We start from the raw sequence: 72,089 nt of genomic DNA, 5'->3' as shown, positions 1-72,089 counted from the left end.
CTAACAGCTAGCTAACCGTTTTACCACCGCAAAAGCTCGATTATAGGCAACCCAATGGAGAAGTCCTAACATCACAAGTAAGTCAATGAGCTTAGGAAACTGAGAGAAAAATATGAAGACAGCAGGCTCACCGAACTGGATTGAGCTCCGAGGGAGCACAAGAAAGCTGCCTTTTCCTCCTTGAGAATGATTCATCTGTGCTTGATAAAGTAAAAGGTAGGGAAAGAGAAGGGGACTGAGAAATCGAAGCCCTTATCATGGGAATCGACATTTCTTCCCGCTCCCGCTTCCCCGCACAAGCCACAAAGTCTGCATTCTGCAAAGCCGGAACGAGTGGTTCAAGTCGAGGGAAGGTGACGAGCGTGGTAAGAACGCTACAAGAATTTCCTATACAACGTGAACAACACGCACCAGTGGTCTAGTGGTAGAATAGTACCCTGCCACGGTACAGACCCGGGTTCGATTCCCGGCTGGTGCATTTTTTCTGATTCTGATTTTCTTTTCACTCTTACTATTTCGAACACGTTATACTGATGTTAAGGAAGATAAATAAATCCAATCAATTTATTTCTGATCTAGGCTCGATACTGTTTGGATGTTAAACTGAGTTGAGATTATAGAATATTATTTTTTAATATTATTATTATTTTAAAATTTTAAAAAATTAAATTATTTATTATATTTTGTATTAAATTTTAAAAAAATTATAATGATGAATTAAGATAATTTTAGAAACTAAATGAAGCAAGTAATTTCAAGTATTGTTCTGCAGGTGAGCAGAACATCCTCAATCTGAAGTCATTTTAGGCCTAATTTGTTTTCACAAACCATCTCATCGCATCTAATTATTATAAATTTTTCATACTCCCAAACAAAAAATAATTGAACTTTTTCAAATTACAAATAAAAATTATATTAAAAAATTATATTCTAACAATATTATATTCAACTTTCATCTCATCTAATATGTGTAATCAAACTACTATGCAAAAAACCAAAAAAATAAAAAAACAACAATGCATGTTTATGGAAATAAATGTCCCCATCCACAGTGGGGTTTAACTGCTTAATCGCTTCCCCTTCTCATACAATAAATATGGCCACCATTAACTGCCCATGCACTGCCATAATCGATAAATAACCTCCAATACAGCACCCAACTATGTTCCAAGTATTAAAAACTGACAACATTTTAACAAAACTAACTCTCAAACCGGTCCATCGTCCCGGGGCAAAGAAAAATCTCATATCAGTCTGTACTACCCAGAAAAAATCGACCCAAGTGTATTTCTCTAGGTTTGTCTTGCATAAGGAACCCCTGCTCAAACTCCAATATGCCATGGATATGATCACGTGGCAAAGGAGATGCCAGTGCCCCGAAAGGAGCTACCTCCAATGGCCTCCTCTCAAGCACCAATATTCTCAATGTCTGCACTTTTGTCGATTCTCTTCACAATGCCAGCTATAACCTGATACGAAAATAGACATGGAACAGATGATAAAGCTCATGTTTGCTAATTAGAATATTTCCAGCTATAACATACTTATATCCATGGATTTAGTAGGGTTGCAGTCCATAGATTTTACCTTTCCAGGTCCCAATTCATAACTCTTCTTCAGGCCCTTGGTTATGAGAGTCTTCACTGTTGATTCCCATTGAACAGGAGAAGTTACCTGTAATATTCAACATCTGGTGCTGTTAATATTTCCAGCTCAAAATGGAGAAGAAAAAGTTGTAAGTAGAATACCTGACGTGCCAATATCTTCTTGATTGTGTCCGGATCTGCATGTGGCTGTGCATCAACATTAGAGATAACTGGTATTTTTGGAGTTCTGATCTCCGTAGCTGCTAATGCAGCTTCCAATCTTGAGACAGCTGGTTCCATAAATCTGGTATGGAAAGCGCCAGCAACAGCCAGGCGCACCTGAGGAGCGAGAAGCGTAAGAGGCTTTATTGCAGCAGTGTACAAAGATGGCATTAGACAGAACACAAAATCAAAGAGAGAAGTACCGTCATTCGAGCCTTAAATGACTTTGCTTTGGCTTCTACTGCCTGCACTCCTTTAACGCCTCCAGATACAGCATAGTTTCCCTACCAAAGTAAAATGCCATTCCATGAAAATAATGAAATATACATAAGCTAAGGTTGGAAGCAAATTACCCAGCTAGGCTTAACAAATTAAAAAGCAAACTTAAAAGAACCTTACGGGACATAGGTAATTTGCAATCTGAACTTTATTAGCTTCATCAACTTCTTGATTGGCTGCATCACACAACTGTTGAACCTTTTCTGAATCCAGTCCTATTACACTGACCATCGCACTTTTAGCAGCATCAGCAGCTTCCTAAAGCCAGTAAAAAAGAAGTTTAATAGAAAGGATTACGAACTCATCTATATTGGGATGATTTTTTTTATAAGTTTGAATTCGTTGGGAAGATGAAACAACTGCACCACGGGATGAGTACCTGCATGGCTTCTCCCCTTAATTTGACCAGCTTGAGTCCATCCTCAAAGCTTACAGTCAGAATCAAATACAGAAGAAAGAGTTGTTAATACAAGAATGAAATTGAAGTAAAGATTTCTGGCACATGAATTACAAGGACAGTGAATGCACACAATATCTATTGCTGCATTAATCTCCCATTCTACTTCAAAGGGTAAATGATATGTTGACCTTAGATTTACACGAGGTGGGCACTATCTATTTAATTTCTGCATGTTCACATGGGAAAAGAGACAGATGCACATAATTTTATCGAGTTAGGTGACTCACCTAAAAGCCCCAGAAAATGCCAGAGCTGTATATTCTCCCAAGCTAAGACCACATGTAACATCAACAGAATCAATGATCTGCTGGCCTCCATCAGGCGCACGAAGTAACTCTACTGCAGCTAGACTCGTGACATAGATTGCTGGCTGCAGAAGTACAGAATCAGATGCTAACTAATAACTGTCAATTGGACATTTTATCCCCAAAATGACAATGCATAAGATAGTAGGTTATCAACATTTTGTAGCAATAACAATTCAGCTAGGTATTATAATAAGAGAAAGACATTCTCGGTGCAGTTAATAGAAAGTGAAACAGAGAAGGTACAAAAAAGGTAGAGATTTTAGAAGTTTGAAAAGGTGAGAAAATGGTGTTTTACATAGTGACGTCAATAATACCAGATCCGTATGTCATTTTCTTCAGTGTAATTGTATTAATCCATTGCCAAGATGATTGGATTTGAAAAGAGAAACCAGCAAAAATGACCGGCCAGCATACCTGGCTAATAACAGTCGAATCTAGCTTCTCTTTTGGTCCATTAATGCAAATATCCAGAAGGTCAAACCTTCATACAGTATATAATTTACGTTAATCAAGAGAAAATGATCATATCTGAACCAAACATTCAGTTGGCCAGAATTCAAATGGAAATTTGAAATTACAGAAATATTACAAAACACTAAATATGTAATTATACCCTAATATGTCATTTGCTTTCTTGTACAAGTCTGCCGCAGCAGGCAAATTTTGAGCATCCTTTCCCATACCAACTGCTTGGGCACCCTGAGATTTTAAAAACAATAAACCACAAAAATAAGAAGCAAATAATTACATGATGTATTTTCTGAAGAACAGATGAAAATGCCCATTAAATTCAGGGGGAAAAAATTACAAAGGCACAAATGAAATCAATGCATTCTACTCTAAATGGGGAATAAATTTATTTATATCCAAACTTTCCCATCTTCAGCCCAAGCAGAATGATTCAGAAACTATTCATTTACATTGTCGGTATATCACTCCAGGCCAAAGCCAAAAGTAAAGAAGCCACTACATGCTTGATTGCTAGAGAACTGAGCTCAAAGCGGAGCACAAAGATTGCTCTGGCAATAGACAAGCGTGTTAATGGGTCAACTTCATTACCATAACAGTTGAGGCTTTGATTTGCCCACAATACATGGCCAACTATTCAATCAATATCTGGCATACAGATTGTTGCGAGTGCACATCAGTGTTGAGTACATCAAGGAAAACTAGACATACATAATTGGGCCAATACCTAGAGTTTTGAGATTTTGAGTTGAAGTGGTATTCCAACATATATACTGAAGGTTTCTACCCAGGCATGTGCCCACACCCATAGACAAAGCCCCCTTCTGCTATTCTCACCGTCCTCCTCTCTAATTTCATAGAATAATTTCAGTATCGCCATTTCTTTCCCTAGGGTATTTCCAATAGTTATTTCCACTTCTACTATCTTAACTCACCCTAATTGAAACCACCACTTTATTGAAACTAGAATCTAATAATCTATGAGTGCCTTCATTTTTTTCATTGAATGCACTCGGTCATTTTCAAGAATTCACGAAACCGGACCAATTCATTCTGCACAAACATATGGTTGCGACTTAATTTAACCAAATACTTTCGTATCAATGGAGGCATATACATATTGGATACCTTATGGAGCTACAAACGGCAATATATACCTATTCAATACAGAGGAGCGTCCAATATAAACAGAGCTAAAATCACTCACCTCCTTATAATACTACACTGACTAAAACATACCATAATCATCAGCTGTGTATTTCTACATTTCTAATTGGCCAACTAAGTATTAAGTGATTCCAAAACCAGAGCCTTTCCTCCCACTAGTTCACAGCTTTGATGTTCCTTCTCTTTATATATGATTAATCATTGATTATATCGAAATTGATAGATGAATATGCGTCTATGCATATGAATAACAAAAAAAAAAACAAACAAACAAAGCTTCAAACTACCTGTCCCGGAAAGAGGAAACCGGAGCTGGGCTTGTAATCCCAGAACAAGGCATCGTCAACAACGGCCTGGGATCCAACCGACACGCTCATGGAAGCTCTAGATCGTTCAAGATTCCGGTCTCTAGCACTCCGAAGAGTCACATTCTTAAACCACAACGAGGAATTGGAGCCCTTAAACGAGTCGGAGCCAATGAAAGAAGGAATACTCTGGAGAGAAATAGAAAGGAGAGTGAGGGAGGAGGAGGAGAACGCCATGGTGGAGAGCGAGAGAGCAGCGAGTCGTGGAGAAAGTAAAGAAGCAGCAGCAGCAGCAGAAGAAGAAGAAGAAAGTGTGTGCACGATAACAGGACGATGATGGAGGAGGAGGGGGTGCATGTATATAGACCGTGCCAGTGTGTGAAGGGGTCGGTACTACAATGCGCAGGGAACGTTCAGGTAGGCGGAGTTTACGAAGGCAGGCGTTTGCAGAGGGCCCAGATGGTATGAAAAAACCAACGACACCGACCAACTGCCATTAAAGCTTCTTCGCTGCCGGATCAACCTAGGAACGACTTTAAGCTATCGCCTTAATAGACGAAATACTGAAGAGGCATTTTAGAGCGAGAATTTGGTTTTTTAGAGCGAGAATTTGGTTTTTAACGACAATTACAACAAGCTCCGTGTGCCCCACCCCCACCCTAATGGGGTGGGGGATCTGTGCCGCAGATGCGGGTGGCCCCGCCCGTATCTACAACCCCCATTGGAGGTGGAGGACGGAGGGGGCTCAGCCCCACTATATAATATATATATATATATATATATATATATATTAAAAAATCCTATAGACAAAATGGCGTCGTTTTGTCTATTGGGGTATTTTTTTAAAACACCTCAAACAAAACGATGTCGTTTGGTCATTGTTAATTAATCCCCCTCCCCTCCAGTGCCTCCCCTCCTTTGTCTCTCTCATGACTCTCAGTTCTCTCTCAATCTCTCTCTAGCTCATCTCTGTCGCTCTCTGTGTTCGTCGCATCATCGTCGTCGAATGTAAGCCCCAAATCCAAACCTCTTAGTTTAAGTATTTTATGTTTTTTTTTGAGTTAGGGTTTGGGGCACAAGACAAAATACAAAATTATCATCTCATTTCATCTTATCATTAGACATTTTTCAAATTCTCGTACAAAATATAATAAATAATTCAACTTTTTCAAATTCCAAACTTAAAACATAATATTTTAAACTTTTAAACAAAATACAAAATTCTCATCTCATCCCCAAACTTGCCATCGTGGAGGCTGAGATTTGTGAACTGTGTTGTGGAAAATCTTGATTTTGCATATGATTCGTGAATGTGAACTGTTGTGATTCGTGAATGATGAATCTGTGATTTTGTGCATGAGTTTCATATTGGAATCCTAAATTGGTTTAAGGTTTCAATTCAAAATCTTAAATTAATTTAGGGATTTCAAAGAGTTACAATCTTTTACGGTTTGGGATTAGAAGTTTAGAACCCTAAATTAGTTTAAAATTCTAATATGAAACCTTATATTAATTTAGGGGTTTCCATCTTTGAAACCTTGAGTGTTATTGGGCTCGTGGCCCATTCATGCGGGCGGACGACTGAGGTGTCTGGCCCCGCATCCTGGCACCCGGACGAGGTACCCCACCCCTGCACACCAGGGGTGGGTGCTGGGGTGGAAAACCCCGCCCCCAGCCTCCACCCCTATGTCTGAGAGATTTAAGGCTATGTTTGGGTACCAAAAGTTCCTCAACACTTTCCAAGTATTCTCGTATTTTTGAAAATACTTCACATGCCAAACAATTTAAAATACTCTCAATGGGACCCACAAACCTACTTCAATCTCTACTCATAACTATTCACAAACATTCTATAATACTTATCACTATTACATATAAATAAAAAATAAAATCACTATAATATTTATCACTATTAAATATAAATAAAATAAAATCACTATAATATATAAATAAAAAATAAAATCACTATTAAATATAAATAAAAAATAAAATCATTATAATATATAAATAAAAAATAAAATCACTATAATATATAATAAATAAAAAATAAAATTACTATAACATTTATCACTATTAAATATAAATAAAAAATAAAATCATTATAATATATAAATAAAAAATAAAATCACTAAAATATATAAATAAAAAATAAAAAAAAATTACTATAATATTTATCACTATTAAATATAAATAAAAAATAAAATCATTATAATACATAAATAAAAAATAAAATCACTATAATATATAAATAAAAAATAAAATCACTATAATAAAATAACTATAATATATAAATAAAAAATATTTATCACTATTATATATAAATAAAAAATAAAATCACTATTATATATAAATAAAAAATAAAATCACTAAAATATATAAATAAAAAATAAAATCACTATAATATATAAAAAATAAAAAATAAAATTACTATAATATTTATCACTATTAAATGTAAATAAAAAATAAAATCACTATAATATATAAATAAAAAATAAAATCATTATAATATTTATCTCTATTATATATAAATAAAAAATAAAAATACTAAAATATATAAATAAAAATAAAATCACTATTATATATAAATAAAAAATAAAATACTATAATATTTATCACTATTATATATAAATTAAAAATAGAATCACTATAATATATAAATAAAAAATAACATTACTATAATATTTATCACTATTATATATATATAAATAAAATCATTATAATATTTATCACTATTATATATAAATTAAAAATAAAATCATTATAATATTTATCATTATTATATATAAATTAAAAATAAAATCATTATAATATTTATCATTATTATATATAAAAGTAAAATAAAGTCACTACAATATTTATTAATATTAAAAAATCACTATAATAAAATCATTATAATATTTATTATTAAAAATCAAATCACTATAATATTTATGGGACCCACACATTTTTCAACTAACTACACAAAAGTCAACAACTCAACATACTTCACACATCCAAACAACTCAAAATACTCTCAATGGGACCCACAAACTCACTCCAATCTCTACTCATAACTATTCACAAACATTCTCAACACTTCTCAACACTTTTCAACACCTAAACGTACCCGCCTCCATTTGAATACAAAAAATATTTCATCTTATCTCATCATTATAACTTTTCTAAATTTTAATATAAAATATAATAAATAATTCAACTTTTATAAATCTTAAAATAATAATAATATTAAAAAATAATATTCTAATAATATTTTATTTAATTTTCATCTTAATTACTCATATCACCTCAACTCACTATCTTATGGTGAAGTAGTAGTACTTTGCTAAACTGAAAGCTATCTGGATGGATTGAATTTGCATTTGACATTGCAACATGGGGAAGTAATACTGGAGTCCGATTCCCAAGCTGTTTTGGGTTGGCTCATGGCTGGAAAAGGCAAGGTTCCTTGGGCTTTGCTGGACCTGTGGGAGGAGTGTTGACACTCGTCCAAAAGTGGAGGCTTTCATGGGTTATATCCTTATGGAAACATGCCAGGTTGCAGATCTTCCAAGGGAGGTGAGATAGTTGCTGGGGGGTTGATAAGCCTGGGCTTCCTTATTTGAGAAGTAAACAATTGATCATGAGTTGTATATGACTGAGGTTTGTAATTATACAGTTTGGAGGGTTGGTTTTTTTTTTTTTTTTTTGTCATGAGATTTTCTTAATTTGACTGCACAGTGATGTACTGTTGCTCACACCCTTTTTTAGCTGATGAATGATAGAAAGTCTGGCTGCTTTTTGAAAAAAAAAATGGCTAGAGAAGTGTCATACGGAGTGGCTCGTTCGAGTTAAGATCTTTTGTTCAACCCACCCACCATTTGGATAGCAGTGTTTTAACTTGCAGTCCTCAGCCCCCATAACAAGAGAAGCAAAAACAGATAAGTTGAGCAAACAGCCAAAACAGAAGTACTAACACATTACAGAAAAGCTTTAATGGCTGGTTTGAATTTAGAGATGAGATGAGATAAAATGGTTTTAAAGATAAAAATTAAAAAAAATATTGTTAGAATATTATTTTTTAATATTTTTATTGTTTTGAATTTTGAAAATGTCGAATTGTTTATTATATTTTGTGTGAGAATTTAAGAAAATTGTAATGATAAGATGAGATGATATGAAACATTTTTCGAATCCAAACTGGACCTTATTATAAAATTTGGAAAGTATATAGGTGCAGACTAGAGAGAACAAAATTAACTTTTATCCTAATTCTATATTTTTAGCAACAAAAGTTGTAACCCCATACCAAACGGCTGATCTTCCACTATTTTCGTATCAGATCAATTTAAAAGCACGCCTAACTTTAGGGTCTCAATTTGATTAAAAAAAAAAAACTAAAGGGTCTCAATAATCCTCTCAATCGAGCCCTCCACACCTGCAAGTTGGAAAAAAGAAATTTCCATGCACGTTTTCTCTGACAAATAGAGAGATTTCCTCCTTCCACTCAGTTTTTCCTCCTGCACCTTCAGCCCCCTTTCTATTCCTCCAAATAAATGTATTCTCGGGAACATTACAAAGTTCATTTTAATATAGTTATACATGTAATATTAGAACTGTATAATACTATCAGGAAGATTTGTAATGGTTGTATATATCACTGTAGACCGTAATGTATGAACTCATGATATGTGGCTACACGTATAAGTCAATGAAAATGTGTTGTGAAAACAAAGTCAAACAAGTGAAAGTAAAGACAAGAAAATCAATCATACAATACCAAATTAATGTAGTTCGGCAATATGTCTACATCCAAAAAATTGCAGAGGATTTTATCATGCTAATGAATCACAAAATACACTTTGGAGCGAAATCTCACTATTTAGATTACTCAGAGCATATTAAATTGTTCATTAAGTACATATTTATAGTGTCATACAACAAAAATCTTAATTTTACTTTTCTGCATTATTTGCTCAAGCAATGTGTCAAGTGCGCCTTGAACAAACTCTGCCTGAACTTCGCTCGAGCCACTTGCCTCACAACGTTGAACAAAATTTTTGCCTAACGCATTTTTCTGAACGCAAATAGTACCAAAAATAGTCTTCTTAAAAATATGTCAGAGAATTATAACGCATTCTTATCGAATTGGTCATCAAATTAAACCCACACATCAATAAAATTAGACTCCATAAATCCAACAAGACGTGTGAGCGGCAGCGGTTACACCCACACGATGGATAGACATAGAGGGATAACCATGCTCAATTAGTCAATTTAGCCACTAAGAGGATTAGCATTGGCTTTATCAAAATCATCTTCAAATTTGATGAAAAGTACATATTTTCTATAAATCCAAAACCTCTATAGCCATAACTCCACATTGGATTAGTCAAAATAATAATATAATATTATTCTTTTAATAATAATATTTTAATTTCTTTTATATTTTACAATTATACTAACTATATGTTAATTAATAATAATATTTCTTTCTTTACATATTTCAAAACTGAATGCAAAAATAAAAGTGAAAAGGCGTTCGAGGGAAGTGAAAACTGTGGGAAATAAAAACTGAAAAGTAAAACAATTATGGTAATTTTTAAAATAAAATATTATTTTTAAAGATGAACAGTGTATTTTTAAATTTGAAAATATACTTAAAATTATTGTAACTCATAGTTCAGATTTTTACTTTTTTTTAAAGAAGTCAATGTAAATTATTTGATCTATATTTCTTCAAATTTTAAAGATGTTATTTACTTTTACAGTTCTCTAAGAGCATCCCCATCCGGATGCCTAAACTATTGTTATCCCTAAAATTTAGAGATCAAATTTAGGGGAAGTTGAAAAGCAGCCTCCCATCCCATTCCCTAAATTAGGGATTTCATTTAGGGGATCTACAATCGTTCCCTATATTTGGGGAACTACTGTACATCCCCAATCGACTGAACTTCAAATCTATTGTTGTTGGTCCCACATGTTCCTCTCTTCCTCTCGATTGCCCTCGTTCGTGGAGGAGGCCCTCTCTCGCACCGTTTGCCACCATTGACGGTGGCTTCTCTTCATCGACTTGACACGAATGTAAGTTATCTCTTCTTTGTGAACATTCCCTCTTCTTTTCTCCATGGATGGACTCTGTCCTCTCTCGCACAAATCGAACACACTGAGCCTCTTTCCCATGGTGAATCTGATACATTTTCGAGTTTTATTGACAAAATTTATTGTATTTGTCACTTTAGCCACTTGAAATCTGAGAACCCTAGATTTCAATTAGTACTCTAGGGTATGAATATTCATGGATCTGTGACCCATATTCACAGCAACTTTCATGCATGTATCTGCTATGGTTTTCATATTTGTTGAATATTTCGACTTCTTGGTTGTATTTATCAATCGATATGCTTCTATTGAGAACCCTGCATTTTATTAGGTGCTCTAGAGTTTGAATGGACAATTTTTCTATGTATAATTCACGACAAAGTCAATGCATTTGTCTGTCATGGGTGAATCTGAGACATTGCTCTTAAATTAGTGCTTTGTCCATTTGGGTGGAGTGCTGTGCATCATTTGGTCATCAATTTTTGAAGCTGAGTGCATATGAAAACACTGAATTTATTTAATGGCCCGACTCCTTTTCCCTCTGAATCATTTACCATAATATAGTTGGTTGTCATCAAAGCTAGTGATGCTGTCCAATGAGACCTGATCAAATGCGTCTTTTTTTTTTATTACCATTACTGTCATTTCCAGCTTTGAGCTCCCTTGTTGGTTCATGTGTTTTATTTGAAACACAAATGGCTCAAGGACAACAGGACATAATGCTATAAGAATTGAACTTTGTTCGATTTTAGGGTAGATGTGGCTATATATGTTTGGTTTGTGCTATTTTTCCCCCCCATAATCCATATAATGGAGACAAATGGATTGTATTATTAAATTGAAATGGTTTAACAACAGATGAACAAATCTGCATGTACCTAACTCTAAATTATATAACTTGTGTCTTTTATCTTCCAGCAATTTAGAAAACTTACTGAATTGTTGTTGTTTTTTTTTTTTTTTGTCAAGGGGTGTCGTGCCAATCATGGCTAAATTGCCTTGCCAACAAGGGGATCTAACCATTTTTTGGGCTTTTATGAGCTAATTAAGCTAACAGATATAAAATTCCAGTTTTTTTTGTCAACTATTGGCGTCATATGTAGAGCAAATGGAATAAATTATTAATCTATGATGTTTGAATTTCAAACATCCCTTGTTTTTCAACTAGCATTAGAAACTTTCCATTTTCTGTTAGCTTATACAAGAAAGAAAATATTTAATCCTTGTATCATGATATTGATCTCTAATAATATATGAGTGTGAATTCAAATGTTCTAATCCTAACTCATACCAGTTATTTTCAAAGGGAGAAAAGGTAAAGCTGGTTTTCTTAAAATCCAAGAAGTAAAAAGAGGCATTTTTGGCTTTCAAGCAGTAAATAGGATAACGATCGAGCTTATTATCTTTTTTACAAGTGATTCAAGTCAACCAGTTTGGACTTGTTTGTTGCATGTGTTTGCTGGTTTGAGCCAATTGATATTACCTTGCTCAATTGATTTTGTGGTCTCTCTAATTATTATTCTCATGGACTGAGCTGTTGTTGGTTTGAAAAAGTTAATTTCTGTTTTTATGTTCTTATGCATTTTGCATGCTGCTTAAAATTGAATTTTCCTTCTCTAACCCCTAAGTTGTGAATTGGTCTGTGCTATTAGGACCTTTGCAGTGTTTGGTACTTATGAATAATTATTACTTGTGGGGGAGGGAGGGGGCTGCATGTCTAATGTTAGGCTATCATGATGGTGTTTAGTGGGGTAATTCATAAGTGTTAGTGAGCCCCATTGAGATGGCAGGGTAATCCTCACCCGAATGACTATATTGCAGTTTGTGATAGTTTTCACAAAAGACACGTGGGGTTTGGGTAAGGTTTTGTAGTCATTTGATATTGGGCTCCTGTCTCACACATGATGTTAATTCTGTAAACCATTCTAAATCACATTTAAAACACACAAGTGTTTAGGGAAGGGAAGTGGATGAAAACGCTCTTATTTTCACGTTTGCAAACTAATTTTGTTATTGGATTTGAGTTGTTTTAATCCATCGGTTGTGATGATGAGAAAATCCGGAAATGGTAATGGAATACTTTGGCACACACCTCCATGGCATGGTAACTCAGATGGCCAATAAATAGTGTCAACCAGTTGTTGTAGCATGCAAGGGAGGGTCCCAAGTGTGGTCATACGTTGCCATAGGATTCCTGAGCCGACTACCAAAATCACTTGCAAATGTAGTTCTTAATTGTCTAATATGTGTACCACATTTCTACGTTTACAAATTTTTAGAGATGGATTTACAAGAGCATGTAAATATGTTCTTCACCGGCCTCCTGACTCAAGAGCCTAAACTTGACCACATTTATGTTGGTCAAGATGAACAACATTCCGTGACTTTGGATGACTCTCCACCCTCGCCCCAAGTAGAGCCTCCCTCTCAAAGAAAATCAGCTAGGGGTGCAAACTTCACCTTCGAAGAAGCCAAGTTACTTGTCTTCGCATGGCTGAATAGTAGCATTGATGACATCCAAGGAACGGACCAAAAACACACACAACTTTGAGAAAAATTTAGTCAATACTTCAATAATTATAAAGAAAGTACAAATGAGCAGAGTGTTGGGTCCTTAATACATCGGTGGTCTGCCATTCAAAAGGCGACAAACAAATTTTGTGCTAAACTCGCCCAAGTTGAAGGGTTGAATCAAAGTGACATATTTGAGCAAGATAAGGTATAAGCATCCACTTATTTATTATTAACAGCACTTAATTATCATTTTTATTCGTTATGTTTCCTTTTGTGCTTAATCAATGCTTCCCAGCATTCATGGGAATCTCATTTGTTCACCAACCACAAGAGATCGAGCAATATTATTGACATTTGGAGACCGTAAATATTCATCTGAAAAACAGTTATGATTTTCTTGCAAAATGTTTTGAGGCTCTCCATTGCAGTGATTTCTTCAATAGGTATGTATTCATCTATAAAATCTCCAGTAACCCCATAGGCCAGCATTCTAAGTGTTGCGGTTATCTTTTGCATAGAAGAAAAACTGAGTCTTCCGGCATTATCTCTTCTCTAGACGAAGTAGGGCTCGTAAGCCTCTACCTCGTTTAGAATACGGAGAAATAGGGGACTACTTATCCGAAATCTACTTTGAAATAGATTGTAGAGATATATTGGATTTTGTGTAAAATAGTCTCGGAAAAAGCGCTCGTGCCCTTGAATATGATCACGCCGAATAAACTTACGACGTTGGCGATTGCCAAGATGTCTCGATGATTCTACATCAGCCTCGACATTAATAACAGCATCCAACTCCTCATTAGATGACAAATATGTGAGCAATTTGTGAAAGAAAGAACGAGCCATTTGATGAAGAGAGTTGGAGATGAGACTTGGGTTTTTTCGAAAGTGAATGTAAGCAGAATACGTTTTTATAGAGGAAATAGTTACCGTTACATATAAGACACAAAATGTTACCGTTAGAGAAAAGACAAAAAAAGTTACTGTTGGAGAAAATACAAAAAAGGTTACCGTTAGAGAAAAGACAAAAAAAGCTACCGTTAGAGAAGAGACAAAAAAAAGTTACCGTTGGATAAATGAGAAAGCATCTGTACTAATCGTGGCGAATTCAAAATGTTACCGTTCTACTATTTTACAAAATATTTTATCATCAATACGCGAATAGGTATTACCGTTAGAGAAATCGAAAACAATATTACCGTTATATGAAAATGAAAAAACTGTTATCGTTAGACAAATGCAAATCAAATATTACTCAAGTATATACAACCAAAATCATATTAAAAAATACATCGCGTTAGAAAATGTAAATATTCAAAAAAATTATTATTTTTAATACCGATGTTGAATTGAAAAATAATACTGTATCTGGAAAAAAAAATTATATAAGTATCTATAAAATGTGATATTTGAAAAGAAGAGAATAAGGTAAAAGAGTTAGTGGTTAAAAATGAATATAGAAGTGAGAGAAAAAAGTAATTGAATATAATTTTAATAAAATAGAGAAATGATAAGGAATGAGATATATAATGTTTTTTGAAGATGAGTAAAATTTAAGATAAAATTATAAGGAGTGTCATTTTTAACTAAAATTTATAGAAAAAATTAAGGAACCCAATGTGGATGCTCTAACACCTATGTGGCACAGTTGTTTTTGGGTTAGGAGAAAAAATTTGATAAAAGCAAATTATGAAATGATTGACTGGAGACTTGCCTCTCAAAAACAATGGTGAAGTGACAACGGGTGAGGGAGGGGGAGTTGGGTCTCCCCTCCACCGGGCCAACTCATGATTTGGCTGCCAACGACAAAATGCTTGACACTGGACAGAAAAGATAATAGGATTTTAAATCGGCCAGGGCCAAGATTGGAGATACCTGAAACTCCACCACGTGCCATGCATGGACCATCGTCACATCCAAATAGTGAAATCCTCCATAACATTTGCTTCTTTTCCATCCAAATCATAATTGGAAACTGCAGATCTCTATGGGAGGAAATTAAAGTGATCATTCTGATCTATATACATATATACTTGTTCACACACAGGTACTATATGCCTATAAACATAGTATACATAAGAGGATTGATTAAAAAATGTGATGAAAATAACTTCTAAACAGCAAGAGTACCCATGAACGAGTAAAAATGTATGTGAAAAAAAGAACAAGATCAGTATTGAAACTGAAAGAGAAATAAAAGGCGTAAAACAGGGTCCATCACATCACATTAATGCATCAAGTCTAGAACCTCAGATTAGATATATAGGTAAATTGACCCATAGAGAAATGGAGAGACGTACATACATGTCATCATCTTTGTTGCCCAACATATATATGGGTGGCTCAACAGCCACCGCTCAAGCGGGAGCAACCTTAGTTATATTATTATTATTTTTAAATATATTTTAAAAAAATAATAATAAAATAATCACAATTTTATTTAAAAAATAATTTTTTAAACATTAAGTAAAAAAATTAGAAAATAAAATAAAAAATAACACTGGTAACTCCAAACAGTAAGAACAAGTGATACGAGTAACATTTTCAACATATATATAGGGTTCGTCGGTATTTGCCTATTCTCTTTACACTCTATTAACGTGATTGATCAAAATAATTATCAGACATTATTTATAGGAGTATGAAAATGTTGATAACGATTAACTCTAGAGTTCATCTTAGATAACCTTGGAATAAATCGGTAGGATAGCTCTGCTGATCCATTGGAGATGTTATCTATTATTTATGTTATTCACCACGTGGTTAAAGATCCAATCTCTGGGCTTGCAATGTTGATCCGACTCCTGAGGTCTTGAACTTGGGCCTTCCAATGCATGGGCTTATTTTGTCCAAGACCCAAAATATCCCTTCTAGTTATCTCGCTAATTTCTTTCGTGCCTGTATATGGGAAATTCATCAATTTGTGCACACTCTACCCTGATAGTTTCTATAATAACTAAGGTGTGGGCAAACGAAAATTCATCTTTTCGTTATATTAAAAACGTGGCCCACGTTCCCGTGCTTGAATTTATTGTTTTCTTGTTTTTTTTTTTTTCGAATAACAAATGATGGCATTGTAACCCTTTCGTCTTCCCAAGAATTCCTCATCATTGCCCCTTTTTCCTACTCTTCTTCTTTCATCTTTTTGCATCATTTCCTCTTCTTGCTTTCTTCTCAAGTTTCAAACACTCACTACCTTTCACCATATGGATCTTGTCTCTTCTCAATTCTTCAATAATGGCTCAGTGTGGCTCTTCCTGTGTTCCAAACCGTGCCTCCTCCCAAACCCCATCGAGGATTTCTCCCCATTCTACACCTAAATCCTCTAACAGTCAAACTTTGCCTTTCTTTGAAGGGTTGCAGTGGCACTCCACACTTGTCGCCCGATACTTGGCAAGGTTGAGGACTTCGTATCGTATCCCCAACATTGTGGTTCTCTCTTTTCCAGCAGAAGGCATTGTCAACGAGGAAGGCTTCTCAGGTAGGGTTGCTCCTCCCGTGTGTGCCCTAATGCACGATCTGCACCTTCCATTCATCCGGCTTATTCACGATATCCTTGATTTCTTTTGATTAACCCCTGCCCAACTTTATTCGCATGCTTGTCACGTACTTTTGTGTTCATGCATGGTGTTCCATATAGTTCTGGAACCCCTGGGGGATATGTACCCAGATTTGACTGCTCGTGAGTTCCTGTCTTTCTATTTTGTGAAAGGGCTATCAAGTAACATTTGCGGTTTTCATGTTCATTCACAATGTTTGGCGGCATTTGAAAGCCGCCATTCGAATGTCAAACAATGGCAAAAGACATTTTTCCTTATTTCTAGTTGTGGCTAGGAATTTCCATCCCCTGAGATAACCATTCAGGACTTCCCCATCCGAGCTAATTGGGCCAAGGTCCCTGATGGCAAAAAGATCCTAATAGATTTGACTGGCCGAGAACGTTCTCGCATTGACATAGTCCTAAATTGGGCCGAAGATAATGAGGGTGCCTTGTGGACTGAAAAACTCTTGACTCTTGCCAACATTGATAGATTCTTTGTGAGGCTTCACTGTTCCCACATCAAAGGGCGTAAATTAAAGGTTGTGATGCCATCTGAGAAGGGGCCTGTCTCCCCGCCTTTTGAGACCTATAGAAAACATCTTCAATGTATTCAGGGCGAGGCATTTGCTAATCACCTTGTTGAAAAAGTCAAAGGCGTCGTTGATGATGTGAGGCGAGAAGTGGTCATTAACACTTGCACCAATCAGACTAAAAGAGAGGAGATGCCCTCTACTTCTCTTATGCATGTGTTGCTGAGTTCGTCTCGTGAGCTTGCCGACCTTGATGGGCTCATGGGCCAAGCCCTTGTCGATTTGGCCACAACTTTTGATTTTGTCCTGCCCCCCAAGGGGTCAGACTCAATGGGTAAACCCCCTTACGAGCTGTCTTCTCTCCTCCCATCAGTCTCAACTCCCAATGGTGGCGAGTTTGTATCTGATATATATGAAGCCTTCTCTATGGGTGTTGTTGGGGTTACGGCATCTGAAACTACAACTCCTACTGGCGGCGGTGACCAAAGTCGTGCCATGGACTATGTGTTCCCGAGGGGCAACATTGATGATCGTGGGGATCAAGGCTCCAACCTAAGTTCTTTCCCAGCAACTGTCTCCGGGGTTGAGACTCCGCCTATAGACAATGAAAGGGTCTCCATTCCTTCCCTTTCACCCTCATTCTTCGATGGGGATGTGGATTCCTCAACCCCTTAGGAGGGAGGCGGTCATCACAGGAAGGTGAAATGGAAAAGGCGGCACAGGAGATGGTGAAAATGAAGACGGAGGAGATAGCAGCAGTGAGTATGCCAAGCCCATTGATAGTTTTGAGTTTTCCACTGCCGCGAACAAGGGCGTATCCATGACTGCGGTAGAGGTTCCAACCACCTCTTATATGCCTTTGACATACTCTTTGGGGAGGCCCCAGGGGTAGTGAACCACGGCATGAGGCTTTGAGGGGCAATCTTACTTACGCCCCCCCTCCTTAGGATGGAGCAGTGGCAGAGATTGCTCAACGCTTAAAGAACTTCTTGTCATCGGTATGACTTTATTGGCTTAATTGTACTTGTCTTCATATGTACGATCCATATTTTATTGTATCCTTGTGCTTTGTAGGGTGTGGATGACTTAGCGGCTTCGATTGTAGATGATCATGCCGACTTGGAGTCAGAGGTATGTACCATGCGGATGTTTTGGTTCTTTTCTAAGAAAGAGATGAGTTGGATGCATGCTGAGAAGACTAAGGTGGAGTCTTACTTGGAGCAGTATGATGGGCATATCCGCTCCCTGGAGGGCGACCTTGAGCATCTTCGCAATGAAGCACTCGAGCTCCATGGTGAATTACTTCGCGCCAAGTCCCTTATCGTGCTAATGGAATTGCCTTGCAACTGGTGGAGTCTGAACGAGATTTTGCTCTTGCCCAACTATACCACCTGAGTGGAGAGTTGGATTCCTCTCAATAGTTGTTGATTGCTGCTGAGCAATGATGCTTGGAGTCTGCCCAGGCGTATGCCTTTTTTGAGGAGAGTCACAGGCAACTTATCCTTGAGCTTTCAAATTCGTAGGCCTCATATAACAAAGCTTATAGGTAATTTGGCCTTAAAGTGTCAGAAATGGAGGGGTCTTACGAGGATCTGCGAGGTAGGTTTGCCGCCTACAAGAAGGGTCGAGAAGAAATTGATGCCAAGCAAAGCAAAATGAACCAAACCATGCTACACTTGGACACAAAAGTGAAGGAGCAGAAGTAGCAGTTGTTGGAAGTGGAATCAAAATTGGCAGCTTCTAGGGGTGAGGTGGCCCGTGTGCTCCCACAACTGATGGTTACCAGGGCCGTTAGGGATTGGGCCTTTGGCTACGGATGTGGGGCTAGCATGGCTCACTTGTTGGCCAATCCTCGAACTGACTTGAGGCGTTTGGACCTTCACTCCTTCAGACCCGATGAGCTTTCATGCCAATTTGTGGATGCATTGGGATGCAATACTATGCCTAACGTCTTCCCGCCTGCTTCTTCGCCCTCAAAACCTCCGGCGGCTCCACCTTCGGGAAGGCTTTGCTTCATTTTACCTTCTTCCTTGTTTCAAACAATATTTTGGAAGACTGTAACGATAAATCTTTGTTGTGTTTTGCTTCTATAATTATGGCTCTTGTTTTAGCCTCGTTTTGTATAGTTGGTATATGGCTCCCTTTTGGCCTTCTTTTTGCAATGCTGGTGTTTGGTTTCTTTGTTTTGCCTTTGTTTTGTGATATTAATTATGACCTATGCGTCGTCCATTGACTTCATAGTGAGTCCTTGGACTCAACTTTGGAGACTAAGAGCATTAGTATTGAATTATGCAAATGCAAATGTAAAATTTGCATAATATGACATGATTTTGCATTTGGCTATTCTCTTTAAAACTTATTCCCACATTAGATTATCTATCTATTAGTCAAAATAATAATAAATTATTATAAATTCAATAATTATTTTTTTCAATTTTTTTTTTTCTATTAATTGAAACATGCAGAAATCTGCAATCAAAGTGCAGGAAGAGTAACTAAATAAATTGATTTTTTTTCTATTAATTGGTTTTTAGTTACAAACCAAACTAGAGTGCATAAATTTGTCCACTGTTGATTTCTACAAAAATCAGCAATCAAAGTGCAGCATGAGTACAAAAAGGAATCGGCGTCTGACGTTTATGGAATAAAAATAAGTTTTGGTCATTGTACAGTAGACAGTCATATATGACCCACAACACTAACATACCGTAGCTAAAAGCATATATTTTTCCATTTGCATAATTCAATGTAGGTAATCTTATGTAAAATAAGTCAAATTTTGCATTTCACTGGCATTTGGATAATCTAATGCCAGTGCTCTAAGTAAGGGGGTCATAGGGCCTTTTGACCTCTACGCCCGTTGAGTGCACCGCGAGTTTTTGGACTCGACTTTGGTGGCTAAGTAAGGGAGTCATGGGGTCTTTTGACCTCCATGTCCGTTGATTGCACCGGGAGTCATTGGACTTGACTTTGGTGGCTACGTAAAGGGGTCGTGGCATCTTTTGACCTCCACGCCCGTTGATTGTACTGCGAGTCATTGGACTCGACTTTGGTGGCCAAGTACGGGGTTGTGGGGTCTTCTGACCTGTACGCCTGTTGATTGCATAGCGAGTCTTTGAACTCGACTTTGGTGGCTAAGTAAGGAAGTCATGGGGTCTTTTAAGCTACACACCTGTTGAGCGCACCATAAGTCTTTGGACTCGATTTTGGTGGCTAAGTATGGGGATCGTTGGGATTTTTGACCTCCACGCACGTTGATTACATCGCGAGTCTTTAGACTCGACTTTGGTGACTAGGAATGGATTCGTGGGGTCCTTTGACATCCACGTCTGCTGATTGCACCACGAGTTTTTGGACTCAACTTTGGTGTCCAAGTAAGGGGGTCGTGGGGTCTTTTGACCTCCAAGCCCGTTGATTGCACTGTGAGTCTTTAAACTCGACTTTGGTGGCTAAGTAAGGGGTTGTGGGCTCTTTTGATCTCCATACCTGTTGATTGCACTGTAAGTTTTTGGGCTTGATTTTGGTGGCTAAGTGAGGGTGAGACATGCGGGTTGAAAAAAAAAAGTTTCTGCCTTTATTGACCTCGCTTTATTGAATACATCTTAGGAAAGAATCAAGGGTAGAATTTCTTCAAATGCTCAGCATTCCAAGCTGCTGCAACTCCTTTCCTTGATTGTCCTTGAGGCAACATGACCCTGGTTGGTTGCTGGCAACTATTACATATGGCCACTCCCATCTTGGCCCAAATTTCCCTTCGACTTGGCTCGTCACTCCTTTTTATTTGAGCACTAAGTTGCCTACTTTGATAGATCTGGATTTGGCTCGTTTGTTGAAGTAACGCACTGTTTTCTTTTTGTTGAGGATATTTTGGATCTTAGCTTCATCTGTTTTCTCTTCTAGGAGGTTAAGGTGCTCCTCGAGCGCCTTGTTGCTCTCTGTATGGTTGAAGTGGCGAATTCGGTGCATAGGTATATCGATCTCTACCAGGGCGACTGCTTCGCTCCTGAAATCTAGTGTGAACGATGTTTCGCCTATTGGGGTCTTTATAGTTGTCCTATAGGCCCACATTACTCCTGTGGGGTCTTCTACCCAGTCTCCTTTCCTATCGGTGAGAGTCTTTAAAATTCTAAGTAAGGATTTGTTTGTCACTTCCGCCTACCTATTAGCTTGTGGGTGCCCTGGTGACGATTATTTGACTTGGATTCCCAACTCTTTGCACCATTCTTTGTAATGCTCCGAATCAAACTGCTTCCCGTTGTTAGAGATTATACTGTGAGGGATAACAATTTGGCAGATAATGTATTTCCACAGAAATTTGGTGGTGGCTTTTGCCGTTATAGTTGTAAAGGGCTCCGCCTCCGCCCATTTTGTGAAATAATCTACCGTGATGATTATATGTTTTACCCCTCCTTTGCCTGGCAAGAAGACTAGATCAATCCCTTATGGAGCAAACGACCATGAGGCAGTAATAGAAAATAATTTCTCAGGGAGACAATATGGGACAGGGCATATATCTAGCATCTGATACACTTCTTCACAAATTGCTTGGCGTCTCTTAGGGCATTGGGCCATTAGGAGCCTGCCCTAAAGGCTTTTTGCACTAGAGCCTTTTTACCAAAATGGTTGCTGCAGACACCCTTGTATATTTTTGCCAAGGCGTATTGTGTTTCCTCCAGCGAGATGCACCTAAACAAAGGGGCGATAAAGCCTTTTTTTGTAAATGATTCTCTCAATCTTGACAAAATGTGTTGCATTCTTCTTGATTTTCATCGTTGTCTCCTTCTCCTTGGGGAGTTTGCCTGTGTCCAGGTACTCTAATATTGTCTTAGCCCACTCTGGCCCCATGGGACCCACCTAGTTTACCTATACTCCGATTGTTGTGATATTTATCACTCTCCTTTATACCTCCCACGGTAAATCTGCCTATTCTCTTGTAGAGGCGACTTTGACTAGCCTGTCTACTATGGTGTTCTCTTCCCTTGGTATCTGCTCAAGGCTGAAGTAGAAAAGTCGGTCACAGATCTCTAATACCCGGTTCAGATATTTTTTCGATTTTTCCCCTTTTGTGGCATACGTCCCGGTTACTTGGTTTGCTACAATCTGGAAATTCGCCTTCACCTTAATCTCTACGGTGCCTAAAGTTTTTGCGATGGATAGTCTGGCTATCAGTGCTTCATATTCAATTTCATTATTCATAGTTTTAAATGTAAGTGTGGCTATGTAGTAGTGTTCTTGCCCTGCTTCTCATAAAATGTAGACCCTTATTCGTCCTCCTGTTTGGTAGGCAGGTCTAGGGGTGTAACCGGTCCGGTCCGGTCCGGTTTTGGACAAAATCTAGGACCGAACCGGTATGTACCGGTTTTGTATTTTTCAAAACCGATTACGCCCCGATTACCCTCCTAAACCGGTACTTCCAGTTTTACCGGTTTCCGGTCCGGTCCGGTCCGGTTTTCCGATTTTTTTTAAATGTAAAAAACATATAATAAAGTGTTAATTCTTATTATAAAATATTATTAAAAATTTAATATATATATTATGCTTAAAGCATATGATCAATTAAATTTTTATCTTTAAGATTAAACTTTTATTTTATAAATTATAACAACATTATCTTATATATAATTATATTAATAACATATGATCAAATAAATTACAAATGTTCATATTTAAGATTAACATTTTATTTTATTATTTATAAATTATAATATAAAATTTTTTCATATATGATATATAATTATATATATTATATATAAAAATTTAACATATAATTATATATTATATATATAAATATTTTGTATAATATATAAATTAATTTTTATATTTTTTTTTCCAACCGGTCCGGTTCGGTCCGGTCCGGTCCCAAAAACTACGGAACCGGAACCGGACCGGAACCGGCCGGTTTTCATAAAATAGGAACCGGTTCCGGACCGGACCGGTTCAAAACTGGACCAACCGGTCCGGTTCGGTCCGGTCCGGTCCGATTTTCCGGTTTAAATTTACACCCCTAGGCAGGTCCATCAACGAAAACCAACCAAGGTTGTCAATATGGTGCAACTTCAACTTCCACTAGGAAGTCTATAAATTCGACGACGAAATCTACCAAAGCTTGCCCCTACACTGAACTTCTGGGCATGTAATCGATATCGAATTTGCTGAGTTCCACTGACCAGACGACCAATCTTTCCGAGCTGTCAGGTTTTTGCAATATTCTCTTGAAGGGGTGTTCCATTAACACCTTTATGGGATGAGCTTGAAAATATGGCCGCAATCTCCTGGCAGTTGTCACTAATGCAAATGCCAACATTTTCATTCGAGGGTATCTAGTCTCGGCACCTCTTAATGCGCTGCTCGTGTAATACACCGACGCCTGTGTTGCTCCCTCTTCCTTAACAAGATCGCGGAGATAGCATGAGGGGATACTGCCAAATATACGTACAAGGTATCCCCTTAGTTGGGCTGCTTTAACAGTGGTGGGTTAGATAAATATTATTTTAGATCTTGGAAATACCAATCGCACTCTTCGTTTCATGTGTGTATTTTTTGTAAGACCCTAAAGAAGGGAAGACATTTGTTTGTGAATCTTGACACGAAACGATTCAATGCTACCACCCTGCCTGCCAACCGTTGGGCATGGTTGATGTTTTGAGGTGGCTTCATGTTCAAAATGGCGTCAATCTTTTCAGTGTTTGCTTCGATACCTCTTTTTGAGACAATGAAGCCTAAAACTTTTCCCCAATCCACTCCAAAAGCACACTTCACTGGGTTTAATTTCATTTTATACTTACAAAGCACAACGAAAGATTCTCTTAGGTCTTCTTGGTGTTGGGCGGGTTCTTTATTTTTCACCCACAAGTCGTTGGCGTATACTTCCATAGTCTTTCCAATCTGCTATTTAAATATTCAATTGACCAACCTTTGGTAAGTCACCCCGACATTCTTCAACCCAAAGGGCATCACTCGATAATAGTAAAGACCACTATCGGTGATAAATGTCGTCTTCTCTTCATTTGCTTGGTTCATGCGGATCTGATTGTATCTTGAATACACGTCCATAAAACTCAGCTCTTGGTGTCTTGTTGTGGCATCAACGATAATATCGATCTGTGATGAGGGGAAGTTATCCTTGGGGTAGGCTTTATTAAGGTCTATGAAGTCCACACACATCATCCACTTCCCGTTAGCTTTCTTGACTAGCACTACATTGAAGAACCACTCTGAAAAGTATATTTCTCTTATAAACCCCGCAGCTAGGAGACTATCTACCTCCATGGCAATGGTTGTGCACTTCTCCGTGCTGAAAGCTTTTATTTTTTGGCATACTTTCTTTGTTGTTGGGTTAACACACATGTTGTGCTCTATAATGACATTATCAATTCCCGGCATATCTTCATGACTCCAGGCTAACACGTCTGTGTGTTCGATCAGCAGCTGTTTTAACGCCTCCTTATATTTGTGGGGGGAGCCTTGTTCCCACCTATGTCGTGGCGTTCGACTGATCTTGGCGTAAGTCTACAATCTCTAGAGGCTCATTTGCCTCTGCCTGCATTAAGTTATTCTCATCACTTGCTTCCATGTCCTAGTTGGCTGTGATCAATGGTGGGGGCAGCGGCTTCCCTTCTAAACTTTCAGCGACACACATGCCTGGTGCCTTTGCTTTAAGTTCTTGCATGTAGCATTCTTGCGCCAAAATTTGTTCTCCCCGAACCTCACCGAAGCCTATTTCTATTAGGAACATCATTTTTAAGTGGTAGGTAGAAATCACAACCTTCATATTATTCAAAGTGGGGCGTCCCAATATGATGTTGTAGGATGATGGGGTTTTGACTACCAAGAAATCTGTTATTGTTGTTGTCATATATGAACCCTGGTCGATCGTGACTGGTAGTGTGATAACGCCTATTGGTTGTACAGCCTCGCCAAATAATCTCGTTAGGGGAGTTGGCAACGGGCGTAGCCTATCGGGGCTAATGCCCATCTTGGTGAAAGTATCTCAAAATAAGATGTCAGCTTAGCTCCCGTTGTCGATTAGTATCCTTCTGGTCGTGTAGTTTGAAATTAACAAGGTGACTACCAATGCGTCATCATGTGGGTATAGGATCCTTTAATAGTCTTCATCTCCAAAAGAGATGGTAGGGGTGGTACTTAGTCGGGGGTGTTTGAAGGGTTTGTCTGACTTGTATACCTCGTGGTACCTTGCTCTACGGGCTTGAACTTTTCTACTGGAAGCCATCGCGCCCTCGCCAACAAATTCTCCTGCTATGGTGCGAATTTCTCTGATGGGAGCTTGGTTTTGGTTATGAGGTTGGCAAGGGTCATCATGTCTCCGTTCTCTTTCTTGTCTCTATCTTTTTGGACTAGTACTCCGCCTGGGCTCTTGCCCCTGGCTATCTTCTCTTCTTAGTTTGATGTGTTCAACTAGCATTCGCTCGAATTCACCACTTCCCGCCAATCTAGCCACTCTTTTCTTCATGGTTGAGCAATCTTTCTTCCAGTGAGTGTCCGATTGGTGGTATTTGCAATAGCGTTGGCCCCTTGTGGGTGGGTGTGCTTATTTCCTTGTGGTTTCTGGATTTTCTTGTACGCTCAGATTGTTGTGGATGAGACGAGGCTTTTGGTCTCACTAGGTGGAGTACCTTTCTCTCCACCCATCTTGATGACTTGGCCAGGTATTCTTCCTGTCTCTTGCACTATTCGAGGTCTTGGTCTCTGACTTTAACTCCTGCTTCTTGGGTTCTAAGAGGGCTCATAACATTTCCTCGGTGTTAACATAGTCATATGCCCTGTTCATGAACTCCCTTAGAGTTGATGGCGTTTTCTTGGCTAATTTGGTCAAATACGCTTTTAGACTTTCCTTCTCCCTTTGTTTAATAGTATAAGCGGCGGGCCATCGATGTCCCTTACTTGCCATGAATTGTGTTAAAAATTGCTTGCTCAATTCTTCAAAGTTGTTAATAGATCATGGTCGTAAAGTTCCAAACCAGCCCAATGCTATTCCTTTTAATGTTAACAGGAAGGCACGGCAAGCCACCTCTCCCAGGAAGCCATGGAGAGTCATGTGTGATTTAAAATTTTGCAAGTGATCTACAATGTCCCGGGATCATTCATACATGTTGATTTGTGGAACTTTGAATTTAGGTGGGAGTGGTACAACCATCACTTCTTCATTGTAGGGAAGATTAGTCTGATTCAATAGCTCTCTACAGAGGAAGATCCTCCCATTCTCCTTGCCATCTCCTTGTATTTATCTTCGAGGCTGCGCAGCTTGTCGTGTAACCTCTTATTTTCTAACTCCTCAGCATTCATACCACCCATGCTATGCGCATGTCCTTCTATTTTCTAGTTGTGGACTAGTGGTATAGCAACATTCTGCCGCTTCAGCTTTTCGTTCTCCTTTCGTAACTGCTCAACCACTGTCGTTGCTTTTTTTTCAACTTTTCTTCAGCTTCTGCCAACCTTAATTCTACATCTGTGGTATTCGTCTCTTGGTCAATGGTTGCTTGAGATTGCGTGGTAGTTGGCATGTGAAAATCATGTTGAAATTTGTGAACATCCCACAGACGGCGCCACTGTTAAGGACGTGTTTCATACTACCAACTGCACTAACAACTTGCAATAAATAAGATGGCGGCACTGGATGCCTGGGAGTACTCCGATGCTTAAGTTTGATAAATGTTCTCAGTATATGTATATGAATATCAATGTGTTACCTCCATATATTATTTATAGGAGTATGAAAATGTTCATAACGATTAACTCTAGAGTTCATCTTAGATAACCCTCGAATAAATCGGTCGGATAGCTCTGCTGATCAATCGGAGATGTTATCTATTCTTTATATTATTCACCACGTGATTAAGGATTCAGTCTCTGGACTTGCAATGCTAATCCGACTCCTGAGGTCTCAAACTTCAGCATTCCAACGCATGGGCTTATTAGCCCCAAGGTCCTAAATATCTCTTCCAACAGCTAATCACATTAATAAAGTATACAAAAAGTACACAAAAGTAATTGTACATAAGATTTGTGTGTGTGTGTGTATATATATATAGATAGGGGTTGGGTGTATAAATTGAAGAAGAAAGATGTGACCGTTGAGCGTCTAGCCACGTCAAGATCTTGCTTGCATTCGTGACCACTGTGCAACAAACTATCCAACCAGTCAACCTTGATTAAGCTATCCACACATATATATATATATATATATATCTTTATATATAATGAAATAGTATACTCATCATCTTTATATTACATATTATACATAATTTTGATAATTTTTTTTATTAAATATATGATATATAGATGATGAGGAGAAAATTCTTAAGGCTCCATTTAGATGTTGAACTGAGTTGAAATAAGTTGAGTTCTTTATGAATAGTAATGAGTTGAGATAGTAGAGTGAGTTTTGTTGGACCAACCTAAGTTGAGTTTAAATGTATTTGGATGTTAAGATGAGTTAATATGTATTTATGAAAAGTTGAAAAAGATTGTGGGTCCCGCATGTAAAGAGGTGTTGAGTTGAAAAAAAGTTATGGATCTTACGTATAAAGAGGTTTTGAGTTGAGATGAGTTTAGTGATTTAAGAGTTAGGTATTTGGATGTTAAATTTAGTTTAAAATTAGACTGAACTGAATTGATTTTAGTTCAGTCCAATGACCAAATCGTAAGAATAAAACAAACAAAAAAATAATAATTAAGGGCTTGTTGTGGGAGTAAGATGACATGAGAATTTTGTGGATATTAGTAAAGATAGTTTGTGAATAGTAGTGTGATAGTTTGAATTGAATATTTTTTAGATTTTGGGAAATATGAGAGAAAAAGTTAAATAAAAAATATTATAAAGTTAAAATATTATTAGAATATAGTTTTATAATATTATTTTTGTTTGATATTTGAAAAGTTGAATTATTTTTTATTTTTATTTGAAAGTTTGAGAAAATTGTAATGATTATTTTGAAAATGTTGTAATGATTAATTTGAAAATTTTGTATTTGAATTATATTTAGAAATAATATAGAATTATGAGAGGAGATGAAAATTTTAAAATGAGATTTATTTCCAAACAAACTCTAAGGCTCGTATGCAATATAGGACTTCCGAATAGGGCTATGCTGTAACTAGAATTCTCTCTTCTCTATAATTACTTTTACTAAAAGCATTGTTTTAACTTTAATTGTTGAGTAATAATACACGACTCTTTTATGAAAGGAAGAAATTCTTACAATTATTTTATTAATTATTTTATAAAATAGAATTATTTTAAAACATAATTATAAAAACCCATGTTGTGTTTGTTGTTTTCCTTTTGTTTTTATTTTCCTAATTAAAATATTGGTTGGGTAGTCAGCTCATCCCTCCAAAGTTTATATCATATACCGTATTGTCAATCGACCTTGCATAATACATGATAACTTTTCCACAGAAAAAAGTCATGCATGTGAGGCCAACGTACGCACAAATTATCGAAAATAAATGAGAAAAAGTTGTAAGCAAAATAAGATCATGCACATGATCATATCTAAATTATGATGGTCCGAAAAAACCTAACACTACCACCATTTTTCTATATGTGCTAACCCATAATACATAATTTTAGGTAGCGTTTGAATAATAAGGTATTTTATAAATATTAATAAAAAAATAATGATAGTGATCAAGTATTCTGAAAATATCTAAATATCTAAATTAGACCTAGTTGTCAAAATTTCAAAACGTAATTAATAGATCAATATCATTGTTATAAACCAATGGAACTATGTAAATCCCAATATCAATATCAAAGAACATTAATTTATAATTTATTTTTTGAAAAGAGACAATTTAAGGAGAAAAAGAAAGGATTATCTCATTGTCTTTTATATCTTATTTTCCTTCGTTGGAAACTCGACAAATGGAAGTAAAGCTAGGGTTTGAAAGCAAAACCAAGGATGCATGGCTCTCAAGAAACAAGCAACATAGATCTAGGTCCCTCCCTCATTTCCACTCTCTTTAGTGTGTTGTTAATGTACGTACGGACAACGGAGAGAACAAATAACTATTAAGGGTGTTATAAGTTGTGTGATAAGAGCCTTAATTTCATGTGATTTGATAGGTTAGAGATTATGAGTTCGAATTATCAAATGTCATAAAATGATACGATAAATATTAAAGACATGAAGATCATAACAATTATGTTTATAGTACTGACCTAGTATGCTTTGTTCTTTCCTAAATCCATTCTGAGAAAGTCCATGATGCTGCTTTTATTCGTTTGGGCCAGTCTAATTTGAGACGCCGAAGAATATAAGATATTATTACAAGTGATAGCAAGATGATCATTAGTTGCTGAGTTTCTTACCCAAGGGCCAAAACAAGATGCATGATCCAGTATTTAATTGGTAGTCTTGCTAATGGTAGTCTTCCTTTTTCAAGGATAAGGGTAGAATCTCCGACGCTTCCACGTGGCAAAAACTATTTCCAAGGTTCTGCAACCAAACATGTTGACGTGACATAAAACATAAGTATCCACACACACTAGCTGGGGTCTGCCGACTAGGGTTTATTCTCGGCCTCGAAGACCTAATTTTTAGGTCATCTGTATATATATATATATATATATGTATATATAAATAAGATACTTTCATTCTACGCTACAGTATTATAGGGGAAAAAACCATACACATTTTTCACAAGTTCAATCATGACTTTAAGCCAAATCTTTAGAATTCAAGAAGAAGTAGAACATTCTGGGCCGAATTTTGCGACGATTTATGAACAGTTCCAGTCGGCATTGCTCAAAAGCTGGTGGCTTCTTGATATATATATATATATATATGTTTAGTTTTTCTGATCTGACATTTGGCTCAAATATTAGCTTTCGAGAGGAAGGTTGAAAATGGGTTGTCGAAAACTTAAAACACAAATTAAAGTCGTCGTAATATTTTAAAAAAACTATTTTTAACTAATATCACTATCGTAGTTCGGTAGTTGGCCGGAAAGGATCAAAAGATGCACTGTATGCCATTTCGGCTCGGTCAGTGTTGCGGTCGTTGCGGGCAGAAAGAAAAAGGCTCGAGAAAGGTAAAAAGTAAAAAAGAAACATATATGACCAAAAGGAAAATGCCGACATGGTTTTTGAAATTCATGTATTCCATCACAATCCATGGTGGTCAGAAGCTCTGCACGGATTGATGACAGAGCGTCCCAGAATGCAATGAATGAATAAAACCAAACCAGAGTTAGAAAAATGCCTCGGTTTTCGAGAGTATTTAGAGGGGCCAGGGAACTCCTGTGAGTCTATGGGTCAACTTTTTCTGAAAGTTGTACTGAAGAAAGAAAAAGGATTGAGAACCTGGGTCTAAGAAGAGTAGCTAAGCTAAGCTAGTTCTCTTGCTATACTGTGGTGGTACAAGTACCGAGGCAGTCCCCTCTGAGTCAGAGAAAATAGTGGCAGAGAATGACCAGAGCCCAAGGCAATAGTACTACTTTTCCTGTCTTCCACGCATCATTGCATCGTATTGATCAGCTTTGAGAAATGGGGTCTGATTGTAACTTAAAAAGGGGTGTTGGGTGAACGAAATTAGACGTTCCCTTCCATTTGACCTAATCGTTTCAGAGATTACATGAACTATATTTCATATCTGTCGTTAGAATTTCATTAGCGTGCTCTAACGTGTTTTTTTTTTTGTAAAAATCATCACTTTTTATTTAATTATTATAATTTTTTTAAATTATTATATAAAATATAATAAATAATTTAATTTTTCAAATATCAAAATAAAAATAATATTCTAAAAATATTTTATTCAACTTTTATATTATAAGTAAACTTTTTAAATTTTTACATAAAATATAATAAATAATTTAATTTTTTCAAATTTTAAAATAAAAATAATATTATAAAAATATTATATTCAACTTTCATATTATCTCTATAAGTAAATGAGATCTTATTGTAAAACAAATATAAATATTTAAATATATTTTTTAAAAATTTAATTTTTTGAGATAACTTATTATTTTACACTATATAAATTTTGAGTTCAAATTTTGACTCTATTATTCATTCCATTAATAAATATTTCACGTGTTATGTCTACTTATTAATTTGCATTCTTGTCTACATCTGAGTGTTAAAACCAATATAAATGATTAAATCCATCTCTTTCTATAAGTCTAAAATTTTAAAACAATAGATGATTTTACATACATGATTAATTATATTTTAGACTAAGTCCTGTTTACTATGAATAAAATGGGGAAGAATTATGAACATGAAGATAATTAATACATAAGAAATAACTAAATAAGAGTTTGTTTGTTTAACGATCTCAATATTTAAACCCTTGTCTAAGAGTTTTAAAATAAAATTTAACTACAGATCAGCTACTGTTTATCATCAACCGTTGCACACTTTATATTGGTTTTACTTTTCTTCGCATTCAAATTTTGCATGCATCCTGCGAAACTCACCCTCCTCCCTCGCCAGGAACTTGCGTCATCTTACTCTTCCCAGTGCCACCTTGCGATGACGTCTATCTTTTTAGTGCCACCTCGTGACGCTCCTTCGTCTGCCCAGCACTGTCACTTCCTGCGAGTTGATTGAATGGACTATACCAGCGACACTACTCTAGTGGGGGTATTGTAATATTTTTCCTTCCATACTATTACGTTCTTTCTTGTGTACTGAGAGAGGTGATTTTTGGATTTTTTGAGATGAGGGTATTGCAGCTTAGGGCATGGAGAAAAACATTATTCTTTGGTGATAGACAAAATTAGAAGGGTACAATTTTAAAACCTCATATGACAAGTTGAAGAGATGAAGATTTCGAACTAAGGAAGGATAAAGCACGAAGTCGAAGAGAAGAATTGATAGAGGGGAGTAGGGTCAACGGTGACAGGGGTGCTGTGCAGAGGGAGGGTCAACGACGACGAGGCAACTTTGCAAAAGATGGGCGACGGGGCTCAAAGAATTTTAAATGGGTGAGAGAGGAACGTGCAATAGAGTGGAAGGGAAAAAAATATGCTGTCACGTAAGGTGTGTCTTGGCTGATGCGAAATAATAACTGATGAGAAGTTTTTTTTTTAAATAACTACATAAGAAATAATATATGCCCTTCATCTCCAATTAGTTCTAATGTACGTAGAACCATCGATCAACAACAGAGGGATTAGCAAGTTGACAAATTTTATTCCTACAAACTTGGCGGAAGGATGGTCATGATTGATTCAAATATCTGTGATTATGGTCACTTTTCACTTAAATATTTGATATTTTCTGCTTTTTCCCTCTCACTTTAAACATGTATTCAGTTTGTAATAAAAGATGGAAAGTAATATTTAAAAAAGAAGTATAGAAAAAATAAAAATATTTTGACGTGTGTATTAAAAGAAAAGAAAAGCCGAAAAGATTACTTCTTAAAGAATTAAAATATATTTTCAAAATAAATATCTTTCATAAAACAGTTATATATATAATTTTTAGTGATTATATTTAATTTCAAAATTAGTGACGTTTTCACGTGCGTCGACTCGTAAGATGTAATTGAACCCGATTTTCATAGGAACTCGCCGCCATTCAGGAAAAAAAATAGGTAAGAACGGGAGAAAAAAGAAGGGAAAGCACTGGCGTAGAACTGGTGCCCGTGCACCATCCCATCACGCACCCTCTTCTCATTTTAGTTTTCTTTCGATTTTGACTTGAATATATAAACTTTATTATCCTCTGTATGCATTGCTTCCAGTTCTATATGATCATCATTCTTTCTAGGATTATTTTAGATATTATATATCTTAATTCTCTGAATTACAAGACGAGAAACTTCGTGAATCATTAGATAAGATGTTTGCTCAAATATTGTTTATTAATTATTATTTATTGCCATTCCAAAAAACTATGGGTTATAAGCATCATATTTACATTCGATAAGTATTATAGTTATGCAGAAATTTCATAAAAATAAATCTACAACGTGATTTATTATATCTATTTTACAATCTAATATATTATATCAAATGAAGTCAATTTATGAATTTATTTTTATAAAATTTATTTTTCATTAAATTTGAATTTGAAAAATATCTCATTTCATCTCATCATTATAATTTTATCAAATTTTTTCATAAAAAATATAATAAACAATTTAATTTTTTTAAATTTTATAATAATAATAATAATATTAAAAAATAATATTTTTTTTTAATTTTCATCTTTCATTCAAAATTATAACATATCCGGAATCTAAACCGACCCGACATTTCTCTTATGTTAGATGATTATATTAATTTATAATAAAATATAACATTCTTGTTTTTCTCTCTATAGATCAACTCTAAATAATAAAAAAACCTTTGGTGTTTCAAAAGGTGGGTGCAAATTCCGCACAACTAGGTACCCCACGCAACCTTTCTCACATCTAATCATAGAAAACGAAAAGAAAAGAATATGAAAAAGAAAACAGAAACTTTGCATTCAAAGCTGGCTAGAAATAATAAATGAAAGGAAAACAATCAATCTCGATTCACTAAAAGTTGATATGGTTATGAAATAATATTGCAAGCATAAAATAAAAAGACTCAAATCAAAATTAAAATAAGATCACTATGTTTTTCTTTTTTAAAAAAAAAAAAAAATCGAAATCAGGCAGTCAAAAAGTCTAGCACGCATCTCGTGAAGTGAAGTGCTATCTATCACTCAACAATTGCTCGAGAGACAGTATCTCATTGAAAGGTAATCCCATACCTTTTGCTTGAGCAAGGGTCTAATATTGTCATGTCTTGCCGTGCAAACCTGCTCGGCTGAGCGTAATGTATGGTGTATCTGCAATCTTTATGTATAACTCACTCAAGTAGTAAAGTAATAGTACATGGGTTAAAACTTCAAAATCATGTCAATTTATTGATTTTTTTTTTTTTTATGATTTTTTTTTTTTGACCGTAACACTAATGTAAGGATTTTTTCAAACTTATAAGCCTATTAGACGCTTAGCCAAAAGTAATGGACTTTATCCTGATACTCGATCTCAAAGTCCAAACTTGCTCATGAAGAAACTCGCTTGCAAGGGAAAGTACGCAATGATAGCTGATAGAACAGATAAGTCTGATGCCACTCGGCCGCATCCCGCTCATGAGGACTCGTACAGGGCATAATGAGAAAGACGAAGAACTTTTGATTTTCTGACAATGGAACGTCGAATTACCACAGAAGACGCAAGCAGGATAAAGCAAATTGGAGAATTACGCCGTATTAATGGCACCACTACTCGAGTAACACACCACATTAGTGACACTGTCGCAAATGCACACAACATTTAAATGATTTTGACAAAAGGAACAGTAAAAGGGACATGGGCTCCATGGGGGCAGGCATGATCTGTCCACCAGACTCTTGGTATAAAAAACAGTTTTCAAGTATGAAAAATCTCTCTAGACTCTTTCATTATTTGCAAATTTTCAAATACTCTATTGACTTTGGCATCGAAAATTCTCAGGCCCCAAAGCCGCCCTCACCTAATTTATTTATTCTTCGTTTTCGCAAGCCCAACTTTAAAGACCTGAGTTGTTAGAATCTAGTCTAGAGATGTACGAAATACGACGTTAACAACTTATATATATATATATATATTATGTGTGTGTATGTGTGAATAAGTCCCCAAATACATAAATCTTGTGCAAGACTTTTGTAAAAAAGTGATACCTACCAAGACTTTTCACGGTATGCTCCACTTTTTTATAAAATGCAAGACTTGTAAATTTTGGATTTGTATATATCATTATTCACATTATATTGTGTGAGAGAGAAAGAGTAGGAAAAATATTCACTCAAGTTGTTGATTGAGCAGGAGAGCTTTAAGTAAAAGAGAAGATAAACACATTAGGGGTGTAACTGGTCCGGTCTGGTTCGGTTCGATCCGGTTTTGGATAAAATCTAGGACCGAACCGGTATGTACCGGTTTTGTATTTTTCAAAACCGATTACGCACCGGTTACCCTCCTAAACTGGTACTTCCGGTTTTACCGGTTTCCGGTCCGGTCCGGTCCGGTTTTCTGGTTTTTTTAAAATGTAAATTTCATAATTTTTCATTAAAAATTTGTTTATAAAAAAAAAAAAAAAATTGATTTAAAAAAAACTGTTTTATACTTTTATTAATATATTAGACTATATAATAGTATTAATATTAGACTATTGGTATAGTTATAAGTTATATATTAATATTAGTTATAAACTTTTAGTGATTTAGTATTAACATTTTATGTAATAATTTATAAATTATAATAAGAAATTATTTCATATATGAATATATATGTTATATATAAAATTTCACATAAAAATTTATAATTATACATTATATATAAACTTTTTATATATTAATATTTAATATATATAAAATATTTTGTATAAAACTTATATATAAAAATATTATTTTTTATTTTTTTTAATCAACCGGTCCGGTCCGGTTCGGTCCGGTCCAAAAAATCCCGAAACTGGACCGGAACTGGCCGATTTTTACATTTTAAAAACCGGTTCCGGACCGGACCGGTTCAAAACCGGTCCGGTTCGGTCCGGTCCGATCCGGTTTTCCGGTTTGAATTTACACCCCTAAAACACATAAATTAGAAAAAATATATTTGTAACTGTGAATTATACAACTGTCGCGTAATCGCTTTGAAAAAAGTGAATAAAATATGAGACTTATATGAAAAATAATTAATTTTTTAATAATAGACCCTACTTTTTTTCAAAATGATTACAGAACATTTACGCACTTCACAGTTATATGTAAAATTACTCTATAAATTATATCTTTCTCTTATTTAATGTTTTAAAATTCGGACAAAAAATTAAGAAGACCCTTAATTGTCACATTGATAGTAAATTTGAGATTGACAGAGTAATTGCTGAAGATTGTTGAATCCTAATTTTGTAATCATAAATGTTGAGAGTGAAAACTAAAGGGGACTAATAGTATGGTTTGTATATGATGCCGACTGTAATCGTGATTATTAAACTCATAATCATAATTACTTTTGACAAATACAACTCCAATAGTGTAACCCGCAAATAATGTTGGGATGGTGAAGAGCATTTGATTGACCATTGGTGTAATATTGATGATAGTTGACCCACGCTCTTGATAAGTATCATCATCATGCACCTGATCTTTTTCTTATTAGATTGCATCATTATTATATATAATGCTTTGTCAAATATGCACAAGCACAGAGAAAATTGAGCAGAATTTTGGGCCATAGATAAATATGCCATGAGAAGTTGATAATATTAACTTTTTCAATCAAATAAATAGTAATATTCGTATAATTATTTTATGAAATCTATTTTACAATCAATTAATATAATAGTACTATCGTTTCATATAAAGGATTTTAGATTTTTATTTAAATGGTTCACCATTTTATTACGAATTTGTAAATAAATATTTATAAAATATTATATGTGTATCATTATTTTTATACTATTAATAGATAAGAAGAAATACATCTCACGTTGGAAAGTAGAAAAGTCAGTGCAATTGTGGTTGAGAACTGCTGCAGAAGAGATTTCATAAAATATATTCTGATATGATTTTATAATAAAAATAATTTTATAATTTAATATATGTTTTAAATTAAACTATATCAGTTAATAAATTTATTTTTTATGAACATCACATATCTACTTTGATTTTTTATCTATTTATTTATTTTTTTTAACAAGTACGTAATGTAGAGATGATGAATAGAAAACTTCAATTAACTTACTAAGAATTAAATTAAAAAAAAAAAAAAAACAAGAGTGGTGTCATGTGATGTAAGTGGTTGAGTGGCATTCCTTTACCTTATTATCTTTATAATTATGAGTTATTTTACTCAATATTCATATACCAGGTATCATATTTTATTTTTATTTTATTTTTATTAAAGTAAAAGGCACCACATATTTAGTAAAAAAAAAAATAAAAAAATTATGTAAGAATGATGAGTAAATTTTGTTTTTATAATTATAAAGAGTTATTCTATTCATTATTTTTATATTATATATATTTTTTATTTTTTATTATTTTATTTTATTTTTACTAAATTAGAATTATTTTAGTAATCATTTATAGATCACATATTCGATTAAAAAAAATAAAAATTGTTATGATGTGTGGGGTATATATATATAGCTCTACTCAGAGCTCTAGTACTCTCAGGTTCTAGACTGAAGACTATCGCTTTTGTAAGAGTTTCTCTTATCATCGGTCATGTGTCAACATTTCATTGCTGATGACATTAAATAACAATGAATATGTACTGGCTAGCAAGCTTCCCTTCCATCAACACATCACTTGACACTGCCATTTCGTTATTAATCTTGTCAATGGCCCATTTTTAAGGACGAAAGGGAAACATCAATCTTCAAATTGGAGGATCGAAAAAGAAAAAACTCAAAAGTGCATACGCTCCGAGGAGAAAACTATATTCATCTCTCTACCTTAGTTTCAGGATGTCATTTTACATACCCATCGCCATTTCGAACACTAAACAAATGTTTAGTTTGGACAAGATTTTTATAAAAATATCGCTTTCATCTTAAAAAAAGAAAAAAAAAAAGAATCAGTCTCTCTTAAATAAAGTATAAAACGCATTAGTTACTCTCAAAGCATTAAAAGAAACGTTGTTTCCGTTACAATTCAAATATTTGAAAAATTGCTACCTTACCTTAAATGCAGATATAAGCGTGCATTTATAATGATGTAAAATATATTCTGTTACAACCAAATTGTGAAAAGATAAAACAGAGGAATAGATTTGAATTTAAACTAATTATATATTTAAACAAACGTATCAAGGATCCTGTTAAATATTTGAATTGATCTTTGCATAACTGCTTTGTGAGGCGCCGTTGTTTGTTACTATGGATAAGTCTCTAATTGTTGATGTGAATAAGTCTCAAACACGCCCCCTTTTAGCTTAACTGTGCTGAGGCAATGTTCAACTTATCATGAAGGAGATAGTACCAAGATGAGGATAGTGGCTTGGGGAAAATGTTAGCTACTTGATCTTTGGTAGAAATGAAGCAGATGCCTAATGTACCATGAGTAACCATATCTCGAACAAAATGAAAATCTATCTCAACATGTTTGGTTCGAGTATGAAAAATTAGATTTAAGGATAAATATGCTGCACCAATATTGTCACACTAAATAATGGGAGTTGTAAAGGGAAGAGACTCAAGTTCAGTCAGAAGAGAGCATAACCATGTGATCTCAGTAGTGGTATTTGCTAAGGCTTTATTTTCAGTTTCGATGCTAGACCGGGCTACAATAGCTTGCTTTTTACAACTCTAAGAAATTAGATTGCCCCCAAGAAAGACACAGTAGCCACCTGTGGAATGTCAATCATCACTACTACCAGCGCAATCCTCATCGAAGTAGACTTGTAGTGAAAGGGAGTGTGACTTGTGAAACTGGAGGCCAAAATCCACAGTTTGCTTGAGGTAGCGTAGCAAGCGCTTGGTTGATTGCCAATGGAGTGTTGTCGGCTTGTGAAGAAACTGGGATAGCTTGTTAACCTTGAATGCTATATCGGGTCTGGTGATGCGGAGATATTGAAAAGCACTAATAGTTCTTTTGTAAAGTGTTGGGTCCGGAAATGCTTCATCTTCATAAGCCAAAAGTTTTATTGTAGTGGCCATAGGAGATTGAACCGGTTTTGCTTCTAGCATGTTGGTGTGTTTCAATATACCCATGATGTATCGATGTTGAGATAAAATGAAGCCCTTGGAGTTTTGAATCATTTCAACACCAAGAAAAAATTGTAAAGGACCCAGATTTTTAACAGCAAATTCATTGTATGAAGCTGATGGTAAATCATCGATAGCCGTCCGTTTATTGCCTGTGATGAGAATATCATCCACATATATAAGTATAAATATTTTGACTGTGGAAGATGCATAAACAAACAAGGAAGTGTCGGACCGAATACCTTTAAAACTAAGATCAAGAAGCTTGTTGTTGAGTCTAGCAAACCAAACCTGTGGGCTTGTTTAAGACCATACAAAACTTTTTGTAATTTACATACATGGTTTGGGTACTTGGGATGAAAAAAACCAGGGGGCTGAGACATATATACTTCTTATGATAAGTTCCCATGTAAGAAAGCATTTTGAATATTGATTCGATGAATGGGCCAACCAGCTGAGATGGCTAAGGAAAGAACAGTATGTACTGTTGTAGGCTTAACAACAGGGCTAAATGTTTCACCAAAATCAAAACGTGGTTGTTGATGATAGCCTTTGGCAACAAGATGCGCTTTATATAGTTCGATAGTACCATCTGCATGTCATTTGATGCGAAACACCCACTTCGAACCAATGATGTTACAAGTTGAATTAGGAGGAACCAAGGTCCATGTTTGATTTTTTAGCAATGCAACAAATTCAATGTTCATTGCTTGATGCCATAGTGGGTCTTTGATGGCTGTGGTATAGCAGGTAGGCTGAATAGGCTGTTGGGAAGATTCAGTAAGGAGAGCTTGTGGGATTGGATATCTAATCAGGCCTTCAGGAAGGTGTTTGGGTTTTCGGATATTGTTTTTGGAATGGGTGATAATTGGGTGCACTGATTTTATTTGGGTGTTATTGTTGGAAGGAGGATAATTATCTGAGTGTAGGGAAAGTCGTGGGTTTGAAATAGAAGAGGTTGGGTTGGTGGGGAAAGGTTCAATAGGTTTAGTTATATGTGGTGAGGATAAGGATGGGTTCGAATTGGGTGTATTTGGTTCGCTTGTGGGCTGGCTGTGGAGAGGAGTGTTTATATGTTCGATTGAGGTATTGCTTGGAGAAGCTGCTGCTGCTGAGACCCTTATATCCAATAGACTCATAAGATGACCATTATGGAGTTGAGATGGGGGAGAGTGGGACGCTGTGATGGTTTTAAAAGGAAATGTAAATTCATCAAATTGCACATCATGAGAGATATAAACACGGCGAGTGGGAACATGGAGACACTTGTATCCTTTGTGTAAAGGGCTATATCCGAGAAAGACACCGAAATGAACGAGGTCGAAATTTGTTGGTATTGTATGGCTGGAGATTAGGCGAATAAGTGCAACCAAATATTTTTAGAAAAGTGTAATTAGGTGGAGATTTGAAAAGAACCTCATATGGATTACGATTTTGAAGTGTGTGAGTAGGCATACAATTAATTAAGAAACAGGCCGTGAGAAAAGCATCATCCCAAAATTGTTGAGGAACGTTTGCTTGGGATAATAAGGCAAGGCCTGTTTCCACTATGTGGCGATGTTTGAGCTCAATAACACCATTTTATTGGTGCGTATGAGGGCAAGAAATAGGATGATTGATACCTTGATCTTGAAAATTTTTATGAAGCGAGCGATATTCACCACCCTAATCAGAATGCAAGGCTTTGATTTTAATATTAATATACCGTTTAACGTATGATTGAAATTTGATAAAAATATGACTAACATCACTTTTTAGAGAAATGGGATAAAGCCATGAATATTTGCTAAATGCATCCAAAAATGAAACATAATATTTATGGCTAATGTTTGAACAAATAGGAGCAGGGCCCTATGCATCAGTATAGATTAATGCTAAAGGTTATGTAGCTTGAGTTAAAGAAGTGGAAAATGGTAATTGTCGCCTCTTTGAACTCAAGCAAGCAGAACATTTTTTAGAGATGGAGTTACGATGTACTAGGACTTGCATTTGATGAAGGACACGATGAACAATTTGAAAAGAAGGATGACCCATGCGAGCATGCCATAAGGAAAGAGTCGAGTGTTCACTTGAGAAAACGGATGGAACACATTTATTTTGAGTGGATGAAATTTGATAGAGTCCATTGTTACTCCGACCTTAGAGCAGCAGCTTCCCTGTAAATCCTTCAAAAGAAAATAAGATGGGTGTAATTCAAAAAATGTATTAATATCTTTTGTGAAGCGCTGGACAGAAAGCAAATTTTTGCAAATATGGGGAACATGTAAAACATTTTTGAGTTGAAGTTTAAATGAAGGACTAGTAATTTGGGTGGTTCCAATATGGTGAATAGGAAGACCAGTACCATTGCCAACACGAATTGTGTCAGATCCAGAGTATTATTCAGCTTTAACACTTAGATTGGCAAGTTCCGAAGTGAGGTGGTGTGTAGAACCCGAGTCCGGGTACCAATTTGCATCAGTCAAATTTTGGGAAACTAATAAATATGCTTGGCCTTGAGAGGAGTCCCACTGGTAAGATTCATCATACCTGTAATAACAATCCAACGCCACATGGCCCGTTTTGTTGCAAACTTGACAAACGAGATGAGAGTTATTGGAGGAGAATGGAGAACTTCGATCACGCCCCCTGCCTCAGTTGTTTCGAGATGGTGAATTCTAATAATTTCCTTATCCATTTTGGCTTGGAGAGCCGCGACGATTGCCACGGCCACCATGATTTGTGGTGTTGCGGGGAGTGAAATTAGCATTGGCGACAATTAGATCAATTGTGGCCTAATGCTGCTCCAATTGTTTTTCATGAGCAAGGAGATGACCGTAAAGGTCTTCAATTGATAGAGGTTCAACTCCAGTGGTAACTGATGTGACAAAAGAGTCATAATCTGGTTCAAAGCTGACAAGAAGAAAGGAGACAAGTTCATAATTGTTCAAGGGTTGATCAACGGCAACAAGGGAGTCTGTGAGATTGGTAAATTGCTGGAAATAATCAGCAATTGAGGGGTTGGCTTTTTTTAGGGTGGCGAGCTGGAAATGGATATGGGTGATTCGAGCATGAGAGGTAGAGGAAAACATTCATTCTAGTGCAAGCCACATATCATGCGAGGTAGTCCACTTAACGACATGTGATAAAAATTTTTCTATGAGTGAAGAGTTAAGAACACTCAAGAGGAGTTGATCTTGAAGATGCTAGGAGTGGAAGGCAGGATTTGGGATGGTATGTGTTTGATTATTTTTGGTGGAAGATATATGAGTAAGTGGTGCTGGGAGGGAACCCTCAACATAGCCGAATAAATGGGTGCCTTTGAGATTGGGAACATTTTGGGCATGCTAGAGTAAATAATTGTCACGGCTTAGTTTGATGGAAATGAAGGGATGAGGAGTAAGAAAGGTGGGTGGGGTTGAGAGAATAGCAGAGGACGAAGTGGGAACAGAGGAGGCCATGAGGATTCAGATGTTTGTCAGTTAGGCTCTTGATACCATATTACAATTCAAATATTTGGAGAATTGTTGCCTTACCTTAAACACAAGTATAGGTGTGTATTTATAATGATATAAAATATATTATGTTACAACCAAATCATAGAAAGATAAAATAGAGGAATACATTTCAATTTAAATTGATTACATATCTAAATAAACGTATCAAGGATTCTCTGAAATATTTGAACTGGTCTTCGTGTAACTGCTTTGTGAGGCACCGCTATTTGTTGTTGTGGATAAGTCTCTAATTGTTGCTGTGGATAAGTCTCTAACAGTTTTCAATTATATTGGAGAAATGCTTCAAATAAATCTATAAATTGATATAGTTAGATATAGTATGCTAGATGTAAAATTATTTTTATTATAAAATAAATCTACCATATTATTTAAAATTATATTAGTTTATAAATTTATTTTGTAGAATCTTTTCGTAACTATAACATTTCTCATTATATTTACAACGTGCAAAAGTGAAAACATGATTTTCTCAAAAAATTTAACTGGTTCTTTATTTTGTTGTTTTCTAACTCCTTATTTTAATAAAAAAAAATTATAGCCTTACTAGCAACAAGTAATTAAGGTTTCGTTTATTTTTATAACTCATTTAATTTAATTTAATTATTATAATTGTTTTTAAATTTTCATATAAAATAAAATAAATAATTTATTTTTTTTAAATCTTAAAATAAAAATAATATTAAAAAAAAATTATAATAATATTTTAAAAAACAAACGAGGCCTAAATATTATGAGAAATAGGAATTTAGTCATAAGAGCATGATAAATTTATAACATAACAATGAATGATTAATCTGTAAAAAAAAATAATTTGAAATAATTAGGTCTCAATTGATTGCAAGATTCAGCTGATATCAACTTAATTCAGTTTAATTTTAAACTGAGTTTAACATCTAAATACCTAATTAAATTATTAAATTTATCTTAGTTCAAAATCTCCTTATATATGAGACTCACAATCTTTTTCAACTCAACACATATTTATACGTGGGATCTACAACCTTTTATAATTTCTCATAAATAATATTAAATTCATCTTAACATCTAAACACATTTAAATTAATCATTTTAAATGACTCCACATAACTCAATCCATCTATTCAACTCATTACTTTTAATAAAAAAATTAATTCAACTCAATTCAACATCTATAATCTCACTAGTTGTCCTTTTCAGTCAAAAATTAATTTTAGAAAATCAGGATTTCCTCCGGCAAAGCTGCAAAAGTGGAGAAAATTAAGGAAAATCGTGTCACGTATAAATAAACTTGGTCCAATGAATACCTCCTCCTTGCCGTATCCCAAGATGGGGAACGAATATCGTAGTCGGCAGCGTACAAAGTAAGGCAACTTAATGCATATTAAAGAATTATAGATGAAACAAAAATGACAAGGAAAAACAATTAAATGGAAAAAATAAAAGTAAATAAACCGTCCCTCCACCAAACCATCAAATTTTACTTGGTCTCAAGGTCTTCCAAGTTCCAAAAAGTCACCCATTTCCTACGTCCCGTCCCCTTATAAATACAACTCGATCCTTGCCTTCTTCATTATGTGGCAAATATCTTAGCCTTTCTTTCTATAGCTTTGTATAGGCTTTCGATCTTCGTTCAGATTCTGATTCATGCTGTAAATTAACAGTATAGAAGAATCGGTAAAGCTCAGGAGGGATAGCACCAGCCATGTAGCACTTTAACGATGATCATCATGTTAGGGTGTGATCGGTACTGGCGCTATCTATCCTGAGTTGCACGGGTTCTTCTTACTTTCCCTGTGGTATAGCAATTGCTAGCTGCTCCGATGATCAGTACTGGTCTCGATCGGCTCCGATCGGTAATCGGATATGTGGCATCTGGGTATATATAATACTTTAATTTCTTTTTTATTATGCTCAACACTATGTGCTTCTTCTTAAAGACAGAAACTTGGCTTTTTTTTTTTTGTTTTTTTTAATAATCTATATATGTTTGTTTTCTTCCAGCTTCTTCTTAATTGTTTGATACTCGTTCTCACTCCTCATACTGTCATACTCATATATTTAGAAGTCTTGATCATTAAATATAAATTCTGGGACCTGCATATAATTAAGATGGGTTACTCTAGATGGATGTGTATCTTCTTTATATATCACGATTATGGGTTACATCTGTGATTTTTTATGTTGGGAAAAAGCAGGTTTAATTAGTACCATATATGGCACAGCTTGTTCTGGGTATAATTTTAGGGAATTGTAACACCATGGCAACAGAAATGATCTGGTCCTTCTATCCGCTTGATCATGTCCAACCACCGCTCCTTAATTACTTTGCTGGATTCTAATCTGCATGTCTGCCAATTAGCTGCTGGATCTCATTTCTCATACTTCTGACTCTTGCTGGTATTTATTTTTGGTCATTTATTGATTTGAGATTTGGAATGACTTTCCTATAACACGGCTATTGATCCTGATTTCTTTTTGTTTCCTAATATATCAGGTTACTGTCAAGAGTCGGAAGTTTCCTCCAGAAGATCCTAACTTCTTGTGCCGGGATTTAAATCCCTGTTTATCTTTCTCTTGAACAAAATTCTAGAACTTATTGATCATGAAGAAGTCTAATATGCTTTTCTATTATTTTAGCTAGTATTTATTAAGTGTCAGTTTGAAACCCTAGGTGAGAGCGTGTCAAGTAATGGAAGCTGAGCTAGGGTTTCATGTTTGACTGAAATTTTTGCAGGCTTTTTACTGGTGGGTATTAGCCAACTGTAGATGTCTGCTCCTTTCCAACTCCGTTCAGAACGCATGCCAGTCCTTTCACTTTCTTTTCTACATGTACTTGTTCATCAGGATCATTATTAATATTGCCTATAAAAGAGCAAATCTGGTGTAATTTGAAACCATTTGGCGCTCTGATTGATTTATTTTTATTCCCGAGTTTTCATTTGTTCCATGAAATAACTTAAAAGATCAGCTGGATTTTACGTTCATTAATTTCAATGTCAGATTTCTGTCCATTCTCTGTTTTAGATGCAACGTGGATCGTCTGCTTGGCCAGTTGGGCCTTGTTGCAAAGCGTTGAGATTTGAGATGCCTGACCTAACTTTAGGGTACATGTTGTCTTTTTTGTTTGGAGACGGAGAAAGCAACTCACTTGTAAATAGATATCATTGAACCTTCTGATATTATGATTGTATATATCTTTATCCTCACATGGTAATGTGCTTGAACAGGAACCCCGACCTCTTTCGAGTTTTTTGAGAAGATCTGCTTCTAACTTTTAACCCCGACCTCAAAAAGTTCTAACTTTTAAGAAGGCAATATAAATAATAATTATTTCGATTGTTTTGCTTTCCGGACGGATATAAAATATTTGATTGGGCACGACTTAGAAATAGTTATAAAATCTCTTGATTGTTGTATTTACCCATATAAAATTGGTAGAAAAATAGAGTTTCAATTCCCTTACACGATGAATGAATAAACCCGGTTCTGCTGCGCTATGGAACTTGATCGGTGCGAGACCTTTTGCATTAGGGTTTTGGTGGGAAGGAAAGACAAAACAAACGAAAACAAAGCTGTGTCCACTCTACTGACTCACGAGTTCCCAAGTGAAAGGAACATGATCTGACCTTTACTGCATAAATTTCCCAGTTACATTTAACTTACAAATCTATCTCTTTGATCAATTATTAAAATGTCACCTGCAATATTTGAATATAAAGAGAGCCCCCATTAATGGTTGTCCTATGCTGGTGATCAGAAGGGTACCTGCGAAAATTATTGGAATTAAATTGCAGGAGTCATTGAATTACCGTAGGGCTCTTAATTAAACATATAATTAATTATTCGCTAGCATTGAACTTATGGTGCCCATGATGAGTATAAAACAAGAAAGGAAAATACTTTAGTAACAAATTAGAGATTATAGTAAAATAAATTTATAAATTAATGTGGTTTGATGTGTATGGTATAATATTATAAAATTATTTTATTATAAAATAGATCTAATAGATGTTATGAAGTCACATTATTTTTAGATTTATTTTTGTGTAATTTCTTTATATTTATAATAGTTTTTAAATAAGAGTCGAGAAAAAAAATGTAAGAATTGATAAGAATATAATATATATAAATAATTAAATTTAATTTCAATTAAAATTTTTAAGATAAGTGATAGTTTCACATAATACATACTCAATGAGAGAATTTAAACTTAGGAGAGTCTGGCCCATCATCTTTTTTAGGACAAGTCACACATTACTTTTAAATTCTATGGATCGATGAAGAAGTTTTGGCAATTTGGAAGCATTTGTGATATTTCTGTCATAAATGAAGGTTTATTTCTAAAAATAATAACAAAGTGCCTCTTTGAACAATGGTAAGTTTTTTTGCAGCACGACAGACAAGAAGAGCAATAATTCCTTGTTTGCTGTAAACTTCTAGCTAGGTATAATAACATGGAAATTAACTTGATCTCCAGCTAACTTGATTTGGCGATTACGTACTGGCCTCTACATGATATTTTTCAAAGCACAAGCTACTCGAATTCCACTGAAAGAGAAGATGAAGAGGTGCTGAGTTGTTCTATAAAAACTTTATAGAAAAATAGCAAGTTGGGTTAATTTATTTAAGATAACATACTTTAATTTCTTTTGAGAAATAATTTAGTAAAAAAAAGATTCAACAAAAGTGAATTCACAAATTGACATGACTTGATATGATACGTTATATTATAAAATTACTTTTATTGTAGATCAGTGGATCCAACATATTATATAAAATCATATCAATTTATGAGTTTAGTTTTGTCGGATCTCTTTGTGCCAGTAACACTTCTCATTTCCTTTTATATATCTCGCTTGCTTTTTTTTTCTTTAGGTCAAGTGATCTAGAGGCACATAATGGATGTTAGAATATAGAGAATTAACCACCTTCATGCCTACTTAATTTCTTACAAAGTTAACAACATGCTTTAATTTATCGAAAGATCAAAATATACAACCACCAAGCTGAAAGTGTACTTAGTCTGTAACAACTTGCAGGTTAAATTAGATGAAACTTGACGACATATTCATATAATGATTTGGGATTACTTGTAATTTTTCTAAGACAATATACCAAGAAAAGAAGAAAGGATCGAAGTACTGACCAAATTGTCTGAAATTTTTACAGGAAATTGGGAGATCTAAGCCGAAAGAAACAATCAATGAGAGGGGATGGGCTCAAGGTTTCTCGTTAAATTCTGTACCCATAAAAATCGTGGCTGTAAGAAAATAATTATCCCCACTAGCAGGAACGAAAAATCCGCCTTCAGTTTTGGCAAATCATATCTTCTTTGCATGGCAGTCAGTAATGTATGGGTGGTGATGGTGAGAGGCTCTGGGCAATCAAAATATCAGGAGCAATACTAAATACAGTCATGTGTTGTGTAAACATATTTAATTCTTTTTTAAAAAAATTAAGGTCTATTATTAAAAAATTAATATTTAATGTAAATATTATATTTATTTATTTTTTTAAAAGAATATGCAATTGCAAAGCTCATGCAAATATCATTTTCTAAATATAAGCTAAATATAAGTAAGAAGGGAGGTTTTTATTTTCAGATTCTTTTTTCATTTTTATTGGATTGGGCTGTGGCCCATTGTTCAGTGGACCCTTTAGGCTTAATCAGTTAAAAGTTCAATGGCCCAAGTTGGTCTTGTTATCTTTGTGAAAGGCAAAAGATTATGAGATGTTAGATCATGTACAGGGCTCTTCTATTTGATCGAAAATCATTATCAACAGAAATGAGTTATTTCTTAAATATAATTAGTAAGTTTGGAGGAAAACCAACATCAAATTTAAATTTAAAAGGATTTTATTTATTTTTGAAAAACAAACAAGTAAGAATTAATCCAGAAGATTCAATAAATTATTTTAAAATTTTAATCAATACAGTTATAACTGATACTAAGAATAAAACAATTAGCAAAGAATATTTTGGAATAAAAGAAATAAATAAAAAAGTTTCTCGATGGTCACTCTACACTATACTTATAAGTTGGTATAAAGTGTAGAGGATATTATATCCTTTACATTGTTGATACGTTAGATTAAAAAATTTAAAATATAAAATTTTCTTATAAATTTATTCCCATTTTAGTGAATTTATATTGTCTTGTTTCTTTTAATATTTTACATATTTAGTGACTGATTGTGCAGTTAGTAATTATTCTTAGATTTGTATTAATTTTTCAAATAAGAAGAACATCTATTCACCTGATCCTCTAGGTATTAATTGAAGTGGCTATGATAATTCTCAAACTATAGAAAGTCCGATTTCATCATTAATTCAGTATTGAGATCTAGGGTTAGCCAGTCAAGAAAGTTCATGTAAATTGGATTTAAATATATATTAAGATGGGGGATAGAGGATAAATAAGAATGTGATATTTACCAAAATATAGTTAAGCTGTGTAGAGTAGGATTTGAATTCAAAACCTAAGTTGTGTAGAGTCAGAGTTTGAATTTAAGACTTTTTCTCTTATACCGTGTAGAAGACTCTAAAATTTAATGTCTATTAACAATCTACAAGGGTGAGTTATTTTATAGTGTAATAAGGCCTCCAAAATACAGTAGTACAGCCAATAACAGCATTCACAAAGCCCTAAAGCTCTATCAGGAAAGCAAAGGTGATTTCATCAAGATCCATTGCTTCAGAGCTGTGTCACCAAAGCAAACCATGTACAAGGACATTTGTAGGCTTGCTTTTTAAGGCAGGAATGGAGAAGAAACAGTGGCAGGAATTAAGGCCATGAATGACGAGTCCTTTGAACTTTGGACTGTAGGAAGAAAACAAGGCATAAATCCGGTCCTGCTCGAGGGATTAGAAGATTGGAGTGACTGTGAGAATCAAGAACTGGGAGTGATTGGGGACTATGTTGCCTCGGCAGACTTTGGTAGTTCTGCCTGATCCGTGCTTGTGGTACAACAAATCTTGAGAGGAAATCATAGGCCAGGCTGCTTCTCTAGAAACAGTACGTAGTTTATGTCAATAGCAATGCTAGATACAGTCTCCATTTGGAGACTGCAATGTAAGTTTAGATAATTTTATCTTTAAAATTTTTTAAAATTACAAAACTATCCATCTTAAAATGATTTTTTTTCTCATTTAATAAAAAGTCTGCACATACAATTCCCACTTGAAGAATGCAAATAGAATTACTCTTATGTTAATTAGGAGTTTAGCATGCTTTGTTTCCTTCATGTTAGTATAAAAATTCTCAATTATGGCAAAGGAGTTTCGTTTCTATAAATCTAAGAACTCTTATATATGGAGTACCATTGCCATACTCAAAAGCGTTATTGAACGGATTAGGACCTTCTCAAAACCTCTTATGAATTTGAGGACCTTTTAAGTGAGAGAAAAATAGACATATGAAATGAGTCATATTGCCTATTAAATATTTCGGACAATATTAAATCAACAATAAATAACGTTGCTTCATGTGTCTATTTTTCATCCACTTAAGACATTCAAATTCGGATAAGAACTTGAGAGAATCTTTTTCCTTTCCGAACAACACCTTGTGCTCCTTGCTAGCCCATAAAATCAGCCTGCATAATTAATTAAGCTCTATCTATTTTTTTGGGTAAATAAGACATAATTAATGCATAATGGATCCCAAATGAGTCAAATACAAAACACAAATAAGACATTAAATTAATTGCTTCCCAGTGGATCAGAGACTAGAGTTAAATCATTTTTTATATAGTTATTAAGTCCGTTGTTGATCTTGCCTCATAGAATAATCATCTAATTCGGATAGATAAAAATATTCCGTTTAGATTTAAAAAGTATTTCATCTCATCTTATTATTATAATTGTTTTAAATTTTTATATAAAATATAATAAATAATTTAACTTTTTTAAATTATAAATCCAACCCAACACTTATTGGATCAGAAAAAGAAAGAAGATGGATCTTCAGGTAATAAGATTTTCATTTGGCTGTGATTGATTAGATATACAATAGCTTGGGAAGGACCGTCTTCATCATGTAGTTAGAAAGGTACTGGTATGCAATTTCACTTGGATGTATGCTATCCCAGAACAAGTACTCTGAAGCCTTCTTACATATCGGTGTGATTGGAGTACATAAGGGCCCCACTTCAATCAACCCAGTCCCACAACATCCTCTTTTTGTTTCCACAAATCCTGTTTCAACACATCATCAGTTTCTGTGATAAAACCTGGGTTAACAACTAAGATAAAATTGAAAAAAAAAAAAGAGGAAATTGCAGCGCTATTATATGACACTTGGGCGTTTCGAGAGTACACTTTTCTAATAGAAATGAAAGAGAGAGAAATAGTTTTGAGTTAAATATTTTATTGAATTTTGAAAAATAAAAGATAAAATTGAATACAAATGTTATAAAGTTAAAAAGTTGTTTGAATATAATTTTTTAATATTATTTTCAATTTAAAGTTTAAAAAAATTATTGATTTTTGTATTTTATTTTAAAATTTTTAAAAGTTTAAAAATTGTATTGATTTTTATGTTTAGACATAAAAATTAAAAATTAAAAATTAAAAAATGTATGTCATGTTTGAGTGACGTTTGAGAATGAAATTATAAAAAATTTTAAATTTCAAAAATTTAATTCATGTTTTATCCCAAACCGCGTACCTAACCAATTTTATAAATTGCCTATTGTATTAATACATGTGGATTACAATTGAAAATTTTAATTGAGGTGTAAATTAAAAAAAAAAAAAAGATATGACCTGTAAATAACTTAATATTTACCATATTTTTCAGGATGATTAATCATGTGGATCAAAGGCTCGTACACGTCTGCATAGACAATCTTGCTGCCTGGAAGGTATGCTTGGACTTGAGGTAACAGCTTTGCAAGCTTTTGATTATAATTTTCAGCATCTAAATTCTCATCCTCTAGACATTTTCTATCCCTCGGATTCTCAAATTTTGCAGTCATTTGAATGGGGAGGCAGCCGATTGGAGGAAGCCCAGTTATACAAAGTTTCCTGCACCCCAGATTGTATAAATCCTAAACAATATACATACACACAAGTAACAATATTAAACCTGTGAATGGAAGTATTTATGCACAAGAAATAGAGAAAATGTTGTCCAAATTCGTAGCCAAATAACAATTTTAGTCATGTTGGTAATGGATCATAATTAATTTTGCGTGTGTTTGCAGGGATCAGAGATATATATATTTATTTGAGTAATAATAAGCATCCAACTTTTTTTACAACTTTGCTTTAAAAGATCTACGTTTATGTAATTATTTATTTATGAAATATCACTATCACATTAGGTTAGGTTTGAATAGTGAGTTGAGATGAAATGAGATGAGATGAGTTGAGATGAAATTAAATTGAAAATTGAATAAAATATTGTTAGAATATTATTTTTTAATATTAATATTATTTTGTGATTTGAAAAAGTTGACACTACAAGAAAATTACTTATTTATAACTAGTTATTTACTGTAAAAATAATTATTTCCTATCAAAATGAGTCTGTATGCATTGCAAATATATAATCATTATCATTAAAAATAATCGGTCATAAATACTCTTTTTTTTGTAGTGAATTATTTATTATATTTTGTGTGAAAATTTATAAAAATTGTAATGATGAGATAATATGAGATGGATTGAGATTAACTGCCAATCCAAACTGAGCTTAATAGGTTGTAAAATACGCTGTAAAATAGTTATATAAATATCATTATTCTACTTACCTCGATGAAAATTTGTATCCTATTCTGCAGAAATTCATGGTACCCACTAATGTTGAACTGTAACCTCCTCGTGGGTAAGTCATAGAAGTTGAAAATAAAGTCATTAGCGCCTGCACTAAGAAGAAAAAGAGAACCATTAACTATCTTCGTAGCATCTGCTTCCCCTACAATGCCCTTAAGCCTCACTAAATATTTCTTGAAGTACTCAATTTGCTTGGACATTGAGATGGCACCAGATGCAACTGTAGTCAAGTCGTCATAGCCAGCTCCAGCTGAAGCAAAGCTAACACCGGTACGAAGTTCTTCATCAGAAAGATTTGGATCAAGGAAAGCAGGTACAATATTTTCTTTGATTCGTAGCGCGGATGCAATGAAGTCCGAAACAAGTTTGCCATTAGAAAACCTTCCCGTAGGAATGTGATCAGGGAAATCGCGGCCGTAGGGATAATGGTTGCCCTTAATAAATGTCCTAATGTAATTGTTGTTGCCATCATCCACCGTTGAATCACCAAAGATGAGAAAGGCAGGAAATTTTGGTGAGGTTGTGAGCTTTGTGGCAGTGCAAGCCCAAGCTGTGTTAGATATGATGGTACTCCAAATCATGTACTGCAGTACTACTACTGGTATGATCAGGAAGATCAAGGCTGATAATTCTGCCATTCTTTGATCAGGAATTCTTTCTGGTTGCTGGGTTTAGGAAGTATTGAGGTTTGTTGATAATTTGCAAGTGAAACTCTTTCTAAGGAAGGAGAAAACTTGACCTAGATGTTAAGTTATTTTTTCCTTGTGAAAGTAAAAGACTAATTATTTCCTTGGGTTGCTTGTATTCAGTTTGGCAGTAAATTTGCTTCTAGAATATGCTTTCAAGTTCCAACCGAGGATTGCGTATAAAAGAGGCGTCGATCTCTTCCCTAATTGTCAAGAGATGCACCAATATCAGCTAGCTAGCCCGGGAGCCAAAACATACATGTCATATATTTATGATCATGATCATGATCATGCGCATGTAAATATTATCTATCACAAGCTGGAAAAGTAGTCCTTTATATATTTATGGCATGATCTAAATCTATCTGTCTCAAATTCTACAAAGTGTTTGACGAAAGGAGGAGGTGTGTGTGCCCACAGTACTTGTCGGAGTGGTCATGCATATAGATCATTCTTAAAGCAAGTGAAAGTGAACCAAAAATGGGAGAAAAGGAGGGTAGGGGAAGAAGAGAGGAAGAGAGACGTGAGAAAGAAAGAAAAAAAAGGAGATGAGTGGCCTGAAACGTCTATCATGGGGATCAGAGAAAAGGGTAACTCTGAGAAAATGCTAACAAAATTGTGCTGACGTTGGAAGATTAGACGTGAGTTTGAAGAGAAGATCTCTGTTGAATTAAATTTCAATTTTCAACTGAGATCCCGCCACTGATTTCTCAAAATGATGACCGTCATGATGGATCAAAAGATGGAAAAAAGAAAACAAAAATAATAGAGAATGGAAAAGAAGACACATGATTAAAATTTAGGACCTGGCTTTCCAATAACGTTTTTGCTTACTATTTAATCTTTTTTTTCCTCTCGACTGTTCATGTTACCTCGGTTTTTTTTTTTTTATGTCCGCAATAATTGTTTACGTGGAAAAAGATCTCAATTCACGTGTTTTTCCTTTTTTCATCTCACTTAAGTGACCAAGTCCTTAAGTTTGGATTGAGAAAATCTTGATCTTGTTTAGACTAACGCACAATTTTAAGAATATTAGTTATATCTTGATTCTTCCAACAACAAGCTTTTCCACGCACAATCATATATATGGTTTGATATTGTGAAAATTAGGCCTTTTGGGCAGGCCCCCTATCTGGCCCGGCTGCCCGACCTGCCTAGGATGGGCAGGTTTGTTAATAAAATGCCGTCGTTTTGTCTTAAGTTACGTTTTAAAACAAACTCCCCTCACCGTGCCGCACCCATCTTTCCTTTCTTTGTCTCTATGTTGCCTCGTTGCCACTTGGACTCTCCCTCTCGCCGTAGCCCTTAGCCCTAGGTCTCTCTCTCGGGTGACAATGCATGCTTTTAGACTATGTTTGTGTCGTGTCAAGTTATGGACATTTAACTATATAGGTCAATCCGAACCTGGCCCTTTAAACTAAACGTGTCAAACTTTCAAACCCTAACCCGACCTATTTAGACAATGGATAGTGTCGTGTCATCCATTTTGACCTCTTTAATAATTAATTAGAAATATGTTAACACGACACAATTGATTTAAACCTGTTTCATGTAAATAGGTTGAAATAACATGCATAATATATTTGACTTGATTAACATAATTGCACATAAAAATTAAAATCTATATTTATTAGTAACTACAATATCTTAAAAAAATAAGATTACGTACCTACTAACAAAAAAACAATATGTTCCAGATTTTAACATAAAATAAAACCAATATTACAAATTCTATAAAAACAAATGTTAGCAAAGGTCTAGAAATACTAATATTACAATTCAATAATAATAAAATTATAATTTTGAAATAAAATCTAAATTAGTCAAAACGAGTTGATTTTAGATTAAACATGTTGACCTATTTATAAATTGTATCTTAACGGATCAACCTATTTTGATCTGAGCCAGTTACCATTAAATCCAAACATGTTAATTTCGTGTCGTGTTCGTGTTGGATTCATGAGTTGTGTCACATATTGTCACCCCTAATTGGGTGATGGGTAGTCGACATTGGGGGCTAATTCGCCCTCGGCATCCGGACGGGTGCACACACCTGAGAGATGCTACTTATCATCCCACACTACACACCAATATGGGTCATGGTGCCTATGTGTTGATTATGTCTTTGAATAAAGCCACTGTGAAGGACATGAACCCTATCCCAGTGGTTGAGGAACTTTTGGATGAGTTGCGTGGGTCCATAAACTTCTCTAAATTGGACCTAAGATCTAGTTACGGTGAAAATTGAGGACATCCTAAAGACTACCTTAAGGACTCATGAAGGTCACTATGAATTTTTAGTCGTGCTATTTGGCTTGACTAATGCCCCTACACATTCCAAAGTTTGATGAACAAATTTTTAAACCTTTCATTTGAAAATTTATACAAAATTTTTTTAATGATATATTAACATATAGCAGAAGTGAAAAATATCATGTGCAACACTTAAAAACACTGGACACTCTCAAGCAGTACCTGTTATTTGCCAATATGTCCAAGTGCAAATTTGGTAGCCCAAATGTAGCTTATTTGGGGGCAATGTAGCTTATTTGGGGGCATTTCATCTCTACCCAAGGGGTAAAAGCAGAACCAGAAAAATTAAGGGCCATGTGAGATTAGCTCCTACCTACTTCAGTTGAATCCTTAAGGAGATTTTTGGGCTTAACTAGCTACTATAGAAGCTTCATAAAGGGTAAGGGGCTGTGGCTACCCCTCTAGTAGAGTTGTTAAAAAAGAAGGGGTTCAAGTGGACTGCAGCAGCTGAAAAGGACTTCAGTGACCTTACAGAGGCAGTAATAAGGCCACCAGTTTTGGCCTTAACAAATTTTTCATTGCCCTTCGAGATTGAATGTGATGCCTCAGAAAGGGCTATGAGAGTTGCCCTCGTGCAAAAAGGGCACCCCATTACTTTTTACAGTCAAGCCTCGGAAGGGAGGGCACTGAGCATGTCCACCTATGAAAAAGAGCTATTTGCACTGGTCTTTGTAGTGCAGAGAAGGAGACCCTATCTTATAGGGGAGGCCATTCACAGTAACAACTGATCATCAAAACTTGAAGTTTGCATTAGATCTGAAAATAAGAGGGGTGAGGAAGAAGCAGACCATGTAACACTGACCATGGCCTCTGTGCCTACATTGGAGCAACTCGAGGAAGTTAAACAACACTATATTAAAGATGTTGTGGTCCAACAATTACTAGAAAAGGTTACTAAGGGGGATGCTAGCCCTAAGTACTCTGTAAGAGAGAGATGTTTGTATTACAAAGATAGACTTTATATTCCAAAAAACCCTACACTCAAACTTAAACTCCTCCAACTACTACATAGCAGTCCCACTGGGGGCCACGTAGGATTTGATAAAACCATCCACAGAGTTAGCAAAGAATTTTATTGGCCTCACCTCAAGACTGAAGTTTGTGAATTTGTGAAGGGTTGTGATATCTGCCAACGTGTGAAGCTAGAAAATTCTCTCCCAGGAGGCCTTTTACAAACCCTAACCATACCTTCTAAACCCTAGACCCATATCACTATGGACTTTATAGAAGGCCTTCCTACTTCTCTAACATTCAATTGCCTATGGGTAGTTGTTGACCGCCTCACAAAATATAGTCACTTCACACCCTTTTCCCATCCCTACACCGCTTCTTCCCTAACAACTTATTCATTAGAAACATCTTCAAACACCATGGCATGCCCCTTTCAATTATCAGACAGAGATAAACCTTCACTAGTAGGTTTTGAATGGAGTTGTTCAGACAACAAGGGGTGAATCTGGCATTCAGTATAGCATACCACCCATAGACTAATGGCTAGTCTGAAGCAGTTACCAAAGTACTTAAAATTACTTATGTTGTTTTGTGGGTGAAAGGCCAAAGGACTGGATCTTCTGGAACCCAACTAGCACAGTGGTGGTACAACACCACTAAACATTCCTCAACACAGTTAACACCCTTCGAGGCCCTATATGGTTACCCCTCTCCCAGATTGTTGAGTTACTTACTAGGATCCTCATTGGTGGAAGTTGTGGACTCTTCCCTTCATTCTAGAGAATAGATCAAACAATTGTTGAAGCAAAACCTGTAAAAGGCACAAAGTAGGATGAAAAAATATTCAGACTTGAAACGGAAGGAGAGGGAATTTACAGTAGGAGATTTGGTGCAACTCCCTCCGATGGATTCTATGGGGGGTTTTTAGACCAGAACTCAAGGAGGTTCTCGATCGACGCCTCAGACAGGTCCATAGGAGACCCATAACGGAGATCCTCATCCATTGGCAAGGGCAGATGGAGAAAGACGCCACTTGGGAGCCTTACCACCAATTGAAGGACACCTACTCCCACATTGTGAGCAAGGTGTTCTGAACGAGTGGGTATTGTCACAGGCGAATCTAGGAGTGGTCAAGGATCAGAAAGGGAGGAAGAAAGGCTTTGTGATTGGCTTCTGGACTTAAGGGGCTTTTGCTCTTGGGCTCAAAACTAGACTGGGGCTTTCACTTTATGAACTACTACAACAGATGGGCTGGGAAACTCATCTTAGTATTAATCAGTTTAATAAATGGACCTGGACCCAGGTCCAAGTGTTAGTATCATTTAGCTTGTTTTTATTATTTGTTCTGTTGCAGTGTGCATGGAAAAGAACAGAAGGAATACTCTATATATATTCAGTTGTTATAAGTTTGTTAATACTGTCAGCCTATATGGACAAAATTCATGAAATGAGAATCATTATGAATTGAATGAATAAATTAAGTTTCTATTACTTCTCAATATTCTTCCCTGGAGGCTGCTTAGTGCTCATCCCATTTATTTCCCCTCCCCTGTGTGGGTGTTACATTTTCTAACCGCTAATGGATAGAAATAAAATTAAGGAAGATAATTAACAAAAAAGCAAATCTGCCATTAATTAAAGAGGTAATTAATATTGATCATCTACTAGCATGCAGCCGATAGCTAGCCGTGGATGCAGCTTGCATGTTCCTTTTACACCGAAATCGATATTCTTAACAACCCGAATCTCATAATACAGTCCATGAGAAAGGTGAACCACACGGTGATGATTTATAAGAGAGATGCTGATCTTTAATTCTATCGATCCAGTCAACCATGATCCAGCTATAGATGGTGCACAAAATCCTGCCCTCACATTATTCGTTTGGATACAAAGAACTTGACACTTCACCTAACACTAGTAATTATCTTGGGTCCTTTCACAAAATATATATAGTGACCTGCATCTAGCGCTATCATTTTGAATATTTTCTTGCAAAATCCAAACAACTGTGTTCCAGTTGTGATCTGTATATATATATATATATATATATATGTTTCGAAGGTTGGGAAAGCATTCTTTTGAGTTTCCATCATTTAGAAGTTTGAGAAACCGTAAATATATACGAACCAAATTAACAAGATTCTTTCATCTCTGCATTAACTTTGGGATAACTTCAAGTTCCTTGGGATTGATTAAAGTGGTAAGAATTTTGGTCTTGGTGGTGGTATATTTGCTCTAGGTCTAACAATTTCTAGGAACTATCGGATTAAGAAAATTTCTAAGAATTATTGGATTAGGAAAATTTCTTGATGAATTATTTAATGTGCACTTGTGAAAAACTCTTTATCGAGGAAACTCTTAATCGAATTAACTCTGTTCTCTGATACCAGGTATGATCAATAAAAATATAAAAATTCTGAGATAACTTTAATGCGCATGCAACGAAATATTAATCAAGAATCATGATTCTCCATAATTTTCTGATCTAAACGTTAACATGATTTAGAGAAAGATAAACACGAGTCTAGATAAACACGAGTCTATAGATCTCACAACACTAAATATTGCTACGTAGATTACGAATCTCATAATTATTACAATAAAATCCGTATAATGCTGAGCCTTTTATATTTCTTCAAACTCTAAAGCGTTTAAATCAGAAAAATTAATTGTTGATCAGAAATAATTTGTATAAATCTCAAATAGATAAGTCTCACGCAAATCTTTGCAAAAAAGTGAACTGGCTCAGCCAACCTTGAAAAAGTATAAAAAAAAAAAAAATTTCTATTTTATAGGGATCCATTTTTTACAAAAAGATCTAAACGAGATTTATCTATTTAAAATTTGTACTAGCATTACTCAGCTTAATCGTTGGGCGTACTTGTGATCTTCGAAACTATCAGCATGCTACACTCGGATGCACTGAATTGGTGTACGTGATCAGTTTAACATATTAAAATGATCAGTTGCATGTTAAATTAATTAAGTTGCTTTTAGCAGCAATACCACAGCTCGAATAAGAAGAAATCTTATGCTCCAAGATCGATCACCAGTTGTGAACGTACGTCTCCTTGATCACTGTACCTAGAGATAATAACCCCCCTTAAAATTATGATCCATGTTAATATTTATGGATATATGTATATGTATATAAGTTCTATAATTATGAAGATATTTTATAAAAATAAATTTATAAACTGATGTAATTTGATATGATGCGTTAGATCTATTTTATAATAAAAATAATTTTATAATCTAACATATCATATTAATTTATTTGCGAGTTTACTTTTATAGAAGGCTAAAGCAGAATTTCTTTATTTATGATTCCTTGCAAGTGCGTGAAGCTAGAATTAATATTAGATGGGTCGTAAGTTGAAAGTAAGTACCACGTACGGTACTAGGGGTTAGATCATGTACAGCTTGCTTAATACATTCATACTCTAACACCAATGATTATATTCCTGCATGAGTCTATATATATATGTGTGTGTGTGTATTAATCAAGCTTCCGCCTTGGCTTTAGTGTTGATTAAGACAGACTCAACCAGGCCACGTTCTTCAATTATGGATACAGTTTCCATCTTGTACGTGTTTGATTCAATCTCACATTAGGAATCTTGTGGCACACGAACGTGCCAGCTGCTTTCCTTTGCCTTCATTATTATTTTGTTGCTTAATTTATTCAAAGCTAGCTGCGCGCTTAATGAGCTTTCTACTTGATCAACACTCTCATGCATAAGTTTGCAGATGATCAATAGATGTTTCTATTTCGAATTCGGTGCAAATAATTGCAAGGCTTCAGAAGCAGTACCACCATCAGTAGATCTACATCACCATGATCAGCAAGCCGCGCGGGTCTTTAATTGGAAACAACCTCAACATCAGGAAGAACAAGTACTGATCGAGTCAACAATATAAGTAGCTACTTGATCTGAACCCAAAATCAGGTCATGAGTAGAATAAAATATAAATTGCAGCCCGAGAAACCACATCCTAAATAGACAGTACTCCTTCAAAAGATCAAACATCAATCTGTTTGGCAATATATAGCAGAAACATGACCACTTTAACTATCATTTCTTAGCTCCGGTTTGGATTGAAAATTTATCTTAACTCATTTCATCTCATTTTATTATTATAATTTTTTTAAATTTTCACACAAAATATTATCAACAATTCAAATTTTTCAAATCTTAAAATAATAATAATGTTAAAAATTAATATTCAAATAATATTTTATTCTACTATTCATAAATTATCTCAGTTAATCTCAACTTATATATCCAAACGGGGCAAGATATGTACATTTTCATGAATAAAGTCTATTTTTTTTCCATAAATATGACTCAATATATATTAGATAAATGTCTTTTTTGTTTTTTCCTTCATGAGTGGGTGCTGTTCCAGGTTACAATATTACAGAATACGGCCAGATGCAGAACCCTAGCTAGCTGCACGGCGGCACATAGTCCAGGCTGCCAAACGCGGATAAGCCGATAAAGACAATACCCCTTGATCAATTAAAATGGATTTAGGAAACGCGCAATTAAAGCTGTCCTAACTAATCATTTATTTTATTTTAAGAGCAAGCAAGGCCAATTAATCTGCTAGCTGGATTTCTAATTTTTTTATTTTATTTTATCTTATATTATTCTGTTTTTATTAATTTTCAATGAAGTCAGCTGCCTATATTCGCGATCACTTGACATGGGATCATGTTGCGAAAACCACATTCCAAGCGTCGGATTAATTACTTTATTGTGTTACCACTCCATCTCTATTAATTAATTAATTAATTAATTCAATACCTCTTAAATTATTTTCCCTTACTTTGCCCAACAATACCAATATCGAGAGTTATATATATGAAAAATTCTATTTACAATTCTTATTTAAGAGACTGTATGTATATGTCTATTATTAAATGATAAAAAATATTATTTTAAGAGGAATATTTTTGTAATTTTAAAAAATTTTAAAAATAAAATTACTTAAATTTGTATTGTAATCTCTAAAATTGAGACAGTAAGTAACATTTATATATATATATATATATTAGAGGGAAAATTAATAATAATGTCTTTTGAATAGTTAAACGAGTTGGACTTTGTAATATTAATCTTGTCCTTTTTTTTTTTCTCTTCAAGTACAATTTATTCTAGCGTAGACAACTTGTCCGAGGATGAGACTTTGTCAATGTGTCAACTAACACTCCATAAATTTGGACCACCATATCAATAGTTTTTTCATAGAAGTTTACTGTAAATACTATTATTGCCAGACCACCTGACTAAGCAGCTAGCTACGATATACCAATTTTTAGTTCCTTCTCTTAGAACAATTAAGGAAAACTTAAAATAATACTTAAATTGATACTTTAAATAAGACTAGTTAATGCTATAATTTAAGTCATATCATGTAATTATTAAAGAAAAGTTCTCTTTGATTATAAGTAACATGAAAGTGTCTGAGAAAAATTCTTTAATCCGTTTTATCCGACCCGACTTAATTAGGATGTATTATATATATATATATACATTATACTATTCCCATACGGTCGTTGTGCTGCCACATTATCTTTGTTTTTCTATCTAAATAAAATCATTTACAGTTTCATAGATATAAACATATTGTCAAATCATGTAAATCTTGTGTCTTGTGTAATTGATTCTACTTTACTTTTAATTTCTCATATGGTTCTTAACATACCCAACTAACGATATATGGTACATTCTAATTACCATCCTTGGAGTATTATACTTTAATTTATACTTTGAGAATAATAATACAAGCTGGAATAACAATATTCCACTTGACTTAAAAGACTATACTTGCAATCATGGCCGGTAACAATATTATATCCGGCCCCTTGCAAAAGGAAGGGTACCATAAAAGAAAAAAAAAAAATCAAGCCTCATTAATAATAAATACTAATTTTGAAAATCACCCAAAAGGGCACTTTCGTCATTTGGAATCCATATTTTCTCTGTTCTTATGGGTAGCTGCTCCTATATAACACATTGTCCAGTTTTGGCCACATTCACATATGCATATGCGAGAAACAGAGTCAGAAAGAGTTCCAAACTTATCATTCACGCAGAGAGAATTCAAACTATATATATATATATATAGGTCGATATGGGTAACAGTCTAAGGTGTTGCTTGGCTTGTGTTCTTCCCTGTGGAGCTCTAGACTTGATCCGCATCGTTCATTTGAACGGCTACGTAGAAGAGATCACACATCCGGTCACGGCCGGTGAGATCCTTGAGGCCAACCCAAATCACGTCCTGAGCAAACCGTGCTCTCAAGGCGTTGTACGTAAAATTTTGATTGTCTCGCCGGATTCTGAGCTCAAGAGAGGAAGCATTTACTTCTTGATCCCAGCTTCGTCGCTGCCGGAGAAGAAAAAACGTGGTAACAACCTCAGTAAGTCCTCCAAGAAGAGCAAAAAGTGCAGCAGTACTAGTGATGTTGATCATCATGTCTCGGACTCTCATCGTTACCTATCGGACGTCATCTCCGAAAAGAAACCGTCGCGGCGACGGGATCGAAGGACTGGCCGAGTTGGAGGAGTGTGGGAGCCTCATCTTGAGAGCATCTCCGAGGACTCATAAACACACTTTCTTTTTTTTTCCGACGTTGCAATCCGATCGACATGCCCCGCCGGGAACCATTAAAGTTGGTGTTCTGATGTACGTACGTACGTGGTGGGGTCGTTTTGGTCTGCGTCTAATATATATATATATATATATATAAATATATATTATATGGCAGATCTGGATTCCAGTATTTACGAGGTGATAAGGATCCGTTGGCGTTTGCTTCTCGAGAAAAAGTTAGGACAGATCATCAACGTGCAAATGTTTGTACCAAAGCGAAATTGTTTTTTACACCCTCGAGTTGTAAGTAAATATGTTTCTCTATTTTCTTCTCTCTTTGAGAAGATATTTTCCGGAGTACAGGAAGAAAAATAACAGGGCTGGCGACTGATAGCCTAATTAAAGTGGAGCAGTACTTTATTTGTATGTACGTGTGACGTTTGAGGTTTCTGGTTTAATGTTTTTGCCTCAAAACGAAATTAATGCTTCTTAGAATTGTTTTATAGCTTATAAACATTAATTAATTAATGGTGTTGTAAATTTAGGCGTACGCTCGTCCTACAATCTTTACCCCATCTGTGTTGGCATAATTGTGTACATGGGAAGTGATGTAATAATGACAATATATATATTTATATTATTACAATAAAAATGAATATTTATAATTAATTATTTGTGATAAAAATATTATTTACGATAAAAAGACTCATTTTATCATAATGTGACAATTAGCTAGCTAGTGAGAGTACTCCTGCATGCTTCTCGTAAAAAGAAGACAATCGGCCCTCTCAAAAGATGTTCTTTCCGATGGAGGGTGTTTTGGAAAGGCAGAGATCAAGAACGAACGAGATGAATCTCAATGCAAAACTTTGGGAAATGTAAACTGCAAACTGGCCTTAGAGGCCGATTTTATGATCTAATTTGTTGGCTTGGGTCGGTGATCTTAAATAATTGTATTATGATCATGAAGTTTGTTTTAGCAAGCAATTTTAAGGTCAAATCCGTGAAATGATCATCGATCGGAAATCACTAGCTAGACATGATTATTAGAGTGTTAGCCTAACGACAATATTAATATTTAATCTTAATAATGAATATATATTCTTCTGACTTTGAAATGGGTTACATTGTCTGATATTAATTTAACCAATAATGAAGCCAATATTTTATGCAAGCTACTACTGTTCAAGAGCAATTGATGATGATGATGAGTTTTATAAGTTATCAGTGTTGTAATTGACAATTTGCAGCGAATTATAAGCTAAATATATATATTTATATATATTAATTATTAGCATAAATTCAAATTAGTTCTCAAGTAGCAAGCTGCAAGGGACATCTTCATGCTACATAAAATTAATGCAAATTAACTGTCAAATGATCTTCTTCTCGAACACATTTCGTATGACTCGGTGGTCTTCACATGAGTTTTCACATGGATTTCCTCTTCTCTCGCCCACTTAATTTAATATATATAATTCACCAGACAACATGATTTGCACATTGTCCCTTCCTCAAATAGTACTCCACCCCGGCCCACAATTTTTTAATTTTAATCTTTTGACCACAAACCTGATCTTAATTAATTGGTTTAATTTAGTTTAATTTTTACATCTCAGACTTGCACTTTTCGAGTTGATATTGGAATTAATTATATATTAATTATGTATCAAATAGCGACGAATCGATCTCTTAGCTAGGCTCATATATATATATATATATATATATATATATATATATAGTACTTAATTGGATCTGCCTCGTATACCAGAAACCGTGCGAGCTATTGTTTTAATCGGAGGATCATTGGAAAATTAAACTTAATTTAGGTGCAATATACTATTGATTTGAAAGATTTACGGCCAGTTTGGATTGTAAGATTGTTTCATTTTATCTCATATCATCTCAACATCTAAATATCACTAACATAAATACTTTTCAATTTTAAATTTTTAAAATTTTTAACTAATCATTATAATTTTGCCAAACTACCAAATAAAACATGACAAAAAATAATTCAATATTTTTAAATCACAAAATAAAAATAATATTACAAAATTATACTCTAATAATATTTTAACTTTATAATATTTTGATTCAATTTTTTTTTTTATCTTTTTCTAAAATTCCATAAAACATCTTAACTCAAATGATTTCGTTACTATTCACAAACTATTTCATTACTATTAATAAATTTCTCATCTCATCTCAACATCCAAACAAAGTCTTGACGAGGAAGTTGCCAATCAGCCGAGCAATATCCCCATTTGGAATGAGGTCTTTTAGAATGTCCGTTAAGGATGTGTTTCACAACTTCTCACACACGATCACCAGTAACCAAAGAGGAAAAAGGCTTGAGGGTTCAGGAGAACGCCTCCGATGCCTAAGTCAGTGAAGGTAATGGAATTTCTCTCAATGTTTTGAATACCGTATAGGACGCTGTACTGGTCAAGGCACTGGAACGAAATATTTTGGTACCGGTACTGTTTCGTATACCGTTTCTGGATAGTCGATATATGAATAAATTATATATAAATACATATATATATAAATTATAAATAGTCTAATTTGAATTGGGGGTTAAAAAATAAGCTTGTAATTTGAAAAAAATAAAAAAATAAAATACAAGTTGAAATATCGGCCGGTACATGCCAAAATATAGGCCAGTACGGCTGGTATTTAGACCGATACGAAACATATATGATACATGTACCGGCCCAAAGGCTGGTACGACAAATACAAACCGGTACGATATGAGATTAAAAATACTGATTTCTCTAGCAATTCATTCAGATGAGTTCATAATCATATATGAATGATATAAATAAAGCTCACAACTCTTCATGTTAATACACGATAACTATCTCATTCATTATTTGAAATTCAAGCATTCGAGATATTGGGGCTTAACTTATGTTTAAATGAGCCAATAGCCCTTTTCATCCTGAAGTTCACGAGCAGTTGCTCCTCAGGCTCTAGCTAGAATATGCTTGGATTGGGTTAGGCCTTGGATCAACTAGATTATTGGGCCGAGCTATAGTCCAAGCCCATGATATGACCCAGCAGACCCTTGGGAAAGGATTAGGCCCTTTCCAATTACCCTACGAAGTCTCATCACTCATAGTGTGATGGGACTTGTAATTATGACATTGTTTCATTGTTTGGGTTTTTCGTCATTTCATGCCCTACTGTCAGGGCGTCGCTTCGCCTTCGTGCCCTTTTGCATATCCCACTTAATTTTTACAGTTATTTATCATTTTTAGGCATCCATTTTTTCCCACTTCTCCTCTTCTGTATTCCCTCTCTTTTTTCGAGCACTCTGCTTTCGTGTGTTTTCTCTCAATCTCTCTTTTGAATCCATGACTTCTTCCAAAGGTAACCCTTCGCTTGGAATAGGCGGCTGCTAACCCTATTGTTGGAGAGGGGTCTGCTCCTCAATTGATTTTTGAGGGCCATCGATGGTCCTCCACCATCTCTCAACACGAATTGGACTCTGCGAGGGATGACTTCAACATCCCAGATTTGGTGGTTCTGGGCCTGCCAGAATAGAGTCACGGAGCCATCAACGTGAGAGGTATGGCAGTTTCTATTCTTTGTACTTAGCTATGTTCACAATGGGACTTCGTTTGCCCTTTGTACGATGCGTTCGTGACGTGTTAGACATCTTGGGTCATGCTCTGGCTCAACTTGTGCCCAATGCCTGGAGGATTCTAATGGCTTGCTGTGTTCTCTAGCAGCTCGTTCTGGAGCACAAGGGTGATAACTACCTCGATCTCACGACTCGGGAATTTCTTTCTTTGCACGGTTTCAGATGCTTAGAAGGAAACCTTTGTAGCTTTAGGTCTCACAACAAACTAGTTCAATTGGAGCGCAAATATTCCCATGCCAAGGATTGGCAAAGGAAATTTTTCTTTGTGTTTGGGGAAGATTGAGAATTTCCTGCTGATGAGACCGCGAATCATAAGTTACCCATTTTGGCTTCATGGTCCTTGGTTCCCGACGAGTGCGATTTTGAGATCATTCTTTCTGCCTGTGAGGAGGCTCTCATCCAGTTGGTACAATCTTGGGTAGACTAGAACATCAATTCCACCTGGACATATACTATTTTAACCTGCTATAACATTGATAGGTTTTTTATGGTGCCTAGCAGGGCACATGTTCTTGGATGTGAATTTTTGGGCGCCCAGTCACCAGCGAGCGGTTTAAAAAGGACGCCATCATCAACGATAGGGGGCAAGAAAAAGAAGAAAGCTCGTTTGAGTGTAAAACCTTCAAATGAATCCAATTCCACTAGAGGTGGGCCCCACCACCTTTGGCGAGTGGTGGAGAGGCCTCGGGTTGCCCTCAAGTACCCAAGCCCAACTCATTTGACGAGCCTCATGGCCCAAGCTGAGGATGATCTGGAGTTGGTGATAGAGGCCAAATCTACCTTGTTGCCGAATGTTCCTTCTATGGTGCTCCACAGACTTCCCCGCACCTAGCGGCCTTAGAAGATGACCTTCATTTGGATGAAGGCGATGTCATTGTGTTATTGAACCCAGACTTCCTAAATGTGTCCCATACAAGCAGTTTTCCTCCTTCTTTAGATAGCTTTGGGGAGCCTTTGTGAGTTGAAGATGTTGAGGGACAGTCGGCTGGGGCTATTGGGGTTGTATCTAGCTCACTGATTGCCTCAACGGTATCGGGCGAGATCACCCGCAAGATGCCCTTTGTCTTTCCAAACCTATCCCCCGCTAGTGGAAGTAAGGTGTCGATACCTTCCTCGTCCTTTAGTATCTCTCCCGCGGGGGGCGGTTGATCCGTGCAAAACTGCAAGTGTATAATATTGTAGTTTTATAGTAAAGTGATAAGAAAAATGTCATCCTCAGGGGTTGGTATCTCACTTTGACAAGTACCGAAATTATACTAATCTCGACTTTATTTAGAAAAGTCTCTAAGATTTTTGTAATTGCAATTTGAAATAAAATCAATTCAAAGAAAATATTCAAAGGAAATATTCAAAGGAAAGGAAAGCTGTTGTTTAATGATTGAATCAATGAGAAAAAGAATTTTTAGGAAATCGATTTCACCTAATCTCTCACTATGTTTTTTTCATCTAACTAATTGAAATTAATTCTCTTTGTTTGTTAGCAAGTTCTCCAAAGTCATCCAAAAGCCTCTTTCGATAGTCAGTTGGATTTATTCTTGATCATCATTTTACAAAAGAGTATGCAAATTAATGGACATGAATGCATTACGACCAACAATTATAATACTACATAGGTTCATATAGGTCTTTTGATTTCTATATTTACTTATGTTGAAATATCCAAGGTCTATCCTATAATTCCCTCTTTTGAAAGCAAATCACAAGATCAAAAATATCTAATCAATGGCTAGTCAATTAGAAGCAATACGCTTAGAATAAATTAGACAAATATAACTGAGAATTACTTCAAATTAGCATAGAAAAGCAAGTATAGTTTGAAACTAGATGACATCGTTTTCCTAGAATAAAGAAAATTTAGTTCATGCTGAAAATTAAATTCAATATCAACAAATTCACCATAATTTTTCTGAGAAGAATAAAAAAAAATCAGTACAAAAAAAATACTCGTCGCAGTTGGCGTCCTTCCAGGTTCTCTCTCTAATTGTTTTTTTAAGCAAGCAAATTTCATTAAAATAAAAGATAATATATGCTAGGGGGTGGGGTTCCCCAACAAATACCCCAATACAACAACTATAATGCAAAAGTGGTGATAAAAAAGAAAATAAAACGAGTTTTGAAACTAATTTCTTAGGGCAGGTTTGGAACACCAAACAAAACACAAAATTCTCATCTCATCTCATCATTACACTTTTTTCAAATCCCCATACAAAATATAATAAACAATTCAACTTTTTCAAATTCCAATACACATTTTTCAAATTCCAAAACAATAATAATATTAAAACACAATATTTTAAACTTTAAAACAAAACACAAAATTCTCATCTCACCCCCCAAACCTGCCCTAGTCACTACCTAAGCCCTACAACGAGAGTACCGTCGTAAAAGACGTTCAGAAGGTAAGCCACCGTCGGAGTCAACTTCGACTTCTTTTTTTTTTTTCCCTTAAATTTGATATTGAAGTTAGAAATATGCTTCTATTCCCATTTCAAATTCTGCCATTTGACTGGTCTTAGTTTCTTCTGCTCTACAAAAATTTCACTTGATCTTTTATCTCTTAAATAGTACTATGACCAACTCTTATATTAGAATATATCTTCATTTAAATCTGAGAGAGTCCCTAGATGATAGATTGCTAAAATTTGGGTATTCCTTTTTTTCAAATTTGAAATAAGATTTAAATGACAACAATAAAGCCTAAAATCAACAAAAATAAATAAAATTAGACTAAACTTTAAAGTTAAGAAGTGAGAAAACATAGAAAATTATGTAAGTCATCAAACGCCCCCAAACTTACAACTTTGTTTATCCTTAAACAAAACAAAAAGAGAATAAAATAATAGACCACTATAGACTATCAACTAGACCCCATAGAGAAGTCTCGTCACTCACCAAACCATGATTTGAATTTAGATTTCATCACTAGTATCTTACTCTTTTAATATCAAGGATAGCTGGAAAGTCAATAAAAAAATTTAGAAATTTGTCAAGCAAGAGTTAAGGTTACTTCAACCTAGAGCTAAGACCTTGAGTGTGTGTGTGAGATAGTCAATTTAACTCCAAACAACCTGCAAATTTAGATAAAAGTAGAACAACTAAAACCCAGAAGAATTCTCTCAAAACTTAACTCCAAAAGTTTAATTTTCAGAAATCCTCTTCACTAATGTAGTCAAACTAAAATCAGAGATCAAAATGTCTTTAATCACATTGTAATGATAGGCCACAGGGTAAGGGCTAAGAAAGAAATGAAAGATGAAAATCAAAGCAAACTGGAAAAATACTTGGTGGAAAAAACAATAAAAAAGATATCCACAGGATTCAAATCATAACTCTTTCTCGACTATACTTGTGATATTATTGTTGTTGTAATCAATGAAGAAATACCAACTACATCTTTAGCAAAATCTGAAGTGATTTACACACCATTTATTGAGTTTTCTCTATTTTATGCTTCCTCCCATGATGGATAAATCACCCCTGGGCAAAAGACAAACTCAATAAAAATACTTCTTTTTTTTAACAGACTCCATCTTTTTCGTTCAGCTACCTCGATTCTCGTTTTCAGCCTTTTCAAAATTTCAACCACTTCAACCTTTTTTTTTGTTCACTTTTTCATACACTTTGATCATACAGAGCATAATTTCCTTTGAACTAACTTTCTCTTTAAATATAGATTTCCACCAAAGTATTTTCTCAAACTATGAAAGGTAAATCATGGTTTTTGAGGCTTAGAACGGGAATGGTTGATATAGTTAAAAGAATAAATAAAAGTTTATGTAAAATAAGGTTCAAGGCGGTTGACTATGAGAAATATACTATGCAATGATGGTATGATAACTAGGATGACTGGGAAAGCTTTTTGGTTATAACAAAAAAAAAAAAAAAATGCCTAGATCATTTCTCTAATATTTGGTATCAACTAAGATTTCGCCTCAAGGATTCATTAACGGATTCTAGAGCAAAGCAAGATTGAACTTCCTTGACCCAGTTAATTCTACTCATTCTCTTCATAAGCAAAATGAAATAAAAAAAAAATGATTATATGCTCAATTATGTTCAAGGGCAGAGATTTAAATCAAAGTACACACAAAACTCATCTTGACATAGAAGAACTTTTTGAAAATTTTTCTCAATCCTATCCTCAATCATAAATTTCAGAGTTATAGAGAATTCAATCATACTCAAATACATGGTAAAAGAATCTAACAACTCAAGACATCTAGAGTCACAAGTAAAATAAAGTAAACGACAATCAAGAAGACTCAAGAAGATGAAATGACTCTAGGAGTTTACACCCCCAAACTTAAAATTAAAAAATGTCCTCATTGTAACTCAAAGTGAGAAAGAATGAAGAAATGAAAGGAACTTCCTTGGTTTTGTGGTGGATCTTCTGTACTTTGTAATTTCCAGCTCTTTATTCCTGCTAAACAAACCTGCATCAAAATTCAAATTATTCATAATAAAAATAAAAGAATAAAAGAAAGTTCTATGGGCTGCCTTTTATAAGCACTTATTTTAAAATCTACAACTAGACTTTTCAATCTTCATCAATTAAGGTCTCCAAGAGGAATAAAAGTACAGTTCCTCTCCACTTGTTTTCTATAATAATGCTTCAATATCTGACCGTTAATTCTAAATATGCTTCGTGTCTTGTCCTTCAAGTCTATTGCTCTAAAAGAGGAAATTTTGTCAATTGTATAAGGACCTGTCCATCTGGATCTTAACTTGCTCGGGAAGAGTTTGAGTCGCAAATTGAAAGTAAAACTTGTTGTCCTGTGCGAACTCATGCCTAAGAATCTGTTTATCATGCCACTTCTTCGTCTGTTCTTTGTAGATATTCTCATTTTCAAAAGCATCGTTCCAGAACTCATCCATCTCATTCAATTGAAGAAATCACTTTTCCTATGCCGCTTTTAAATCAAAATTAAAGTTCTTTATAGCCCAATAAGCTCTATGCTCCAACACCACAAGAAGATGACACTCATTTCCAAACATTAATTGGTAATGAGACATCCTGATAGGTGTTTTAAAGGCTATACAATATGCCCACAAATAAGGGTGCAAATCGGTCAGTCCGTTCTGGTGATGGACTCATCATTTTTTTTGGACCGGACCGAACACCCTTAGGGACCAGACCGGACCGGTAGCTATCGGTCCGGTCGGTCCACTTGGTCCAGCCTAATTATATATATATATATATATTTTTAAAATCAATTAATTTAAAATTTTTATTTAAAATACTAAATTAAACTAAGTGACTTATTAATGTGGATTATGTAACAAACTCAATAAAAAAATATTTTATATGGTCAATGATAATAAATTAGATAAAAATTACATTATTAATTTATATAATTACTATATAATTAACTAATTGATATTATATATTAGTTAATTGATAGAATATTAACATGTGTTAATAACATATTTAAAATTTTGTATTGTTAATAATGATAGGCTAGATGAAGATATA

The 72,089-nt window shown here is 34.9% G+C and overlaps 4 protein-coding genes, 1 long non-coding RNA gene and 1 other non-coding gene across 7 annotated transcripts in view; 3 read left to right on the top strand and 3 right to left on the bottom strand.

Annotated features, from left to right (window-relative positions):
* Positions 1-324, bottom strand: part of LOC118348400 (probable protein phosphatase 2C 26) — a 3,432-nt gene extending 3,108 nt beyond the window's left edge. For both annotated transcript variants that reach the window (XR_004801493.1, XM_035689965.1), the window contains exon 1: positions 132-324. Coding sequence is in view for 1 of the 2 variants with exons in the window: in XM_035689965.1 (XP_035545858.1) it covers positions 132-271 (140 nt within the window). In the remaining variant the exon portion in view is untranslated. The remainder of the gene's footprint in view (positions 1-131) is intronic.
* Positions 325-407: 83 nt separating this feature from the next.
* On the top strand, positions 408-478 carry TRNAG-GCC. The gene has a single exon. It is a non-coding gene; the product is annotated as a tRNA-Gly (tRNA).
* A 524-nt stretch (positions 479-1,002) lies between these two features.
* On the bottom strand, positions 1,003-5,345 carry LOC108989851 (malonyl CoA-acyl carrier protein transacylase-like). The gene is made up of 10 exons (XM_018963611.2): positions 4,778-5,345; positions 3,469-3,554; positions 3,270-3,336; positions 2,775-2,917; positions 2,467-2,515; positions 2,208-2,345; positions 2,012-2,092; positions 1,749-1,925; positions 1,588-1,674; positions 1,003-1,469 (listed from the first exon to the last, which is right to left on the bottom strand). Exons 1-10 carry the CDS (start codon positions 5,150-5,152, stop codon positions 1,407-1,409), a joined length of 1,266 nt encoding a protein of 421 aa, XP_018819156.1. The 5' UTR covers positions 5,153-5,345; the 3' UTR covers positions 1,003-1,406.
* Positions 5,346-44,217: 38,872 nt separating this feature from the next.
* Positions 44,218-45,881, top strand: LOC108987779. The gene is made up of 2 exons (XR_001995579.2): positions 44,218-44,509; positions 44,829-45,881. It is a non-coding gene; the product is annotated as an uncharacterized LOC108987779 (long non-coding RNA).
* Positions 45,882-50,633: 4,752 nt separating this feature from the next.
* LOC108987783 (GDSL esterase/lipase At2g30310-like) lies at positions 50,634-53,073 on the bottom strand. The gene is made up of 4 exons (XM_035690024.1): positions 52,623-53,073; positions 52,390-52,499; positions 51,423-51,684; positions 50,634-50,830 (listed from the first exon to the last, which is right to left on the bottom strand). Exons 1-4 carry the CDS (start codon positions 53,047-53,049, stop codon positions 50,634-50,636), a joined length of 996 nt encoding a protein of 331 aa, XP_035545917.1. The 5' UTR covers positions 53,050-53,073.
* A 9,366-nt stretch (positions 53,074-62,439) lies between these two features.
* Positions 62,440-63,407, top strand: LOC108987781. The gene has a single exon (XM_018960791.2). The coding sequence runs from the start codon at positions 62,506-62,508 to the stop codon at positions 62,980-62,982; it is 477 nt and encodes a 158-aa protein (XP_018816336.2). The 5' UTR covers positions 62,440-62,505; the 3' UTR covers positions 62,983-63,407.
* Positions 63,408-72,089: the final 8,682 nt, after the last annotated feature.

This window comes from Juglans regia, chromosome 5, assembly GCF_001411555.2.
Source record: "Juglans regia cultivar Chandler chromosome 5, Walnut 2.0, whole genome shotgun sequence".
NCBI classification, from domain to species: domain Eukaryota; kingdom Viridiplantae; phylum Streptophyta; class Magnoliopsida; order Fagales; family Juglandaceae; genus Juglans; species Juglans regia.
Note: the sequence above shows the minus strand (reverse complement) of the source record. Positions and strands in the feature narration are given on the sequence as shown.

What these genes read in the sequence shown, in the direction of transcription:
- LOC108989851 (XM_018963611.2), bottom strand. Translation starts at nt 5,152, where the DNA reads ATGCACCCCCTCCTCCTCCATCATCGTCCTGTTATCGTGCACACACTT. An exon ending in AAAGCAAATGACATATTAGG is followed by an intron (nt 3,337 to 3,468) that starts GTATAATTACAT and finishes TACTGTATGAAG; the next exon opens with GTTTGACCTTCTGGATATTT. An exon ending in AGAAGATATTGGCACGTCAG is followed by an intron (nt 1,675 to 1,748) that starts GTATTCTACTTA and finishes TGAATATTACAG; the next exon opens with GTAACTTCTCCTGTTCAATG.
- LOC108987783 (XM_035690024.1), bottom strand. Translation starts at nt 53,049, where the DNA reads ATGGCAGAATTATCAGCCTTGATCTTCCTGATCATACCAGTAGTAGTA. An exon ending in CTTGACTACAGTTGCATCTG is followed by an intron (nt 52,500 to 52,622) that starts GTGCCATCTCAA and finishes TTCTTAGTGCAG; the next exon opens with GCGCTAATGACTTTATTTTC. An exon ending in GGATACAAATTTTCATCGAG is followed by an intron (nt 51,685 to 52,389) that starts GTAAGTAGAATA and finishes TATATTGTTTAG; the next exon opens with GATTTATACAATCTGGGGTG.
- LOC108987781 (XM_018960791.2), top strand. Translation starts at nt 62,506, where the DNA reads ATGGGTAACAGTCTAAGGTGTTGCTTGGCTTGTGTTCTTCCCTGTGGA.